The sequence below is a fragment of the Cavia porcellus genome, unplaced genomic scaffold (genome assembly GCF_034190915.1).
Source record: "Cavia porcellus strain 051 isolate PalLab524CR breed Dunkin Hartley unplaced genomic scaffold, mCavPor4.1 scaffold_3, whole genome shotgun sequence".
NCBI lineage: Eukaryota > Metazoa > Chordata > Mammalia > Rodentia > Caviidae > Cavia > Cavia porcellus.
In genome coordinates this window covers 23,098,494-23,170,582 of record NW_026947486.1, presented here as the reverse complement: position 1 = coordinate 23,170,582, position 72,089 = coordinate 23,098,494, and the positions used below count along the sequence as shown (strand labels likewise).

The 72,089-nt window shown below is 37.5% G+C and overlaps 1 protein-coding gene across 2 annotated transcripts; it reads left to right on the top strand.

Annotated features, from left to right (window-relative positions):
- Nucleotides 1–35,150: 35,150 nt before the first annotated feature.
- On the top strand, nucleotides 35,151–41,721 carry LOC100721923 (diphosphoinositol polyphosphate phosphohydrolase 3-beta). Of its 2 annotated transcripts, none has more exons than XM_003460660.5 (2): nucleotides 35,151–35,789; nucleotides 40,331–41,721. In XM_003460660.5, coding segments are annotated over exons 1-2 (513 nt in total). In that variant the 5' UTR covers nucleotides 35,151–35,277; the 3' UTR covers nucleotides 40,332–41,721. The 2 variants fall into 2 exon arrangements, with proteins under 2 accessions (XP_003460708.1, XP_063101931.1); XM_063245861.1 differs by lacking the exon at nucleotides 40,331–41,721 and adding an exon at nucleotides 36,358–37,716.
- Nucleotides 41,722–72,089: the final 30,368 nt, after the last annotated feature.

Here is a 72,089-nt window from a genome sequence, read left to right as displayed (position 1 = left end):
ATGTTTGCTCAGATGAAAGTAGTAATCATACTCTAATCACCAAAGGTAACTATGGGCCAAAAATACTCATTATCTACAGATGAGAAAGATTTTAGTTGATTGATTATAAAGTTTTTGAAAGATGCAAACTTTTTTTTTTTTTATTTAAGAGGAAAAAGAGAAAAACACAAAACAAACCAAAGCGGCGTAAGGGTACACGCAATACAGAACTACAAAACAAAACAAAACAGAACAAAACAAAACAAAAAACCATAACAGTAAGAAATTACCTGCTAGTAGATTACACACTATTTTCTTGAAAATAGTTCCTCAAATCACAGTATCAAAGAACACAAGGTGGACATTCAAACAGGGAGACTGCAAACAGCTGTGTTCAATGTTCCAAAAACATTGATAAAGTCAGCTATTTAACACCCCCAAACACACTTGCTGTTATATCCGTTAGAGCTCTTTTTCTTTTTTTTTTCCCTCTCTTTTTTACAACAAAATTTACACATCTTGGATTTTATTACTCCTTAGTGCTTATTACTTTCTTTGGGGGGGGGGGAAGAATACAGTCAAATATGGCAAAACAAAGCTGTCAGTCAATACCAAGGATAGACATAGCACATGGTGTAGAACAGAGTACAAGTTTATCAACAATGGTTATCAACGTTGTCCCTTGTTTCCTTAAAAAGAATTGTCTATCTTATTAGATATTATAAAGTTGGACAAAACAGTAGAGAACAAGACCAATAAAACTTAGGCATTGTAAACATTACAGGACTTCCAAAGAAGACAATAGTCAAACCAGAATGGGTATCTTAGTGAATCTTATTGTCTTCAAAGTAGTTGCCTATGTCTTCAAACTTGATACTATCATATAGAATGGAACAGAGTCTAATCAGTCAAAACAAGATCGTGGGAGTACTACAGGACTTCAAAACAAGTTAATAGGAAATCGAAAAGAGTTACTATTTATATATCCTAATTTTTTTGAATTTTTTCTTTAATTAAGACAAACATAAGAAATGACTAAATAATTTTTTTTGAAACAATAAGGGGGAGATTGAGATAAAACAGGACATAACAATATAACAATAGAGGTCACAGCATGACTGTTTCAATAACCTAGTACTTCACCACCTTATAACCTGACTTGATAGTAGTTACCATAGTGTCTTTTTCCTTGAAATATTTGGGTAAAACTTCATATACTCTAGCTTCAAATATTTTCATATCAAGAAGCCCAGAATAAAGCCTTTCTAATTAATGAGTGAAAACTTTATAGGGCTTCAAGGCCACCTAATGGGGAATCATGATTACCACATATTTTTATATATTTGAATCATTACTTACATTAGGGAAACTATTCGGTATTCACACATGCGAGATTGATTTATTTCACTTATGAGTATGGTCTCAAGCTGTGCCCATTTATTGATAAATATCTCAATGTGATCCTTCTTTATAGCTGAATAATACTCCATTGTATAGAAATACCACAACTTTTTTATCCATTCCTCAGTTGATGGGCACTTGGGTTGTTTCCAAGATCTGGCGATTACAAATTGTGCTGCTATAAACATAGGTGCACATATATCACTGTGGTATGATGCTTTCAGTTCTTCTGGGAATATGCCTAGAAGTGGAATAGCTGGAATAAATGGGATTTCCAGTCCCAACTTTTTGAGAAATCTCCAGACAGATCTCCACAAAGGCTGTACCAGTCTACACTCCCACCAGCAGTGCAGGAGAGTTCCTTTTTCCCCACAGCCTCTCCAGCATTTGTTGCTGGTTTTCTTGATCCTGGCCATTCTTTCAGGAGTGAGATGGTATCTCAGTGTGGTTTTAATTTGCATTTCTCTAATGACCAATGATGATGAGCATTTTTTCATGTATTTATTTGCCATTTGCATTTCTTCATCTGAGAATTGCATATTCATCTCAGATGCCCATTTTTGGATTGGATCTTTGAATTTCGGAGGTCTGAGTTTCTTTAATTCTTTGTATGTTTTAGACAAGAGGCCCTTGTCTGAGAGAGAGTTCACTAAAATCTTTTCCCAGTTTGTGGGTTTTCTTTTCACTATGCTGGAGATTTCTTTTGACATGCAGAAACTTTTTAATAAGAAGTGGTCCCAGTTATTGATTCTGGGAAGTATTTCCCGTGCGGTTTGAGTCCTGTTCATGAATTCTTTACCTACTCCTATGTCTCCAAGGTTTCTACCTATTTTGTCTTCCAATAGATTTAGTGTTTCTGTTTTAATATTCAGATCTTTGACCCATTTACATTTTAATTTAGTACATGGTGATAGACATGGGTCTAGCTTTAGTTTTCGGCAAATGGAGAGCCAGTTTTTCCAGCACCATTTATTAAAGAGACTGTCGTTCTTCCAGTGAACCTGCTTGGCTCCTTTATCAAAAATAAGGTGGTTGAGTGTGTTCGTAGTTGTGGTTGTATCTTCTAATCTATTCCACTGATCTTCGGCTCTGTTTTGATTCCATGTTGATTTTACTACTGTTGCTTTGTAGTATAACTTCAAGTCAGGGATTGTGATGCCTCCTGCTTTGTCTTTGCTGCTTAGAATTGCCTTTGCGATTCTAGGTCTCTTCTGGTTCCAGATGAAATTTAGGAGTGATTTCTCTAGATCTATAAGGTATGTTGATGGTATTTCTATTGGGATTGCATTGAATCTGTATAACAGTTTTGGGAGAATGGCCATTTTCACAATGTTTGTTCTTCCTATCCATGAACATGGGATGTCTTTCCATTTTCTGAGATCATCTTCAATTTCCTTTTTCAGTGTATTATAATTTTCACTGTATAAGTCTTTCACTTCTTTCGTAAGAGTAATTCCTAAATATTTCATTTTTTTGCTTGCTAATGTGAATAGTCCAGTTTCTCTTATTTCCCTCTCTGTAATTTTGTTGTTCGTGTATAGGGATGCTATTGATTTCTGAGTATTGATTTTGTATCCAGCCACATTACTGAATTTATTTATTGTATCTAAGAGTATTTCAATGGAGTTTAGGGGGTCTTCTATGTAGAGTATCATGTCATCTGCAAACAATGATAATTTAACTTGAAAGATGCAAACTTTACTGTACCACCTAAAAAAAAGGTTTTAGACAGTTCCATTAAATAGCTATGTTCTACCCTTCCTTCCCCAAAGCTGGTACACTTGATATGAGAGTTTGAGATATCATAGATAAAATCGTTCTTGAAGCCACAAAAACCAAAAATAAACAACTCCACTGAGAAACTATAGCTACCTTTAATTTAGTAAAAGTAGCTCTCGGGTCCTTACAAATTAATTTAATAAAAGACACAGACCCTCATCAAAGTTACATTACAAAGACAACCTAATGCCTAAGTCAGCTGAAGTGTAAACGAGCCCCGAAGTAACAATAGCAAATAATTCAGATCACCATAGTAATGTGAAATTGATAGAGAGGAATGAAATCTATATAAAAAATGCAATACAATCTGAAAAAAAAACACCTACTACTTAATATTTGTGCTCCACTTTGCTCCTTATTTATATTTAGGGATTCTCATACAAAAGAAACTGTGAATTTGAACTTGTATGTCTAACTTATTTCATTTAATATCATGGTCTTGAGGCACATCCATTTACCTAGAAATGTCTCAAGTTTATCCTCCTTTATGACACAGTAGTACTTAATTGTGTATGACTACCACATTTTCTTTATCCATTCATCTTTTGGTGGTAATATGGGTTGTTCACAACATTCAGCTATTATAAATTGTGCTGCTATAAATGTGGGTATGCATGTAATCATTATGATATGATGAGTTTAACTTTTTCAGGAAAATAGAAGGAAAATAGCTGGTTAAATTGGCATGTCTAATTTTAGTTTTTTTGAGAAATCTCCATAGTGCTTTACGTCATGAATATATAAATTTACACTCTCACCAACAATGAAGTGTTCCTTTCCCCCCACAGTCTCAATGTTCTTTATCATGGAAGTATCATATTTTCTATCAACTTTGAAAGTTAGTTTTTCAGCATATATTAATCTAGGTTAGAGACTGTTTTCTTGAGGTGCTTTCCTCCAAGCTCTCCCTGACTTTGGGGTTTGTGTTGAGAAGTATGCTATAATTCTGATGGTTTTTACTTTATAATTGATCTGTTTCTTTCTCTAACAGCTTTTAATATTATGTTCCTAGTTGAATTTCTGTAATCTTGAACATTATGTGTTGGTATAATTCTTTTCTGATCATGACTATTTGGGTCCTATATGCTTCACTTAACTGTATGTTAAATTCTTTTTCCATGCTTCAAAATTTTTGTGCTATTACATCTGTAAGAAAGTTTATTTTATGCCCTTTGTGATATTTTCTGATTTTTAATTGGTTTTTTTTTTTTACAGTAGTATGGTTTATCTTCTTTGCATCATGTAGCAGATCCTGGATGTAATTTTCATGGTCACTTGCTATTTTAAGATAATTTTCCTTAGTTCATTACCAACAATCTTGTCTTTAGGTCTATTATCTTGTCCTCTTATTTATTCATCCTGCTGCATATACTTTCATTAGAATTTTTAATCTGAACTTCTGTTTTAGAATTATGCACTCTAGTTGTTTTATGTATGGCTTACTCAAGGTTTCCATGTCCTTTTTAGCTTCTCTATTTCTTCTTAATTAGTATCTTCTCTAATCAGTTGTTTTATTATGGTCATTTACAGTAATTATCTCTGTAATTATCTTTGCTTTGAATTCACTGAGCATATTATTCACCTGTTTTGTTTCTTCCACTCCTGCCATTTCAGATATTTAAGCTGTGTGGCTTTTGATTTCTTCCCTTGGAATCACTTTGGGGAGTTTCAGAGCTTTTTGGTGCATTTTGCTTCCTGTTCTATTTTTTTACACATTTTAAGTGCTGAAGTTTGCACATTGCTTATGGAGGGTAGCTTTACTCTAGTGTTGAGCTCTCTCTAGGTAATGTCTACTTTTCAGAGATGTCCTGTAGGCATAGCTAGTTATTGACCTTTGGGTCTGTTCCAGGACCCAACTACTCTTGTTCATTAAGGAGGGGAGGATGCAGCCTATTTGGCCAAGTATTCAATTCTTTGTTAATAAGCTAGAGTATATTGTTTGTGAGTACCAGACAATCTAGATATGGACATACAGCAAAAACCAATTGATAGCAACAACTATGTCATCTTGGCTAAAGTAGTAAAATCAGCAACAATGATAGCATCAAATACAAACTGGATAACTGCAAACTACAATAACTGCTACTGTACTACCTTTCACCATAGAAATGATATCTATAGTTATAGTTCCAACTTTAAGACAAAGCAGATGTTGATATACAGTAAATATTTACTCAATAGAACAATGTTACCTCCATTAACAAGAGTAGATTGTTCAACCACGGTAAGCTATATTTAACTGTCTACTGAGTTTTAAAGACTGATGGTTATATTATTGTAGTAAATTCGAGTTTGAAAGGAATGGGAGCATGAAAAATAGAATATGAAAAAATTTAAGCAATAGAAGATGGAAACAAGGTGATAAAATTAATACAGAAGATTGTACTAGAAAGCAAAAGAAAATAAAAAAGAAAAAACTTTAAAAATAAAAGAAAATTAATAGCATTAGATAACAGTAACAGAGAAAAACCTATGAGGAAAATGATAATAAGGAATACAGCTTAAACTAGAGTAAAAACATTAAAATAGAAACAAATTGAAAGAGGAATAGTAAGAAATGATGAAAGAGAAACAGAAAAATAAGATCTAATAAAACATTTAAAACAAAGAATATTAAAAAGTGGAGAGACAAAAAAATGGATGATACAACTCCAAACTTGACCAAAAAGAATTTTTAAAATACCAATAAAGTAGAAAAAAATGGGTAAGAGAGAGGACTAGGTAAAATACAGAGAGTCAAAGTAATAATCTGGTTTGCTATGTGAGAAGATAGGAGTGACTGAGAAAGCAAATATGGAAATTGGAAAGTTGACACAAGGAGTTAATATACTGTTAATATTCTTGCTCAAAGTGAATTAAAAAAATAGAATTTCTGTGGGATCTTGAGATGAGAATACCAGATAGAGAGATGAGAAGGGGAGGAGAACCTAGATAACGATCAAGTCAGAACAAACAGAGAATAAATAAGCAAAACCAAAAACCAACCAAACAAAAACTCTAAAAAGAAAGAAACACGCACACACATAAAACAACCAAACAATGCAAAACAATACACACAAAAAAATCCAAAACCCAGAACATACTTGACTGGATTTCTGCTTAAACACTGCAACAGGAGAATATATATGTGATTCACATATAATTTCTTTTCCAGAAAGCCTGGGAGATGACGGTGACTACCATGTAACTGTCCTCATTCTCTGACATCCTCAGATTCCTCAGATTGTGTCCACTAACTAGATTCTATAGACTCAGCTGCTCTGCGTGGGGTGTGGGCAGGGTGTCCCAGCCCTCAGTGAACATGGTGGAGTTTTTATAGAGTAGGACGTTGCTGCAATTTCTCTTTAACCATTATGCCAAAGCATCCATGTGTCCTTTGTTTCTTTTTTATTTTATTTTAAAGAAGAAAAAAATGAAATAAATTTCAAAATAAGATATAGGAGAATAAAAATGAATAATACATTGCATGTTATTTTTAAATTAGTTATTCAGAGTACAAGATATAAGTATTTAATTATCCAAACCATATTAGCACAAAACTTTCTTCTCAATGGTTTAAGAAAAATTAGTAGCATAATGATCTTAACTATCGTGTGTACACACACACACACACACACACACACACATTTGTTTTTTCTTTCCTTCCTAGTTTCTTTTTACTTTTGAATGGTTTCTTCCCATTTCACACTATGTATTGTGCATTTTGGATCTTATTTATACTTTTGGCTTCTCATATCAGGGAGACAATATAATGTTTACACATGTGACTCAGACATTTCACTTAAGAGTATCGTCTCAAGTTATATCTATTTACCTATAAAAGTCTCAAGTTTATCCTTTTTTATGGCTGAGTAGTACTCCATTGTATAAAAAGACCACATCTTTTTTATCCATTTCTCAGTTGATGGCATTTGAGGTTTTTTTTTTTTTTTTGATTTTTGTACCAGGCATCAAACTCACAACCTCTCACTTGGCAGGCAGGCACTTATGCCATTGAGCTAAATCTATGAGCTAACCCATTCTTGGGTTGTTTCTAAGATCTAGCTATTACAACTTGTACTGCTATAAACTTGGGTGAACATATATCACTGTGGTACAGTGTTTTTAATTCTTCTGGGAAGGTAACCAGCAGGTAAATAGCTGGGTCAAGTGGGGACTCTAATCCTATGTTTTGAAGGATATTTCCACAGTGGTTCCACCAGTCTATATTCTCATAAACAGTGCAGAAGAGTTCCTTTATCCCCATAGCCCTTGAGCATTTTTGTCAGTTTTCTTTTCTATCCTATTTGTAAATTTTATTTTAAAGAGAATAAAACCAAGCAAACTAAAACAGAATAAAATCAAAACAAACCAGTGTGACACATGATTTCAAAACAATAGGAAATCAACAATGATTATTGTAATGCTTCTTGTATTCAAAATACTTGCAGATATCTTCAGGCATAGTAAAGGTCAAACAAAACAACAAAATAAAACCAGTAAAAACAAAACAATGAATGCAATAAATGGCTTCAAAGCAAGATAAGAGTAAACACAAAATGGCTACCATAATATATCTTGTTATATTTGAAATAGCTGCCCATGCCATCAGATATAATAAAAGCAAACAAAAGAAAACAGAATAAAACCCAACCCAACAAAACAGTGAAAATGATACAGGACTTCACAACAAGACAATAGGGAATTAACAATGGCTACTACCTTTAAAAGGAGATTCACCCATAGATGCTAAATAGATTATTGTTATCCTCTGAATAGATGATCAGACTACCAACTTTAGACCTGCAAAGTCAGTGAAATGCTAAACACTACAAGCATTAAATTGTATTTTACCTCAATAGCTATCATCTCAGCCTGTGTTTCTCATGATCAGCTGGTTGCTTACGGGAGTGGGAGTGGTTGGCTCTTCTTGTTTCCCAGCCTGTGTGGCAGAAGGGACTTGCAACTGGCTCTCACCTTAGTGGCCCTCACATAGTGCCAGTTTGCAGGGTGGACTTGCTTCTTGGTGACTTCTTGTTCTCATTCCTCCACAGTCCGTGAGTGGTGCTGAGTCATGGGAAAAAGCTGGCATCTGGCTGTCCCCTCAGTTGATTTATGATAATAGTCATTTTTTCAGGGGTGAGATGGAGTCTCTGTTTTAATTTGCATTGATTGAATAACCAGTGATGTTGAACATTGCTTCGTATATTTATTTGCCATTTGTATTTCTTCATCTGAGAAGTGTGTATTCATCTCAGATGCCCATTTTTGGATTGGGTCTTTAAATTTGAGATGTCTGATTTTTAAATTTCTTTATGTGTCCTCAATAGTAAGCCTTTGTCTGAGGAAGAGATTTGTATGAGGAACGTTTTTTTCCCACATTGTTGGTTGTCTTTCACTCTGTTGGTGGTATCTCTTGCTATGAAAAAGCTTTTCAATGAAATGAGATCCCAGTTGTTGATTCTTGTGTCCTTTGTTTCTTGGTCCATTTTCCCAATCTGTGTCTTTTGATTGGGGAAATGAGACCATTCATATTGAAGTTTATTACTGAAGGGTATTGACTCCTATCGTTGCATTGTTTTCCTTTTGCAGATTTCCTTATTTTTTTCTCTGTTACTTAACAGTTTATCTCACCAGGTATCTTCATCCTGTTTGAATTATTGTCATTGTTGGTTTTATTGTCTCTGTCTAAGATGTCCTTGAGGATGTTTTTGTAATACTGGTAATGAATTTCTTGTGGTGCCCTTTGTCATCAATTTAAAGGAAAGATTTTCCAGGTACACAACTCAGGGTTAGAAAATGTTATTTTTTAAGGCTTGGAATACTTCACTCCAAGCCCTCCTGGGTTGTAAGATTTCTGTAGAGAAGTCTGCTCTAACAGTTTACATTTATATGTTATTCATTATTGTCCTCCAACAGATTTAAAGACTCTTTCCTGTGATGTACTGCTGGTACTTTGAGTATAATGTTGGCATGAGGAATTTCTCTTTTGATCATGGCTGTTTGGTGTTCTATATGCTTCACTTATTTGTCTGTTTATTTTTTCCTATATTTGGGAAGATTTATGCTATTATTTCTGTGAACAGGGTTTTTTAAATGCCATTTGAGTTGTCTTTTGGTTTTTCAATTATTCCAAATATTCGTAGATTTATCTTCTTTGCATTATCTAACAGTGGATGGATATATTTTTCTTGCTGACTTGCTGGTTTTAAGGTCTTTTTGAGTATTTGATCTTCTAGTTCTGAAATTCTGCCTTGTATTTGTTGGCTTTGTTGCCCATACGTTCAATATTATTTTGAATCTCCTGGATTTCAGATTGAAACCTTTTCATGGACTCTATTTGTTTGGTAAACTGGTCATTCATGTTTTTTATCCTTTAGTTATCTAGCTTTGCACTTTTAATTAACTTTATTTTTACATTTTAGATATACATAGTGATCACATTCATCATAGGGGCCTTGCCCTGCACATAATACATCATGATGCCTTTTTCCCCAGTCCCCTCAACTTTCTTCAACACTTCTTCCATTCCTTATTCACAAAAGCTTTATTTCCATTTTCCTTCTGTTCTCCTTTTCCCCTTCCTTCTTTTCCCCCTCTGCCTTCCCTTGTTTTCCTTTTCATTTGAACATCTTCTTTCTATTTATTAGTATGTATTATACATTTGTATCCTTATTTATCCTTTAAGTTTCTCACACCAAAGAAACAATGTGATATTTAAACACACATGTTCGATTCATTTCACTTAAGAATGTAGTCCCTACATTTTTATGTAGATGGATAACCTAGCTTTTTACTAGTGTCTTGTGAAAGCTCTTGCATCTTTCTGGTTATTACTCCCATTATCTGTTATATGTATCTTGTCTAATACCACTGAATAGCTCTTTGAGTTGTTTTCTAACTTCCTCTGTTTTCCTTTCTATGAATTTTGATGCGTGGCTTACACTATTCTGTCCCTCACTGTCTCCTGAATTGACTTCAAAGGAGTTCATTGTCTTGTGAAATATTTTGTTGCTTTTTATGCTCATTTCCGTTGCTTTTTGTTTGTTGTTTTTTCCCCCGAGATTTGTGGGTGCTTACAGCTAAAGATTTTTTTGCTAATATGTAGATGTATTTCTTTGAGTTTCAGTGATGTAGTCTGGCCATGACTAACACAGCCTTTTGGTGCAGTTCCAAGATCTATCTACCTTGACTAGTTTTAGAGGGGAGGAGACATTGTAGTTAGCCCAGCAACCAAGTTCTTTGGGAATGTACTCTAGTATATTTGACATCACAAAGATAATCTGAGTGTTGGCTTACAGAAAAACAACAGTAATTACATAGACCTGTTAGTATGTACTGAAGCAGCTACAGTAGTACTGTACAAAACAAATTACATACTAACATACCATGCGAACCAATTATGTATCCTAAACCTTAGTGAAGAAATCCACAGTTATCATGTAAACATTAAGCCAATAAAAATACTGACTTTACAATTAATATGTACTAAATGCAACAGCTTTATCTCTGCAAATGGTAGAATAGCATTCAACAGTAATGTCACAGAGTTAATTTAATACTAAAAGATTGAAAAAGCTTTATAGCTATGCTATTAATGATAAAGGGCTTGGGAATAGGGGAACACAAGAGTAGAGACTTGAAACATTAATCTGTGTGATAAGAGGAGAGAGAAAAGGTCTTATTAGGAAGAAGAAGGATGTATATAGAACTAGGTAAAAGTAAGTAAAAAACCAGCAAGAAATAGAAAATAAAAAGAAAAGAGGGATAATAAAGAATAAATTATATAAAGATTAACAATAAGTGAGAAGTAATTAAAGGAACAAGAAGTAAAAGGGAGAAGATGTGAAAATAAAGGGAAAAAAGAAACAAGAAAAAGTGGTAAGAGGGAAGGACAAAGGAAAACGTTCCCAATCTCCAGGAAACTGATGATGAAGAAAGGAGAGATGCAACTTTTAAAAAAGAAAACAAAACAAAACCAAAAACAATGCACACACTCACAAAAAGCAAAAACAAAAACATCTTTTAAGAAAAAAAGAGAAACTTTCTCCGTATTTTCAAACACGTGGTTTTCTTGCAGGATCTACAGTTCTGGGGCAGGGTTCAGTTCAAGAGATCTCCCTGTTAACACTGTTAGACAAACAAGGCAGTCAGATCCCAGATCCACGCAGTAAGCAGTCACCAGCAGCCTTAAGTTTAGGGTGAAGGTGTTAATTCTTGTTGTTTCAAATTCAAAACATTTTAAGCTGAGCCTGGCTCCTTGCTGTGGGGGAAGGCCTTAGTCCTTTACGTCAAAACCTTTTGGTTGCCTCTTGCCAGCCTGAGAGCAACTCCCTGATCATGAATATCTCCGGTGGCTATCCCTCAACAGAGACCCAAAGTATAGCTATTTAAAATTTGGTCTGCAGGTCAGTCCCAAACAAGTGACCACTTCCCAAAGAAGCTTCTAATTCAACCTTCTTAGATATGATGGGCACTGCACTGGATTTCCTCTCCAACTACAGCCTCGCTCCTGAAGGAGTCATTTCCAGAGTAAAATGCCACACTGTTTTTATAGTACGCAATAGCCACACATTTCTCTTGAGGCCAGCACTGCTGGCCTGATGTCTCTCCCAGCTGCTGCCTCTCGCTGGGCTTATCCTGCACCCCAGGAGTCAGTTCCCTCTCTCCGAGAGCTAGGATGAGCCTTCTAGACTGCCTCATTCTTTTGTCTGCACTGTACTTTTTCTCTCTAGCATCTATGAATTTTCTGATCTTCTAGTCTTCTAAAGAAACCTTTGTGTCCTAATTAAACCTCACCATCCCCTTCTGAATTTCCAGAGATTACCCTCTTTCTTTCTCTTCATTAAATTGTTGTCTTCCAGGTGTGTTCACTACAGGTCTTAGAGATGTTGCATTTTGCTGCCAGTTTCTACTGTTACCTTTCTTCATCTGACAAGTCAGTCTTTAAATCCAGTTGAAAGGAAAGATTTCACTTTATTCAAATCATTTCTTATTCTCTTCCATTTAGTAATTTTCTTTATATATGACCCATATCATCTTCATATTATCCTAGATATTTTATATTTTGTTGCTTGGGTCAACAAGTCACTAATCATGATACAATGGAAAACATCAATTTGGAGGTATTTATTGTGTATATAGACAATTTACTAAGCACTTTCTATACAAGATTTGTTTTGGTTATTTTCTTCACTTTTCTAGCTATACAATCAATTGTTTACAAATTATAAAAAATTTTTAACCAGTATCATGATAGTCTATATATATATATTTTTTTTAAATTTGGAGATCCTATATATTCAATTTATTCTTCTTTTCCCTCAATATTTTCTTATTTTTACTATTAAAATAATATCTGGGTATGTAATACCTTGTGTCAAAAATTTGTAAAAAAATTTAAAAAGGGCTGGGGTGCAGGTCCGTGAGAAGGTCCTGAGTTCAATTCCCAGTACCACAAAAATATGTTTCTAATCAGGAAAGTGAACTAAAGTACATAGGGCACAAATAATATATTGCATATTTGCCAATGTAAAACACACAAATATTCACCTACTATATAGGACAAAAAAACACTGAACAGAAAAGTATAGAACTAATTCCTTGCCTTTTGCTAACAACCTTTGTTTTTAAATTCTTTTTTTCAAGTGCTGGGGATGGAACACAAGGCCTTGTACTTGCTAGTTAAGCTACATCCTGAGTGCTCTATTTCTTTTCTTTTCTTTTCTTTTTGAACTACTTAGAATTGAACTCAGGAACTTCACAGTGAGCTACATCCTCAGCTTGTTTTTTTTTTTTAATTTTTAATTGTTGAGACAGGGTCTCACTAAATTAAGTTGCCCAGGTTGAGCTTGAACTTGTCATTGTCACTGAGATTACAGATATAAACTACCACACACCCCTGTCTTTCTCAACGTTTATGACTCTGCAGCCTTATGACTAACAAATACTACTAAACGATACAAAAATAGATAAACAAAAGGCACTTTTGCAACCCAACAATCTGGGAGATTGAAAAAGAAAATAGCTAATGTATAAGTTTTTGTACTACATATATCAATCACGCTATCAGACTTTATTTCCAGTGATCTTTGTCTGAACCAGAATTGGACCCACTAAAGTTCACTTCAGACAATTACAGTGAACCTCCATCAAATTCAATCAAATGAAATTTAAAGCTTTAATTTGTATTTTTCACACAGATAAAGTTGTCTGTGATGAGCACCAAATGAAACCTGAATATCAGGAACATGACAAAATTTTCAGTGATTGCCAGCCCCTGAAATGACCTTCAGATATTATAGCTGTACTCAGAACTTTGATGGCATTAACTTGAAATGTGTGATGGAGAAAACAAGATCTGTAAAATCATACACAAATTCAGATCTGTGCTTATTCACATCTTTACTTTGGAGCACTGCCTTGCCAAGCTATGTTTTCTTCATCTGTAAAATAATTATTGCAGTAATAACGTAACAGGAATGTAATGGTAAAATATGTTTATTAATATGATCCCTGAACATTCTTGAATAGAGGTAAAATTTCAAGTGACATAAATAGGCATATTTGGCAAGGAAATAATTTTCATTTTACAAATAATTAAGGGAGGGCCTGGACACTCAAATTCAAAAAGGACAAATTCATCCATTATGATAGTTTTTCATGGAAATACTTATAAACAAAACCAGGATCTTCTTTTTTGCCTAATTTTTCCATTTCATAGTGGAAGTGGAAGGGACGACTATTAAAGATTCTTCCTTCAGAAGAGTCAAAGGTTAAAGTAGTGAACACTCGAGGCACAAGTGGAGAATTAATCTTAAATTGAAGAAAGGACATCTATTCTATTATACTAGAAAGGAGAAAGAATAGGTGCTATGATCAGTTTCAAAAATATAGTCATCCACATCTTTCTAAGAGAAACTCAAGGGAACCCAAAGAAAAGCAAAAATAAAAGTAGACTATAGAACCAACACACAGATTAACTGAGGTCTAAAGCTTTAAGGATTCAAGGTATGTGAACATGATCTCTACTTGAATCACTAAACTATGCAGACACAAGGGTGACCAATAGGATTCCAGATTTAAAAATGGAAAAAAATTCAACAAATATCTCAGAGGCTGCGTACTCTGAGGTGACAAATTACCCTGCTAAAGCAGGGAATTCACAATACACACACACACACGCAGTTATTGAAATGCAATTTAACCCAAGATTTGTAAGATAAGAAAATAGTAAAAAGACAAACAAACAGGCAATAGAAACTGACACTGAGTGGGTTCAAATGTTATCATTTAGCAAGCAAAACATTTAAAGCAGCTACTATGACTATGTTGGAAGAAATAATACAGCTATATTGAAATATGTAAGGGAATATGTGGTGATCATAATCAGCTGGGTTTTACCACAGGAATTCAAGGTCATTTTTAATTTAAAAAATCAATGTAGCTCACCATATTAACAAATTAATGAAAAAAATTTGACCCATATGTATAAGAACAGAAAAAGCATTTGAGAAACCCCAATATCTATTCCTCATGAGTAGTTCAGAAAACTAGAAACAGAAAAATATTTTTTAATCTGAGGAAGGGCATGTATAAAAACTTAGTATCATCTTTAATTTTGAAAAACTGAACAACCACCCTCTGCATACACAAGATAAGGAAAAAGACATAAATGTCTACCCTTACAACTTCTAGTCCATGTTGCACTCATGCCTCCAGGCAGTGAAATTAGGCACACACACACACACACACACACACACACACACACAAAGAAATAAAAGGCACACAGACTGGAAAAGTAGAAGTAAAACTGTCTTTATTAATAGATAACATGCTAAAAACTTACGGGAAGTAATAAAAGGTTTTAGCAAGGTAGAAAGCTTTTACAAAATCAAGATACAAAAATCATTTGCATATGCATATATTTAAAACAAAAATTAGACCTTAATTATAAATACAATTTACAAGAGTATAAAAAAATGAAGTGCCTATGGATAAATACAATAAAACATATCAAACTATGAACACTGAAACTATGAAATGTTGAGAAAATTAATGAATACCAAAATTAATGAAGATATATATGTTTCACCAATTCAAAGAGTTCACATTATTAAAATGTAATTTATTCACAAATGGGTTTATAGACTCAAGGCTTATTTTGAGAACATTTACAAGCCAACAGTATAATTCGTATGAAAATGTAAAGTACCTAGAACTGTCGAAACAACTTTGAAATGGAATTAAAAACTGGAAGACTGTCATAACTGACTATTTTATAATTCTTTTTTACAAATCCTGTTTTTATAAAGCTATAATCAATAATCAATGCACAGATAATACCGGTGTAAAGATAGGAAAACTGATCAGTGGAAGAGAATAGAGTCCAGAAATGAACCCATATTCAAATGGATAACCAATTTTTTACAAAGAGGAAAAAGACAGTACAACTGGGAAAGGATAGCCTTTTCCAAAAAAAAAAAACAATTGAATATCCATATGCAAAAATTAAGTACATAGAGCCATATGTCACACCATAAGAATCAACGCAAAGTGGATCACAGATCTAATTATAACATTTAAAATTTTAAAAGTTACAGAACAATCTCCATGATCTAAGGCTAACCAAGATGTTACATACCCAAGTAAAATCCAAAAGATAAGAAGTCTTAAATTAAATTTAATTGAAATAATAAACTACTTTTCAAAAGACAATGATAATAGAAAACCTACAGACTAGAAGGAAATCTTTGCAAAGCACATATCTGATAAAATATTTTATCTATAATACATAAAGGATTCTTGAAGTTCAACAATAATTAAATTAATAACTTAAAAATGAACAAAGGATTTGAACAGATGTCAGGTAAACACATGGAATTATGCTCAACATTATTAGTAAGTAGGAAAATGCCACTTAACACTGAAGTGAAGAGCCAATGCAAATCTGCTACAATGTATACAATTAAAATAAGGCTGACAGTACCAAGTGTTGTAAGATGTAGAAGTACTAGAACACATATATGCTACTCATTGAAATGCAAAATGGTACAATCACTTTAGAAAATAGATTTTAGGTACTTAATAAATTAACCATATATTTGTCATGGTCAGAGTTTTTGAGAAGAGGGATGAATATGTAGGGTACACACATTTTTATTTTTAGGGCAGTGAAACTATTTTGTATAATACTTGAATGACATTTTTGTTAAAACCTACAGAAATATGTAACACAAAGAGTAAACCTCACTATAATCTAAGGATTTTAGTTAACAAAAACATATCGATATTGACTCATCAGTTGTAAGAAATGTAACACACTAATGCAAGAACTTAATATAGGGAATGGGAGTGTGTGAAAACATAAAGGAATTCTCTGTACTCTCTGGTCACTTTTCCTTTGTATAAAATTTCTAAAATTCTGTTACTTTAAAAGGAACTGTAAAATAATTGCCTTCAGTATAACATCTGTCTCTGAAATATTTTGTATAGGCTAAGTAAACTTTCACACATTCCACAAATTATGAGTGCCTAGTATATTCTTAGCATCATTTTCTCTGTTACCTAGATTTTTCCCAACTGAAAAATGGAGATAATAATAGCAACTATTTCATAAATGATGAGAAGCAATTTAAACAATTTCAGTTAGCATCCTCTTCTCTGTTCTTAGTCCACTGTACTTTTGTCATGGTTTCCTTGATAATAACCTAGTTCAATGTAATTACTCAGTAATTATCCATTCTTTTCTATGTCTGTTCATTATTGAGAAGTCACTGGAATGTGCTACTTAGCCTGTGTCATGTATATCTTCAGGATTTGTCAGAGACCATAAAACTTGGTTTCCAGCAGATACTTAAAAAATTCATTGTATGAATGTGCCTGAGCCTTGATTTGAGAATCACTCCATAATATCTAGATATTTTATAAACTATTTTCCAGTGGGAAAAACCCATAAAAAGTAATGAGTATAATTGACCATTATATTCACATCATTATCTTCACTTAGTGAAAGTTTCTGTACTTGAATATTCCTGTTTTTAGAAACTTCTAGGAGCAGTACACTCTGAACTTAATGAACAATTTCAATTTCATAATGTTCACAGGCAATCTGTTACTGTTTGATTCTCTAATCTGACCTCATATTTGGAGTCTCTTTATCAAATAAAAAAGACTGATTTTTTTCTTTGCAGTACTAGGAATGGAACCCAGGGGCTCTTACATGCTAGGCAAGCATTCTCCCACCTGCTATACCTCTAGCCCCTCCCACAAATAAGTGATTTTTTAAATGTAGATCTTCAACTAGTGTTTTCTTTGTTATTAATTTTTTGTGGCTTGAGACATATTTGAATCTATGTGCCTGCTAATTAAGTTATTTTGTTTTACACACTGAAAATTTAATTCAGGCTTGCACTGACAGAACCATATGAATTCAAACATAAAAATAATTATCACAAAGAGGTGACTACTTCAACAGCAACATACTAGAGACAACTTTTTTTTTCAATCTTATTTCTTGGGCCACTCCTCTGTACTTTGCACAGATTTATATTTTAGACTCTACAGTTGATTTTAAAATTATTTTTCACTTATGTGTTGTCTCTAACAAGACAATGAAATCCATGATTGTGAAAGAGTGTGTGTGATTGTTAACTGGGGTGTCAACTAGAGTAAGAAATGCCCAAGATGATTGGTTTAGCATAGTTCTGGGTGTGCCTGACTGATGGACTGACTGAAGAGAGAAGACTCATCCTGGGTAAGGGTGACACAGATGATTGACTTATTGAAGAGGGAGGACCCACCCCAGTTGTGGGCACCAACGGCAACAACTAAGAAAAATCTTGTAGCTTGAGTAGAATAAAAAAGGAAAAAAGAAAAAAGAAAGTATTCCTGCTTCTGTTACCTCAGAGGCACTCCAGTCTTCATCATTGCTTTTGGAGGTCCATCTCCAGGCTTCCAGTATAGATTCCAGCCTCACAGCATAGACTTTGAAGCCTTTTAGTGCAAACACTACAGCTTCGTGATACAGACTTGCACAGAATTCTGCAGTGAGCTCCAGGCCTACATCTTTCATAGTATCCTTCAGATCTCCAGCACCCAGATAGTCTTTTTGTATTCTTTCCAAACGGATTCTGCAGGTGGTTATTGTAAACCTACCTTGTGTGTGTGTGTGTATGTGTGTGTGTGTGTGTGTGTGTGTGTGTGTGTGTGTGTGGATAGGTAGGTAGGTAGATAGATAGATAGATAGATTTATCTATTTATCTAATCTGTTTCTCTAGTGAATACTCACTGATACACCATGTTTCATTGATATTTGCATATTCAGAGTGAAGAGCACTTCTGAAAATATAGTAGGCCAAACTATATGTTGTTTTGATAAATTAATATTTTCTGGTAGTGCTGGGGATTGAACGCAGGCTTCATATACGCTACACAAGCACTCTATCACTGAGCTACTACTCCTTGGGGATTGCCTTTTGACAAGCTTTTAAGCACACAAAAGAGTATTGCAAAGCATAACTTTGTATCGTACAGTAGACTTCCAGATCTTATTTACCATATTTTTTTATAGCTTAAAGTTTGTACCTATTGTCAAATATATGCCCAGTTTGTCTCTTTTCTCAGCCCTTGGAAAATGCCATTCCATTCTTTGCTTCTGTCTGATAATTTTAGATTCCACATGTATCCAAGATCATGCAGTATTTGTCTTTTGGTGTTTTATTTTTTTCACTTAGCATATTGTTTTCCAGATTCATCTGTGCTATCATAAAAACTAAAATTTCCTTGCTTTACTAAGCTGTATATTCCATCATAAATGGGTGCAGCTTGTTTTCATATCTTGGTTTTTACAAATATTTCTGCAATTAACATGGGAATATATGTGTGTGTGTGTGTGTGTGTGTGTGTGTGTGTGTGTGTGTGTGTGATGCAGACTGCACTTCTTTTGGATATGTGCTCAGAAGTGAGATTTTAGAACAAATGGTAATTCTATTTTTAATTTTTTGAGAAACTTCCATATTGATTTTCATAGTGGTTACACCAATTTACATTCTCATCAGTGGTTTAAGAGTTTCACTTTTGGGGCAATTGAGGTGGTGCATGCCTCAATGGCAGCACTTGGGAGCCTAAGGCAGGAGGGTCTTTGCGAGTTCTAGGCCAGCCTGATTACAAAGGTAGTTTAAGCCAGCCTGAAATGCACAATGAAACCCTGTCTCAAAAAGACAAAAATAGTTTCTCTTTTCTACATTTGTCCACCAAAGCTTCTTGTCTTCTGCTTTTTGGATAATAGCCATAGCAACAGGTGTGAAGTGATATATAACGGTGGTTTTGATTTGCATTTCTCTGGTGATTCGTGATGTTAAACTCTTTTTCATCTACTGTTTACGATTTGTGTTTGTTCTTTGGAAGATCTTTTGCCCATTTTTAATTGGGTTATTTTAATTGGGTTATTTAATTGGGTTAGCTTTCTTCCAATTGAGCTTCCAATTGAATCTTTTTCTATTTTGAATGGAAACTCCTTATGAGACACAAAGATTGCAAATATTTTGTTCTGTTCTGTAGATTGCCTTTTCATTTTGTTATATTTCCTTTGCTGCATAAAAGCTTTCAGTTTGTTACAATCTCATTTGCTTAGCTTTGTTTCATTTGCCTGTACTTTTGGTATTGTATCCAAAAAATCATTGCCTATCAACTGTCTAGAAGCTTTTCTTTGTTTACTTCTAAGAGTTTTCTTTCAAGTTTTATATTTAAAATTACTTTCAGTTAATTTTATGTATGGTGTGAGATAAGGTTTATGGTGTGAGAAAAGGATCTAAATTTCATTCTTTTGCTTATAAATATTCAATTTTTCTCAATAACATTTATTGAAAAGACTATCATTCCACATTGTGTGATCTTATAATGCACTCAAAGATCAGTTGACCATATAAATGTGCACTTCTTTTTGGGATATTCACTCTGTTCTGTTGATTTATATGTCTGTTTTATAACAGTACCTTACTGGTATAATTACTGTGAGTTTGTAATGCATAAAAAATAAAGAAGTATGATAGCTCTACTTTGGTACTTCTTGCTCAGTATTGATTTAGCTACTGAAGTCTTTTTAGATCTGTAACAATTTTAAGATTTCCTTTGATATTTCTGCAAAAATTTCCATTGGAATTATGATAGGCATTATATTGAATATGAGTTATATAAATGATGTGGACATTTTAATACTATTAATTCTTCTACTTTATGTGGGTGTGCATTTATGCACCACTATATTATGGACAGAAAGAAATAGATGCAGATACATAAACATGGACACATAAATGGGGAGAGAGAGAAAGAACATAAATATGGAAAATGGCAACATTTGAGGAAATAGACTGGAGTATGGTATAATTGTCAATTCCCTGTAAAATTCTTAAAATTTTTGAAGGTTCAAATTATTTTAAGCAGGCACCACTAAAAAGAAAGATGGGCTCAGCCTATGCACTAGGAGAGATTATTGAATATTTATTACAAATATTACAAAGGAGAACACAGTAAGGCAACTGACAGAGAAGCACATCAGCTGAAATTTACTATCAGGGGACTTGGAAAGGAAATCTGGTCCACTCTTTGACCTGGAATTTCTTATCCCCAAAGTTCAGCAAATATAACATTTTGGAAAGGGATTTAATGCTCTAAGAGAAGGAAGTGAGTGCCAAAGTGGCAGCAGAGATGCTGGGGTCAGTGCCAAGCCTAGCACCAGCCCTATAAGCCAGGGCACACAAGTCCTGGCTCCCTTTGCACTCAGAGAGGGAGGCAGGTGAGCAGGATATTTGCAGAAACTGAAAACCAGAGAATCATTCTAGTGTCAGAGACTGAGTTAGGATTGCTGGGCCCATGGGGAAAAAAACCCAGGATACAGTGATGATGATGGACCAAGAGATTAGCAGAGTCATGGCTCAGAGAGTTGCAGGAACAGAACGCAGTTGAAGTTGGTATGATCTGGAGAAGGAAAAAAGACACTAGAGCACTGTGAATGCAGGCAGTCCTCCAACACGGGTGGGTTCTGAACCCTTGTATCCCAGGCATGCCATGTCCCCTTCGGTGACCCCATGAGAATTTTCACACAACCAGCCAAAAGCTCCTGGGTGCCAGAAGCTGTAGGCACCACTGAGATTGTGGGCTGAACAGTGGCTTTGTAGACTGCAGCCAGAGTCCTGTATAGACAGAGAAGAGGAGAGGAATGGCATAGCCACAGGTGGTTGCAGATGCAGTGACCCAGAGTGGTAGAGAAAGATTAAATTTTATCAATCCCCATCATCAAAATAAAGCAATACATAAATATACAAATACATACATACATAAAAAATTTACATGATTATTAAAAAGATAAAAATGTATTATATGTTATACAAATAGTTTAAGCCTTAATATAGTAAAATGAAATACAATAAATACAAAATTCTAAAAATTAACATAGAAATTTACATAATAAAATTTATTTTCTTTTTACGGTACAACTGATGCTTCACTGAATCTTCATAAATGCCTTTTAAAACTTTGAGAACTCCTCAATTCATCTGGGTCACTTTGACTTGCATGAGTAACACTCTAGAAAGCACACACAGTAAAAAGAACAAGCTCTTTGAAATTATATAGACTTGTGTTCTCTTAGTAAATTTTAACTGCAAAATAAATTAGTATTAACTATATTCAGCATGCCTTACATTAGATTTTCAAAGTCTATTTATCTTACTGCTCAAAGCGTCTACCCTTTGAGAAGTACCTTCTATGTCCCTTTATGCCTCTGCCCATAGAAACACCAGTCTTCTTTCTGTTACTAGCAGTTCAATTCTTTTTGAAGACTACATGTATGAGTGAGATTATGTATTACTTGTCTTTTTGTGTCTGGATTATTATAATTACCACTGTGTCCTCCAGGTTTACCTGTGTCATCACAAATGGGAGCATTTCCCTTCATTTTACTGACTAAGATTACATTGTGTTTGTGCCTATATATATATATATATATATATATATATATATATATAATACACATGCACACATATGCATAATATATATATATGCACACATGTATCATATTTTCTTTATGTATGCATCCATTGTAGAACACTTAAATTTTTTCCTAAAGTTGGCCATTGAGAATAGTGCTGCAATGAATATGAGAGTGCAGATGCATCTTCAGTAGAGTAATTTCCTTCATGTGTATAGTATTGATAGATAATATGGTAGTTCTAGTGTTAATTTTTGAGGGACCTATCCACTGTTTTTCATAATAATTCTACCAAATACATTCCCACCGAAAAAATGTACAAGTTCTCTACATCTGGGCCAAAATATGTTATCATTTTTCTCTTTGGTAAAAGTCACCCTAACACTTGTGAGGTGATTTCTCACAAAGTTTTTATTTGCACAACCTAATCACATCAAAGTGTGTCTGTGAAGTCAGCCATGTTCCTGGTCTTCAGTGCCTCCACATTCAAGGCCCAGGCCTTGCCAAGGAGACTGTCCAGAGCCTGACCTCCCTAGCCTGCCTTGAATGTGACTCGGATTAACATCATAAAGGAAGGCTCCAGGGGATCTGTGTCCAGAGGGAAGAGAAGGGGGAAATGAGGGTCACTGTCTGCCTAACTTGGTACTCTCATGCTGACTCAGGAAAGAACAGGGCTCCTTGCCTGTACATTGTTTTTGTTTCCTTCCCTAAAGTGACTCTGTTCACTTGTATTTATAGTCATAGAGATTTACCTTTCAGTCCTCACTCTACCCCTCGTGAGCTGAACAGTATTTCCTTTCCTACAAATCTGCTCTTCCATATACGTGTTATGTAACATCTTCGAGCCATATCCAAATCATTTTGTTACTTGAAAACTGAGTATAAAAATATTTATCTGTGGGACTAAACTCCTAGGGCACGATAATTTACTTAAGCAAGAGCAGAGAACAGAGGAACCAAAGAGCAACCATACTTTCTCTGTGTGAGGGAGTATGCTAGCAGCTGTTTGTACCCCTTGATCTATCCCCTCCATATTCCACTATGGTTATCTGCCCTCTTCTGGGCTCCAGGAATCCATTCCCTATGGACAACACCACTGGTCTCCTTTGTGCTCTTGTTTCCTGTTGAGTTTGGTCAAGGGGAGGCCCTTTTCAAAAAAAAAAAGGCAGGAGAAAGTAAAGAAAGGTATTTTTCCTGATTTCTCCTTGCCATCATCAGCTGGTGTTGTTCTAATTAAGGCCTGCTGTCCTCAGGTGGCCTTCTCTTTGACCTACAGCTTCCTCTGGGTTCTAATAACTGCCACCTTTCTCTATCCTTTCCAACCTAAGAGTGGAGACTGCTTCCAGTTTCTGTAATGTGCTGTGTTTTTCTTACTAGGTTTTGGATCAATACGTATTCATTCTCTCCTTCAGTCTTTACCTCAACACCCACAAAATAAGATGGGATCATCTTCTAAAAGTGTAGTGGCCAAAGCTCAGGAGCATTAAATTACTTGAGATACACAGAGGCAGGGGGTGGCATATGATGTGGTAAAGGACAAAAGCCTTCTCTGCTTTAGCAGTTACCATTCTCACCTGCTGCACAATTCAGTCTCCCTTTTCTCAGGTCTAATCTTTTTATCTTTGCCTTTACTTGAAGGTCTGTAAGCTCAGGAGAGCGATTCCCTCTGGGCATTCAACTGGAGGATCCTGGAGAACAGCAGACTTTTCAGACTGGGTCCTAAAGGCAACCACTGAAAACCTTCCATTTGAAGGCAGCTGTACTTCCTCAAACCTCCAAAGTTGGAGAACAAAGGAATGTGGTCCCTCCTGTCCTCCTAGGAAAACAGTGATTTACTCAGCAGCCTGGAAAATAACAGGTTCCATTCTGGAAGAAAGGACACACAGGTAGGGAAAAGGTTAGTATTTCAACCCGTTCTCCTCTCTGACTTTTTTGTCTCTCCTTTTCTTCAGAGTTTCTTCCACTGTCCAGCTTCCCTCCTCCATAGCTTTGGTAAATCAGACAGGGCTAGCACTTTCTCCGAAATGGTGGATTCTGTTTTCTACGTCATGTGGACTGTGGGCTGCATACCAGGGTTTGCTAAGGGGTGGCGTATATTCCAGTAGGGTGCAGTTTTATCACAGGCTTTGAAGTCAGAGGTTGCATCCTTAGCAAAATGATCCTGTGGGTTATATCCGATTCCTCCTACCTGGAAATCAATAGGTCACAATAGAATGACAAGTGAAGTATTCAGGGCACCTGTCCCAGGAGACATAAGAGAGCTTCAGAGTCACTCACCTGATAGGATATAGGCTTCTGCCCATGTAGGAGGGAAGAATGGTAGAGATGCCACCTGAACTCTGACATGTCTGAGTCATCACTTTTCCTACCTAGTTTTTCTGTTTGGCTGGTACTCCCTTCCCTATCTTCTGTCTTTCTCTACAGATTCCATTCTTTCCTTCTTAACAAGTTCTTAAGTAAGGAACACCACCTGCACGGTGGCAGTGCTGTAGGCACTGTGCGTGTTTCTTCTCACACATGGTCCAGTCTGTTGATTGGCACGTATCTATTCCCAACCTGGCAGAAGGTGTTGCCATGTCTATATGCGTATGTATATACATACAAGATTCATGTCTCTCAACCTGTACTGTTTTCTGCTTTCTTCTGAAAACAATTGGAGAAACTTAATAAAATGTCAGAGACTAACTTTTATGCTTTTTTATAGCTGAAGATCAAACCAAGGGGCTTGTGCGGCACGCTACCACTGAGCTACATCCCTAGCTTTCAGGGACTACATTATAGAAGCGGTTTCAGTAAATCTTAAACAGTGGGACACTGTTGCCACTCCTGTTTATGTGAAACACTTCGTTTTGCCTCGTTTTCTGATTTTCTTACTCTTGCTAACCACTCATTCTTTTTTCATTAGCCTACAGTATTTGTAAAGCCATTCTTGAGCATTGTGGCCTAAAAGAGGTGCCTGATAGTAGTTCCATTGCCCTCTTCCTGCTGTCTGTCATGTTAGCCTTGGATGTTCCCTGGACTCCTAGTGTGGGTGGGAGACCCTCCCACCCCTCACCAGCCACACTTATTTTCTTTTCCTCAGTAAAAGAATCAGGACCATTCTCACAACTGGGCAAAGCAAAGTAGCCAACCAGAGGCAGTCACTGATGCAGATGTAGAGACAGTCTCAAAGCCACTCAGGATCTCTATACTGGATATTTCTACTTGGTAAGAGAATCAGAGAGAGGCAAGAGTCATCAAGGTACTTAGAGACAAGGAGGCTGCCTGGGCCTCTGGGGAATCAGAATTCACTGCGTTCATTCGGGAGCCTCTCTTAAAAACAAGTAACATAACAAACCTTTATGAGTGAGACTGTCTTTGGGAAAACCTCAAAAACAACCCAGTGCTGAGGTGGGAGTTATGGTCTTTGGTTGAATCAGGTTAGCCCGGGTGGGGTCGGATTCCTCTTCTGCTGTGCTCCTGCTTCTTTCTTTCTGTGCCTGTTTTTTTCTTTTCCACCTGACCTTTGTTTCTCCTCTTGCTCTGCCTTTTTCTCTAAGGATAGAGCTTGTTCCCCTCTACCTGAGGTTGCCAAACACTTCATTGGCTCCTGTGAGAAGCAGCAGCAAGATTGGCAGGATCCCCACCAAGGCAGCAATTCAGAGCCTAGTACTCTACAGAAAGAACTGCAGCGATTAGAAACTAGGTGATGTGTGGCCTGGACGGACAGGGTCGCTAAATGTATCTTTTGCCCAAGACCTCCAAAAACTCTGGATAAGCCTTCCATGAACTGTTGCTTCAACATGCTACAGTGATTTCTCTGGACATACCTGTGCCCATGCAAAATGGGAATTATACACATTTATTTCTCATTGCATTTTTCAAAGATAATGACTGCTGGCAAATCCAAGTTACCAAGTTTGATTCCTGGTACCAAACAAAAACAAAGAAAGAAATGAAAAAATAAAATGGTATGACTAACACACCCATGCATCCAACTCCTTCACCCTCTTCCCATTGCTGATCTCCTCTTAATCAGCTTTAATTTTTCTTTTGGTACCAGGAATTGAACTCAGGACCTTACACTTGCCAGGCAGGCACTGTGCCACTGAGCTATATTCTCCGGTTTAATTAGCTTCATATGACAATTAGAAATATGAATTTTGGATCCGGAAGACGTGGGTTCGAGTTCTGACTCCACATAACTAATAATGTTACCCTAGACTCATTATCTTTTCTGTTCCTAATGTCTAAATCCATAAAATTGGTTTAATAGTAGCAATTACCTTTCAATGTTAGAAGGATTAATTTAATGCTTCTAAAATGAATGAAGTAAAGCGAATGCTACACAAGTGTTAATTTTTTTAATAATATATAGTGCTGGCAGTTTGACTCTGTAGAGCTTGTGGTAGAGCACATGAACAATGTCCTGGGTTCAAGCATCAACACTGGGGAAAATTAGTAAAATTTAAAATGTTAATACACATATATTCTTATTTCCTGTGATGTTAGGTACGTTTTCATATGCTTCTCCTTGGAGGTTGATTCCATTTTCATTGGCAATTTGTATGTCTGGGTTGGAAAAAAAATGTGGTCACTTCCATTGTCCATTTTTTATAATTGGGTCACTTTTTGCTACTGAATTATGAGTACAGTTCAGAGATTAATCCTATATCGGACATGGGCTTGCAAATATTTTCTTCCATTTCACAAGCTGACATCTTGTTTATTTCTGTAACGGTATCTGTCTTTTTTAGTTTTATGTAGTTCTAACTTTTATTTTTGTAATCGTCGCCTGTGGTTTTGGTGTTAAATACAAATGGCCATTTTCACGACTAATGTCATAGAGCTTCTCCTCCGTGTTCTTTGAAGTAGTTTTCATAGTTTCAGGTTTTACACATGGGGTTTTTTTTTTTTTTTTTACAAGAACGGCCTTTGTTAGTAATGTTAGAATGTAGAGAAATAATGGGATGACAGCTGTGCTTCCTGGGGCAGCATCTAAATGTTTGGTTGCTGTTGTACAAAACCATGAGTCCTTACTTTATCTCAACTTACTTTTTGTTTATGTTATAATATAACATTCCAGTGTCATTCTTATGCATGTAGATATCCAGATTTGTCATTAGGGTCTATTTAAAGGAATTTTTCCCATTGTATACATGATTCTTGGTGCCGTTATTAAAGAATCATTAACAGTGTATGAATGTGTTTATTTTTGAGGCTTCACTTCTGTTCCATTTATCTGTGCTTTAGTCACTTTCTCATCTATGGTACAAAATATCCAAGAGCCACAATTTCAAGAAGGGGAGGTTTATTTTGACTTGCAATATTAGAAGTTTTAAAACATATTCAGCGGGCTTTTTGAGACAATCTCATCCATTTAAGCAGTCTGCAATTAGTTCCCCCATGGAACATCTTAAATTTACAAAGGAAATACAGCAATCTCACATTGAAGTAACGTGGTGCCTATAAATTTAAACATGAGCAAATTCAACATCATTAGTTCTGTAATCAATAGATTTCACTTGCTATCTAATAATACTGCACTGAGAAGGTAATGCCATTTTTGTGGTATCCCTGACAAAAATATATGATTAATCTAATCACAAAGACAGACAAGGCAGAGTCAAACTACAGGACACTTTATCAAGTAGCCTGTACTTAAAAAATGATATGGTCATGAAAGGCACAGAAAATGAGGAATTTGTACCACATTGAATAATATGAAAGTGAAATGACAACTAAGTAAAATATGTGATACTAGATTAGATCAAAGAACACAAAAATAGAAAATGCTCTGTCAGTGATATTGTTGGCAAACTTGGCCACATTTGCATAAGTTCGGTAAATGAGACAGATCATCGTGGCTTTCCTACTTTTCTAATTGCACTGTGTGTATGTGAAACAGGGATCTCGTTCAGTGAAGATAACTTTATATTTAAAAAAGTGCCAAGAAAAGGACAAAGTACCTCTGCTTGGAATGTACTTCACTGTAACACTTCGATTGTTAACACTGCGTATTTCTATTCTCTCTCTTTCTCTCTCTCTCCCCATCTCTGTCTGTATGAAGTATTTCCAGAAGAAAACCATGTCTGTAGCCTATTTCCAAGTGGCTTAGGAAACAATTTATATAGATGTGTGTGTTCCCACATCTAAGTATGTATGGAGAGAGAAATAGGCAAGGACACAAAGACAAAAGCAGAAAGAGAAAAAGATTCAGAGAACATAAATATGAAAATTTTTAATGTTTAAGGTGTTAGAGTAATAATGTGGATTCCTTGAACGGTTCTTACAACTTTTAGTAAGTTTCAAGTTATCTTAAAAAGGTACTCTCAAAAAGACCCTAAAAGAAAGAGGGGCTTGCGATAGCAACTAGGATAGATCACTGAATACTTTATCTGTTAAAAATGTTACAATGGAGAAGATAATTGATGTCTGCATTCAATGCATTAACCTGTGAATAGGGATAGTCAGTGACCTACCTACTACCTCTTGCGCCAAGGTCAGCATTAAGGGAGGTTGTGCATACGATATGACTTAAGCAATAATGTAGACAGAGGCAATACCCTATAAAACGTAAATCTCGACAATATTTTTGTTGTTGTCACTGTCATTGTTTTGCTTTCCAATTGCAGCATTAATTCAGAGATTTCTGGTTCTTGCGCTTCAAATCTAAGCATGTCACTGGGATGAATGCCACAAGTGATACTCTGTGTTTTGAGGAGTATATAACGCCTCAGTCAAAGGCATATGAACAGGATTAACATTAATAATCTCAATATTTCTGAGCACAGTGTCGAGCCTCTAACCATTCAGCAAGCTGTGGAAGTGTACTTCTGGAAGCCAGCTAACACAGCCTCACATTAACATTTAGTGTGCACTGAGGTTGCTGCTATTTTGTGTGTGCTGTTCACGCTGCATAGAAAGAACGTATTATTTTTGATGTTTAAGACTCGCACAATATGTCACAGTAACAGGCATCTACCATTTGTTGACAGCACATACTGTACTACAAATACAATGAATTTTAAACGTATCTCTAGTTCAGTGGTGAATACTCCAGCTCGGTGAAGCAGAGACTTGCCTAGGTTCACAAAGCCAGTAACAGGTGGCACGTAGAATATTTTACTGCAATAGTCCTGGCTTTGCTGCTATGCTGAGCTATATTTGGTTGCGCCAATGTAAACTATAATAATGCACTACCTTCCTCTGGACTAGAGTGTCATTGAAAGTGGCAAACATAGTTTGTCTGTCACAGATACTTCGCACAAAGTTCACTCCTAAGCATCGTAGATACCCAAGTGATATCTGTAGCTTTTTAACCTGAGAAGAATCCTTGCTTTTCAACATTTCTAGGGGCCTCTAGAAAATTAAATGGTATTGTTCTCTAAGTGCACAGTAAAAGGCGTAGATGTGGTTCCACTTAGAATGGAAAAATCCCTCCAAACCACAAAATAAACTTGATAGAGTTGTTTACATAGATGGAAAAGCTATATTGAGACACAAGGAAGAGCTTCCATAAAATGACCAGGAAGGTAGCCACAAAGTTGTCAAGAGCAAGAGAGGTATCGTGGGTGTTGGATTTTCAAAAATGTTTTAATTTGTTGATTTGATTATGGTCTCATAGACTTTTGCTTGATGATTATTCATTATTTTTATTTGTTGACTTGTTTTAGCATTTTATACTGAAACCAGAAAAAAAAAATAGAACCAGTTCCATTTTAGAGGAACGTCAAGATTTGAATGAAAATATTAATGTGGCCTCATGAAGAAATTGAATTCTGCAAAAAATCTAGATGGGCTTGGAAGCATATTCTCTTACAAGACCTCCTGATGAGGTCCTGAGCCAGCTGATAAGTTGCTTTTATTGACTCTTACGTAGCATTGCAAAACTAAGACCTAGGAATAGATGTTAATGCTGTGTTGCATCTCTTGCTGTTAATGTCAGTCTCTGTAATATCTAACTTACTAGGGATGATGAAGAACAATTTCTGACTCAGTGATAAACACCTACAGCTTTGAGGTGTAATTGGAATAAGCCCAACACAAAGCGTAAAGGGGTTTGGAATATTGGGAGGCGATGTCTTATTGCAGGATAGAGGCCAGAACCAGAGAGATGACACAGAAGAGAAATAACAAAGAACACCAGCTAGTAAACTGAATTACACTCCCAGTGAGACCTGGGATGCTAGAAGCCAGTACATGCTGGAAGATTAGAAGACTGACATAGTTTTTCATGTGGCTATATACATGGTCCTCTCACTCCTTTTCCTTTCAAAAGATGCGGGGCTTTGGGTTCTAGGGTCCTTCTGTGGGCAGTAAAAAAGAGGCAAACTCAGGGGGATGGTATGTACTGGCTCTGAATTAAATCAAAACAACTTGCTATGGAAAATGGTTTAGTGTGATAGACATTGAGGTTTTTGTGTCTGACAGATGGGCTACAACACCAGCCAGTTCTGTGCTATGATCAGAGTTTTGGGATGATAATTTATAAAGTGTATGTATGCGTCCTTGTGTGTAAAACTACATTAAAAAACACTTTGAAGAAATCATTACAAACCACTAGGGTTAAGATCTGCCTTCCTGGTTTCCTGCACTAAGACAGCTTCCACAGTGGATGGAATAAGGGGAATTCGTGACTTTTATCCCATTTCCTGCTTTTCAACAGCTTCTGTTACCTGACTATTGCTGATGTTCACAATCAACATCGGCCTTTCTAATAATCTCTCTGTGTCTGAAATGTTCTTCTGTGGATGTTGAAATTCACAGAGGGCATATGTATCTTGTGCAGATATATAATTCAGAATTAACCTTCACGTTGTGAATTTCCTATGAGATGTTTGTGGAGAAGGACCCTGTGCTTCAATTTGGTCTTTGCATGTCCTGTACCATGAACTCTCAGTTGAACATGACAAGCATTGCTGCAAGTTTGCCAAAGTAATGCACTTCATGCTGAAACACTGACAGTAAAATCATTGAATCCAGGCTAGAGGCAGAGGAGAAGATGCTTTCTGTGTAGGTGCCATCCTATGGCTTCTTCTAGAAGTCAGATGTCATGGAAACTTCTAGAAGCCAGAAACACCTCTAGATGCTACATGCTGAAGGACTAGAAGTCTGACGCCTGGGCCCACATACTGTGGACAACATACTTTGAACACACAGTATCTTGTCAACCCAAAATGTTCCATAACTGACTCATAATATTTGTAGTTTCAAATCTGTTATCCTCAGACAGAATGTTAAAACTGCAATAGTTTTAATACAAGTAAAATGTTATTTATTGGGAGTTAAACTCCAAGAATAAATACCATGATGACATCCTCACGACATGCAATGTTAACATTTATATTGCTGGCTCTCAAGGACATACAAAATGTTTGATATTTTTCAAAATTTAGGGTATCGTTTGCCAGTTTCGTCCATGGGTTGTGAAAGCACAATTTTAGTCACAGAAGTGCCAGTTCCTGCCTGTGTGATGAAGGGCAAGTTACCTGTTTTTCTGACCTTTCATTTCTTTAGTTGATCTACTGGCATTTCTATCTCAGGCATGTTAGGAACATCATGGACAGGTCAAACACCTGGCACACGGTTTGTGCACCTACAGCTACTATAGTATCTTCTGATATTGTAGTTAAGAGATCAAAAAACAAGCAAAAACACAGATGAAAACAGGATGCAATGAGAAGAATTTTCAACCTGCAGAGAACGGAAGGTTCACGCAAGGCAAAATTTATGATGTGCCCTATTGGGATGTTAGGCTGGCAGCAAAAGCAATTTAACTGAACTAATCTAAGTTTGGAATCTATGAATGTGATTGGTGGTCAAGTCCTAATACAAACACTGATTTTCAATCTGGCCTCTATATAATAACCGAGAAAATGGCAAGAAGTGATGAAATGCTATTTTCCCTTCACTCTTGAATTTCCAGAGAAGTTACAGACTTGGAACACACCACCATGCCTATACTAACACGGTGCATACAGTGCACCTCTCCAGGAGAAGCAGATTAGTTTGGTGGTTCTTGAGGCTTTTGTCCTGGAACTGGGAGTGCAGCCATTGTCTCATTCACATTTGTTTTCTGAGACAGGGGCTCATACTACCTGAACTTCTCAAGTAGCAGGGAGCATGGGTTTGTACCACTGTGGCAGCCTCCCAATCACATGTTTTGTACCAAATGTTGCCACTTAGGTGCCTTGTCCTCATCAAATGAACCCATGGCATGTTAGAATATCTGAGTGGCCCTTGTGATTCCATTATACCTTTGAGGGAATTGGTCTTATGTACAGCAGACCGCTGATAGGTATCAGCATTAATCACAAGTTAACTGTCTCCCCTCTGGGGCTGGTTTCCTCTTTGTGGAATGCATGATACCCTGTCAAGCATGGTAGTACTTCATGACCCAGACCTGGAGCCAACAGAAGCTCTGCTGTGTGTTGAAAAGCATACAGCCCAAGATGCCAGAAAATGAGGTGCACTTCCAACCCTGAAGTGGTTCACTGCTGAGTCGCAGCTGGCCATGGACATGTGGAATTTTACTGTGTAGAAACAGTGGCAAATTCTGGAATAACTGAGGTACAGGAACAGAACGCTTTCCCTGGCATGTCACTCCCACAAGATTAACCAACTAAACCTATATTGAGGGCTGCCCTACTAGTGAGATCAGAGAACATTGCAGACGCTGGATTTACAAAGACTGGTGAACTATGGACCTGTACGTCAGGGGGTCTCCAAATATAACAAGAGAGACAAACACAATCATTACACCAGAGGTATGTTATATCACTGCTGTGTATTATAAAGCAAATTTAGTGCATTTTCAGGACTTTTTTTTTTGCATTTACCATGAGGTGAGTCATAAGTGTATATTCATTTCTTCAGACTTCTTACTAATATGATAGTCATTTGTTTTCTCCTTATGCTGTCACTACACCAGAAACAAATCCTAAAACAATGTTTAGTAATTTGATACTAGGGTGTAAATTTGCCTTCCTGATAGTAATTGTTACAGCTTGTGTCTAGATGTCCTCTCAAAGCCTCATGCAGTCACAAGGGAGGCCTTGAGCCTGGTACTGATTCATGGTGCAGTGCTGGGAACAAGGACACTGGGACTGAGGGTGTGAGTGCTAGCCACCTTAAGTAGCCTGCATAAGATATAAGGGACAGAAAGAGCTGTGTGCATCCCTTTGCTTGCTTTGCTGCCTCCTGCTCAAAGTAAACTGTCAGTCCTCTGCAATTGCTATCTGCCATCCATCCAGCCTGCCTTGGAGCCAGCGGATTATAGTCTGAAACTTGGAAAATGTGCGAACCTTGTTCCTTTAACTTTGGGTGTCAGGTATTTTGTCTCAGACATGAGAAATGTAAGAAGGTATCGAAATTTATCTGCAGTTGTTTCACATCATCTGTGTGTTTGTGAGTATGGACAAGCTGAGAAATTCAGCCTGCTACCACTGTTTGGTCAGTAGCAGTGGTATCTCCACTTACTGATGTCATTGTATGTTTCTATTTTATGTCGTTGTTCGTATCTAGCCCATTCCTCTGTGTGGTAGCATGCTTAATACTTCAGGTGTCTGTTGTCCTTGGGAAAGGAATCATTTTCCATAGTGCTTCTGTGAATGAATGCAGTCAAGAAGGCTTTGGGAAACAGGGCTAAGTTATTTGAAAATTGGACTGTGTTTTTAATAACCACTTCTTACAGTGCATTTTCCCTTGATGAAGCAATTATTTAGTTGAAGAAGTAAGGATCCAGGATCCCTCTGGCTGAAGCCAGCAGGGTGTCAGGAGAGAAAAATGTGTAAGTTGTGAGGCGATAAAGGTTAGGGCACATAAGAGGTCTTCTCTCTAAGGCTAGGCCAAGACAGGCTCAGGGGAATTCTGCAAAGAAATGGAAAGGAGAGGGTGGGCTTAGCTTGCTACAGTGGGAACTGTGGGTGCACTGTTGGCTAAGAGGGCAGGCAGGATGACAAAACAAGGAGGTGACAGGGCAGAGAGACCTCCTTGCTCCATGACATGACTCTTTAGACTGAGAACGTAAATCATACTGGAGTTTGCATGTACACGGTCCCAAAACCCCAACAGCACTTATCAAAAGAGAAGACATGATCAGGGCGGAGCTCCATGGAGGGCGGAGTCCCTTGCTGTTCAATGGCAGATTCCTTGGAGTAGTGCTCCAGTGGTGAGGTGTGTGTAATTCCCAGGGGAGAGGGCAGAAACCAGGAGAAGCTGAGTGATGGGGAAGCTGAGGCACAGAGAGGTTGGGTAGATGTAGGCAGTTTGAAGACAAGCGTGTATGGAAGGGCTGTGCCAAGATGCCAGGTCAGGTTAAGAACCTGTTGAAGAAGCAACTGTGCATGGCATGACTCAGCAAAGATGCCACTGGTCAGTGTGAGGAGTCCTGGGGCTTCTTATAAATAAGCCCACGCCAATCATCCTGGGCAAAGAAGGCGGCGAGGAAGTCTTCAAGGCACTGTGTGCACAAAGGCTTGCGCGTGTGTTTCCTGCAAAGGAGCAGGGACCTGTGTGGGGCCAGGGAGAGCAGCAGCACCTGGCCTGAAGGCACACGTGGAGAGACTCCAGTGGAGAGTCACAATGCAGAGCATCTCTCAGCGCGGGCAGGAGTTCCCAGCCCCAAAGGTGCGGGGCGCCTGCGCAGTGCGTCCGCGGCGCTGCGTTCTGGGGGCTCGGGGAGATCCCCGCCCCTTCGCCCTGCATGGTGGACGCGCTTGGGAACACGCCTGCCTCACCTCTCTCAACCCCAGCTGGGGCTGGGGGAAAGTCGAGGGAGGGGAGGAGCGGTGGCCCGAGGCCCGCACAGAGGCAGGCGCGCGGCGGCGCCATGGGGGACAGCGAGCAGAGTCGCGGGCTGCCTAGCGCGGGGCGGCGGCGGAAGCGGCGCCTCCAATCAGGCTGCGGGCTGGGGACCCTCCGCGTGCCCGCAGGCCGCTACCGGCCCGGGGGACGACTCAGGCGCCGCCCCTTGTCCGCCCCGCCTCCGCCCCATGCGCGCCTAGTCGTCCGCGGGCTGCACCTCTCAGCGGAATCCCCGGCTCATCCGCGCTCACTGCTCTCTGGCTGGCTTGCCGGGCAGCTCGCCTGCTAGCCTGCTCGCCCGCTGGCCCGCGCTCCCGCGCTCGCCAGGCCCTTTCTGTCCAGGCGTTTCGGCGGCGGCCTCGAGGATGAAGTGCAAGCCGAACCAGACGCGCACCTACGACCCCGAGGGCTTCAAGAAGCGTGCGGCTTGCCTGTGTTTCCGCAGCGAGCGCGAGGACGAGGTGCTGCTGGTGAGCAGCAGCCGGTACCCGGACCGCTGGATCGTGCCGGGCGGGGGCATGGAGCCCGAGGAGGAGCCGGGCGGCGCGGCCGTGCGAGAGGTGTACGAGGAGGCAGGCGTCAAAGGGAAGTTGGGTCGTCTGCTGGGCGTCTTCGAGCAGAACCAAGATCGCAAGCACAGGACCTACGTGTACGTCCTGACCGTCACCGAGCTGCTGGAAGACTGGGAAGATTCGCTCAGCATCGGGAGGAAGCGACAGTGGTTCAAGATCGACGATGCCATCAGGGTCCTCCAGTGCCACAAGCCGGTGCATGCTGAGTACCTGGAGAAACTGAAGCTGGGCGGCTCCCCCACCGATGGCAACTCGGGCGCCCCGCCGCCGCTGCAGCCGCCGCTGCCGCTGGAGAGCGCTCCCTAGTACGTACCTCCGCGTCCGGACCCCTCCGCTAGCCTCCCCTGAGATCAGCGGTGCGGCCGCCCGAGCGCCTCTCCTGCCATGTGCGGTCGTCGCACGGGCCGGAGCGGGCTTCTTTTGTTTCGTGGGCAGCCAGACCTCTGAATCTCGCTTGCAAATGATCTGTCTCAGTTGCCGGGCACTGTGTTCGGACAATTTGCACGCTTTTCAGCTGCTTTGAAGAATGGCCTCTTGGCGACACCATAAAATGCTCGGGCCTTGGGCAACCCAAAGCCGCAGGGGATTTCGCGTAAAGGTGCCTTAGCCCTCGCTAGCCCGGCTCTCGGGGTGGGGTGGGGCGGTGAGGGTGCGGGGGAGGCGTGTGAGCGCCTCCCGATGGTTGCTTCCCAGCCGCCCCGCGCATTGCGCTGATGGACGTTTGTGCCTGTGAGTGTGTGCACATTTTTGGCGCTAGGGTGCTGGGGGTGTCCCGCCCCCTCCCCACCGCCGTGGAAGCCTGTCAAGTTCTCCCTGCTTGGTTGTGCTGGCGTCTTCTTGGTTTATCCCTTTCAGTTGTTTTCTCATCCACAGCCTTGTTCCTGTTCTGTGAGCCCTTCTGGGGCAGGAGTTTCGTGGAAACTTGCCTTTCAAACTGAGAAAAGAAAAAAGAAAGAAACATTGGAAAGTTTACGTCCTGTGTGCTCTTGCTAACGTCAACTGTAATTTTAGCCTCACGGATGGGGTCCCGTGTGCCCCTTTCAGAAATGTGTTTGGTCTGTCAAGTATCGATCATGTGATATGTCCAAACATTTCTTTTTCACAACGGGTACTTCTCCATTTCCAGTATAGCTACAACATATCACCTGATACAGCAGGTGTTTCTGCGAGATGGCTTGCCAGACAGATCTTGATGCGTTTGTCTCCTAGAATGCGGTTTTGCCGGCTCCACTTCCAGTTCCCTTCCTGGACACTCCGAAGAAACCTGGTTGTCTGCACACGTTGGTTTTGGAGAAAAAGTTAGCTCCCATATTTGAATTGAGTGACAACCCAGTTAGAGGTCCAGGACTGGCAGGAGGAACCCTGGGAATGGAATCTTTGGTGGTGGTTGCATCCCAGTTGAGTTAAGTCTATTGCTGTTCAGCTGTTACAGATTTCTCAAATTGCTGGGACACCCGAGCAATCTTTTCTGCAGAGTGATGGTAAATATTTTGTTTTCACACGACAAACTTCTGGGTAGTAAATTCACTGATTTTATATTGACTAGGGTACTTACTTGAGATCAGGAATTCCATCTACAATGCACAAGTCTCTTTTTGAACTTACTCTGTTTACCTAGTTGCGTGAAATTAGATGGAAAGAACTCCTCCTTTGAGAAGGAGGAGTTTTTAAAGTGGAAAAATTATTCCACATGTAACAGTTGAGCATTTAAAAAACATCCTCTGCTTTAATATTGAATGTTAATGGTCAAATAAGGACTGAGCATATTTCTCAGGAATAGATACCTTGACTTGGGAGGGCAAGGCCTTGTGCTTGACTACCAGTTCCAAAAAATGTGTGTGGTGTATATGATTATTTAAAACTTTGTGTTTAAACAGAATTTGTATTAAAATTTAATGGAGATACCATTTTTTAAAGCAGTGTTTTGTTTCAATGGGCATAGGGAACAATGCATAAATCTGAACTGTACAGGTTAATCAGTTTTTTCTTGGGCATCACAAGCAGGTAAGCAATATACAGATCAAGAGATTAACATTGTGTGTTACCTAAAAGTCCTGCATTTTTCCTCATAATCATTACTTTGCCATCCTGTCTTTAAACACTAGCCAATAGTTTTGAACTTCATACTCCTTTTTAGTGCCCCCTTGTGTACTTTGCATGTTTTAGCCTTTGAAGCACTCAAATACAGTATTTTCCTATATTTGGTTTACATTACAGTTTCAACAATTTTTTATATGTAGCTAAAAGTGAGTGTCATTGCACTTTGTAAAGAAATTACTGCCATCCTTAAAATATTTTTTCGCATTGATATAGACATAAAGTGCAAGTCTTATTTCAGAAAGCATTTTTTTTGATTAATGGAATCCCAAATAAAAGAGTAAACTAATATTGGGTGGCTTTTAAAAGTTGCTGGCAGTTTTATTATCTGAGTTTTACAGTATGATCAAATATTTTTCTACCATGGTACATATTGACAATACATATAAAACACACATATTTTTAATTCCAGAGAAATTGGGTGTTACTGTTTAGACATCTCACATATACCATGCAATGTATTCTCTATTAGTTATTGAAGAAGATCTCTACATTCCATTTTGACACTGACACAGCAGATACACTGAATTTCAGTCTATGGATATTTTTGGATACAAATCTTTCTACTTAGATTGCTATTGCAAATACTATGGATGTTATTTTGTACTTAATAATAATTATTTAGAGGTAATGACACCTCATCTTATTTGGTGCTTATGTTATATATCTGACAAAGGCAAAGTACACATAATCTTATGTTATATATCTGACAAAGGCAAAGTATCATAATCTGTTCTTAAGAATTATTAGACTCCCCCCCTTTTATCATTTAGAATAAAAGAGTTTTTTAGAATTGACTGTTAGGATCATTTAAGTTCTTCAAAATATCCTGTGAAACACAGTGTTGGCAGAATAATTAAAAGCTCTATGGAGATACTTTTTTTTCTTTACAAGTATAAATCAGTAGTGTCCTGCTAAAATACATGACCAGGTATACCATACATATCTAGCATGCAGATATTTTTCCCAGTTTGGTGCTCTAACAATTGATGTATTATTGGAATTTTTTTCCAGTACTTGTACAATTTTTGTGATTGCTCTAAAAATGTACAGCTAAATTATAAAGCTTTCTCAGTTAAAAAAGGAAAAAAAACATATTCCACTGGTTTACAGATATGAATCAAAAGTTTATTTCTTGAATGAGTATCAGTGGCTCGTATTTTTCTATTTTCAACAGGTCAAATTTATTTCTGGTGGTGTGAGATTTTGTTGTTTTTTGTTTTTGGTGGTGATGGTAGTAGATATTGAACTGAAGGCCTCATGCATGCTAATCTTGTTCTGTAAAGCTGTACTACACTCCTGGACCCTTAGTTAGGCATTTTATTTTTGAAAATGTATAAAGAAGAAATAGTTTAATATAAATATGCAGATCTAGAAGCATAATTTGTACTGTATATTAAAAGATTTCAATAAATTGTACATATATGTAACTTCATGTATGTGTAGAAACAAAATCTGTTCACCACACTTCAAAGAAGTAAACTAAAGGGGAAATTATTATGCATTAATTCATTTGCTTTATTACTTTACATAGATTCATTTGATATAAAGGTTTTTAATTGTTTTGCATGGTTTTATCTCAAAAGGTTCATATAGAATGCTAGTTGGTTTATATGTATAAGACATAATACTTGTAATTTTATACATAATTATTATTTTTTCCTTGGGCAGCTTTCACTTCCAGACTTTCTTTGTTTACAAGAGCCACCAGGCACTACCAAAAATAATTTTACCAATATTTTCCTAGTAGTTGTCTCTGATGAACTATTACTCTGTATTTAGCAGATTTTAAACAGTTTTGGGTAAAAAGCAATATGAGAAGTAGAAGTAACTATAGTGAATGTAGTAAAACATTGCATTTAATGAGAGAAAGCTTATGTGATATAAAATATCTTGGAGCTTGGAGGCCAGACAGATCTAGTTGTTACTTACTCTATACCTTCAGCCAAGTTATCATACTGTTTGATGCTCAGTTTTTTTACATCTGTCATTGGCGATAGAAGCTTTTTCTGACAGCCTGGGTTAAAGAAATCCCTTTCTGTTTGATCTTCTCACTGTTTATTGGCCACTACTCTGGAAACCCTTTGGTTGTTGGAAAACAGCCTATATTATAGATATTCTTTAACCACCTACCTGTTTAATGACTGTTTAGAATTACAACCAAACTGCACTGTTCGGACTTATAATCTTTTTTTGTACAGTTATCTATATCTTGTCTTTTTTGTACCATAAACTTTGTTTATACAATACTTTAATTTTTGCTGATTGTACTATACAGCACAGTAGTGTAGTTTTATGTTTTATATTACTACATGTAAGACTTTTGCAAAATAAAAGCAGAGTCAATTTGGAGTTTTCTTTCTTTGTTATGAATATTTTAGTGTACATACTCTGTTGTACAATTCCTCATTTAGCATCAAATCATATGATCTTACAGAAACTGAACTTGGTTAAGTGAGGAATGTGTATTTCTGTAAGCCTAGAGTGCAGTTTTATGTGTTAATATTCATGCCCATGTAGTAAAATAACTGGGTTTCCTGACCTCTTGTGTCATGATATATCTATATCTATATTTATATTTCCTTCAACTGCTAATACAGGCTCAATAGTGCATCTGCATTAGATAATTCTGGGAAGGCTTTCTAAATACCAAGTAATTGGGGTTTAAAATAAGTTCTCACTAAATTTGTCAGTTGGAAGAATTGTTAATATAAGCTTAATAATTGTATGTTGGTTTCTTTTTTCTCAGATGAACAGTAAAGAAGCTCAAGATTACTCTGAATGAATCATTGTTGTGAATCCAGTGCTCAACAGAATTGTCAAGAATAAATGAGCACTTCTAATGTTCCTGAGGAGACAGTTCATCTGATTTTCCTCCTACATCTCGAGACAGACACTCTTTCCCTGTCTATTCCACCGACTCCTCCTGCTCTGATTGCTACACAATTGCACATGAACAGTACCTATAGCCAGGCTTTTGTTGTGCTTTTTTGATGTGCCTGCCTTTTTCATTACACTGTGTCTCTGAGAACAAAGACTATTTTTCCTTACACTTTGCAGATCCTACACATGAGATAGTACTTGAAATATGGTTGGCATCACTAAAGGTCTTTGATTCAGTTAATATTTTGAAATCCCTCTGTGACAAAACATTCCCCTCCTAATCTGGTGCTAGTAGAGTACATCCTGTCTAAGTATCATGTGTGTGGCTTTTGTCTATCAGATGTTTCACAAACATTTCAAGACAGTTGTAAGATGTTCAAAGACAAGAATTATTGCTCACATTTCTATGTCATACTATACAGTAGCTGGCACACTTTCAAGATTATGCCATCAATTAGGGCAATGTTTTATAGAATCAGTTCATGTAATATTTTAGAGTTTTTGTACTGTTGTTAACTTGCTTAAAATTTTATTCAAAAAATCCTTTGCTATAAAGATAACTAAAAATAAATACAATGAACACAGAAAATATTGTGATTTTATAAAGTAAATTTTAAAATGATAATACAAATAATACATTTAAATTTTTGCAATGACCTAACAACACTTATTACACATCATCTTAACATCTCTTTGAAGAAAAATTGTTTTAGCTATTTTATAGATTAAATATACTGTATTATTTGATGTCAGAGCCAAGTAAGACTGCAATATAGGTAGTTTCCAAACTAAATTATACCATTTAGCTCGCCTCTGTCACTGTTTCAGTTGGCCATATTGTTTATCCTTTTCTCAGCACACTCAACTAGCTTCTTATCCCATCTAGTTTCTAGAGGGATGAGAGTGGTGAATTGTCACTTAGAACCATTTGAGAAAAAGACAGCTGTAAGTGAAGGGAAAAAATGAAAGATTTAAAAAGAGAGGGATTAGATCAGCTGCTTCCAGGAGAAAATTTTTGAGAAAACAATATTTAAGGAAAATTTCATAGGTTGCCATGGGGTCTGTGATGTCAGCACTTTTCCCTAGCTTCTTACAAAGGTTTCTGAAGTGGCTTTAACATGGTAACTTCTATTTCCTTTAACCCTGTAACACAGGTAACTCCATTTTAGTATTACACTCTTCCTCATGGTACCAGTGAAATGTATTGATTGTGTTCCCAAATCTTAGAGAATTTGAAATAAAAACATGTCTTTTTGACTTTGTTTTTTAGGTGTGTGATATGGTACTGTGGTTAACATTTTTTGAAAAAAATTCTGATTTTTTAGAGAAGTGCACTGAAAAATTTACACATGATATGCTACTGCTATTTGCTTCAAAATGACCTGAAGGTGGGGTAGATGAGTGCACAGATGAAATAAGATTGGCTCTGAATTGATAATTGTTGAAGCTGTGTGAAGGTGTTTGAGAATTCATTACACTATTCTCTATACTTTTGTATAGGTTTGAAATTTTCCATAATAAAGTTTGAGAAAAAGTATTTTTCGGAATTTATTTGTAGGGTACTTTTTCCCTGGGGAATCCGGTCAGAAGGGAAATGCACAACCCAGAAAGACAGGCTCGTTCCTTCCTTCCAAAAACACCTAACTTTTGTCCCGAGTGAAAACTGTTGGAAGGTTGCTCTTCCTAGTGTGAATTTTTCCTTGGGAATCATCCCTAGTTACATATACAAAGACTTTTAGTGTCAGTAGTGCCATTCATTCATAAGCAGCAAACTTGAAAATCTAGTGGTAGAAGTAAGTTTAGGTTCCATGTTGGACAATATTCATTATACAATTTTATCTACTTTTTAAAAAGATGCCAACATTTTGTGATTACAAAATTAATTCATCTTAGAAAATTTGGGAAATTGAAATGAATAAAAAATTATGCATGATCCTTCTACCCAGAGATAACTAAGAGTAGGTACTCTGCAGCTTTTTTTCTTTGAAATCTAAATGTATGTAATTCAAACAAGGATGGAACAGATAAATTTCGTCCACCAGAATATTTCTCCAAAATCTATGACCCTTTTATCATTAAGGGCACACAACGCAGGCACCTTGAGATTTCTTAAAATTGTTTAGGCTCGTGCTCAGGGCCATTGTGGAATTTGGACTGCTACTGCACTGCACAAACACAGGAAGCATAATAGAAACTTTGGATATGAAATTTAGACTGAGCTCTCTTTACCAAGTACAGGTCCAAGATAGATTAGGCCTGTCCTGTTTTGTTCTTCTAATTCTCCACAGACAGCTCAACAGGCACTGAGGCTGAGGGTATGGCATCAAATCAGGGAATGCTCCCTTAATAATTCAGTTGTGACACTCACTGACTAAAGGTACGCTTGTTATAACTTTACCTTTAATATGTCATCTGGATCCCTCATACAGTTTCTAGTTGTCAGAGCAGTGCTTTCTGATGGATAAACAAGAGTACCACCAGTCTGGATTCTCAGAAGGGAATCCTGCTCTCTCCCTTCTTACCTTTTTACCCCACAATGTGCTCTCATCCTTCTCTAATTTCCTACTGCACACAAGAGACCAGACCTTAACTTTTAATAAGATTGTGTTGAAGATGAGCACATTATGAGAGGGAAACAATACAAGGAACATAATTGACAACTACTGTACATTATATGATCATACCCTTCCTAGAGGACTTTTTCTCTAATGTAGGCTGACTCCAAATGGTTTAGAAAAGTCCCTTTACCCTCCCAATGCCCACCACTGCCAAAAACAGTGAAATTTCAAATCAGGGACATGATGATTCTCAAGCACATGAAGAAGGGAAAGCTGTTCTCTCAGTCTCCACATAGAACTTAAAACTATCCCACATTTATCTTCTCAGAAATCAAGAATGTGAACCAGAAGCCACTGAAATGAATCAATGGGCTAGAATGGTGGGTTAGGAATGAGAATCCAGTTTTATCTTACTCCAAAGCTCATAATGTTTGAAGGGTGAAGATGAAAAGGAACATAAAGATTGACCATATATGAGCTCAGTGCTGCTCCTATTTCTGGACAGGTAAACATAGGGAAATAAGCCCACTTGTGTTCCAAGAAGACTGATTAAATACTGCGCCCTCTAAATTTACACAGCAATGTGAAGGGGCTTGCTAATATCCCTAGGGTTTTAGACTTCTTTAGGGATAGTGCTGAGGGAATAGGGAGCTCAGGGGAAGGATTTTATTTTCTACTTAAACCTCTTTTCTTGAGCACTACAAAATAGGCTATAAGATCATTTTTAGCAAGTGCTCAAGCAATGGCATCATGCTCCCTAGTGGACATTTTAGGAAACAGCTCATTTTCAATGTTTTTTAAATTTTTATTTTAATTAACATGTAATTGTACATATTAATGGGGCATAATATGATGTTTCAACATATGCATATACTTCATACTGATTGAATTCATGTAATTGGCATTTTCCTCATAGATTATTTTATTCTTAAAGTCAGATAGGGTAATAGGAAAGAGTCCATTAGTCACCATTCAAATGAGAAAATCAGTCTCAGCAAGGCTAAATTATTTTACTTAATGCATTTTAGTTAGGTCACTCTTCTAATAAGAAAGAGAACTGTGATTACATATCATGTATGTAAAACGTTTCCATTCTTCCACAAAAAAAAAATTTCAACTGCTCTTGCCACAAAAATTTTCAAAATGGGTCACTGTGTGAAATGACAGATACGTTAATCTCCTTTTCAATAGTAACATTTTACTATGTATATGATAACATCACATTGTAGATCTTAAATATACACAGTAAATTTTATTTTTAAAAATACTGATTCTATAAAGTAAAGAAATCTTTCTGAGGAACACTGCTGCCCAAAGCTATTTACAATTTGCCTTTTTCTAATCTGCATTAAATCTCAGTACAATTGATACATGAAGACAAAGCTTCGAACATCTTTCAATCAATAAAATTTTGGGATGTGTATGTGTGTACATATTTGGTGCTGGCAATGGAATCTCTGTATTTTTAAAAACTTTTTTTATTAAAAAGTTTAAAAATGTTTTTATTAAAAAATTTTAAAAAGGAGATTAAGATAAAAGAAGACATAACAACATAACAACACAGGTCATAACAGAACAATTTAAGCAACATAGTGTTTCACCACAAGATAACCCGCCATAAGAGTAGCTACCATAGTGTCTCTTTCCTTGAAATATTTAAGTATGCCTTTGTATACTATCAAACATAAGAAGACAATGTAAATCCGTGCAAGAGAATGAAAATATTACAGGATATTCAGAACCAACTAACAGAAAATGAACAATGGTTATTATAATATCTCCTTGTCTATAAAAAATTTTGTTTATACTATCACATATAATAAAATCCAATAAGATACAACACGATAAACCGATGGAGACAGAAGAACAAAAGCTTCATGGGACTTCAAAACAAGATGATATTAAATCAGCAATAGCTATTACACTGTCTTGTTTTCTTCAAAATAACTGTTCATATTATCACAGACAATAAAAACAAACATCCCAGAATAAAACAATTCCAATTAATGAATGAAAACATTATAAGGCTTCAAAGCAATATAATGGGGAATCATGTTTACCACATAATTTATGTATTCTTACCATTTCTTACACTGGGGAAAATATTTGGTATTTATACATGTGAATTTGATTTATTTCCTTATGAGCATGGTCTCAAGCTATGCCCATATATTTATAAATATCTCAATGTGATCATTCTTTGTAGCTGAGTAGTACTCCATTGTATAAAAATACCACAACTTTTTTATCCTCAGTTGATAGACACTTAAGGTGTTTCCAAGATCTGGCTATTACAAATTGTGCTGCTATAAACATGGGTGCACATATATCACTGTGATACGATGTTTTCAGTTCTGCTGGGAATATGCCTAGAAGTGGAGTAGCTGGAACAAATGGGACTTCCAATCCCAGCTTTTTGAGAAATCTCCAGACTGACCTCCCCAATGGTTATACCAGTCTACACTCCCAACAACAGTACAGGAGAGTTTCTTTTTCCCCACAGCCTCTCCAGCATTTGTTGGTAGTTTTCTTGATCCTGGCCATTCTTCCAGGAGTGAGATGGAATCTCAGTGTGGTTTTAATTTGCATTTCTCTAATGACCAATGATGATGAACATTTTTTTCATGTATTTATTTGCCATTTGTATTTCTTCGTCTGAGAAGTGTGTATTCATCTCAGATGCCCATTTCTGGATTGATCTTTGAATTTTGGGGTTCTGATTTTTTTTCATTCTTTATATGTTTTAGACAGAAGTCCTTCATCTGAGGGACAGTTCACTAAGATTTTTTCCCAGTTTGTGGGTTTTCTTTTCACTGTGCTGGAGATTTCTTGAGACATGCAGAAACTTTTTAATAAGGGGCGATCCCAGTTATTGATTCTGGGAAGTATTTCCCATGCGGTTTGAGTCCTGTTCATGAATTCTCTACCTACTCCTATGCCTTCAAGATTTTTACCCCTTTTGTCTTTCAATAGATTTACTGTTTCTGTTTTAATATTCAGATCTTTGATCCATTTAGATTTTAATTTAGTACATAGTGATAGGCATGCGTCTAGCTTTAGTTTTTAGCATATTGGAGAGGCAGGTTTTCCAACACCATTTGTTATAGAGGCTGGCATTCTTCCAGTGAACATGTTTGGCACCTTTATCAAAAATAAGGTGGTAGAGTGTGTTTGTAGTTGTGGTTGTATCTTCTAATCTATTCCATTGATCTTTGGCTCTGTTTTGATTCCAGTACCATGTTGATTTTACTACAGTTGCTTTGTACTATAACTTCAAGTCAGGGATTGTAATGCCTCCTGCCTTGCCTTTGCTATTTATAACTGTCTTGATATTCTAGGTCTCTTCTGGCTCCAGAGAATTTTAGGAGCGATTTCTCTAGATCCACGAGGTATGTTGATGGTATTTTTATTGGGATTGCATTGAATCTGTATAGCAGATTTGGGAGAATAGCCATTTTTACAATATTTATTCTTCTTATCCATGAGCAAGGGATGTCTGTCCATTTTCTAAAATCATATTCAATTTCTTTTTTCAGTGTATTATAATTTTCCCTGTATAGGTCTTTCACTTCTTTCGTGAGAATAATTCCTAAATATTTCATTTCTTTGGTTGCTAGTGTAAAGAGTATGGCTTCTCTTATTTCTTTCTCGGTGATTTTGTTGTTAGTATATAGAAATGCTATTGATTTTTGAGTATTAGTTTTGTATCCAGCTGCATTTCTGAATTTATTTTTTATATCTTGGAGTCTTTCAATGGAGTTTTGGGGGTCTTCTTTGTAGAGTATCATGTCATCTGCAAACAATGATAATTTAACTTCTTCGTTTCCTGTCTTTACCCCTCTTATTTCTCTCTTGTCTAATTGCTCTGGCTAGTATTTCAAGTACTATATTAAATATTAAATAGGAGCAATGATAAGAGACATCTATGTATTGTGCCTGATTTTAAGGTAAAAGTCTTCAGTTTTGTGCCATTTAGTATAATACTGGCTGTTGATTTGTCATAGATAACCTTTATTATATTGAGGAAAAGACCATCTATTCCAATTTTCTGTAAGGTTCTTATCATAAATGCATGTTGGACCTTATCAAAAGCTTTTTCTCCATCTATAGAAATGATCATGTGATTCTTACTTTTGGCTTTATTGATATAGTGGATTACATTTATTGATTTATGTATGTTGAACCATACCTACATTTCTGGGATGAATCTCACTTGGTCATGATGTATAATCTTCTTGATGATTTGCTGCATCCTATTTGCCAATATTTTATTGAGGATTTTTGCATCTGTGTTCATTAGGGAGATCTGTCTATAGTCCTCTTTTTTAGTTGGGTCTTTCTCAGGTTTTTGTACTAGAGTAATATTTGCTTCCAGGAATGATTTAGGAAGGATTGCTTCCGTTTCAATTTCATTGAAGAGTTTGCGGAGTGTCACCATTAAGTCTTCTTTGTATTTTTTGTAGAATTCTGCAGTGAATCCGTCTGGGCCTAGGCTCTTCTTTCTAGGTAAGGACTTAATTAATTATCAATTTCATTAATAGGAGTTGGATTATTCCATAGTTTTACATCTTCTTGACCTAGCTGTGGCACTTCATATGTTTCTAAGAATCTGTCTATTTCTTCTGTGTTATCAAACCTTTGAGAGTAGAGGTTTTCCAAATAGGTGTTGATGATCTTCTGTATATCTACAGAGTCTGTAGTGATTTCACCTTTTTCATTCCTTATTGCATGAATTTGAGCTTTTTCTTCCCTTTTCAAAATAAGGTTGGCTAGGCACTTATCAATTTTATTTATTCTTTCAAAGAACCAACTCTTTGATTCATTGATTGTTTGGATTATTTTCTTAGTCTCTATTGCATGAATTTCTGCTTTGATTTTTATAATTTCCTCCCTTCTTCTGGCTTTGGGTTTGACTTGCTCTTCTTTTTCTAGATGTTTGAGGTGTACCATTAGGTTATTTATTTGTATTCATTCTGTTTTCCTGATATGGAAACTCAGTGCAACAAATTTTCCTCTGAGAACAGCTTTCATTGCATCCCACAGATTCCGGTAAGTTGTATTTGTATTTTCGTTTGCTTGTCGGGATGCCTTAATTTTTTGTTTAATTTCCCCTGTGACTAACTGGTTACTCAATAGTGTGTTATTCAGTTTCCATGTGTTTGTAGGATTTTTGCTGTATCTTTTATCATTAATTTCTAATTTCATGTCACTATGCTCCAATAACATGCAAGGAATGATTTCAACTATTTTGCATTTATTTAAATATGTTCTGTGGGCTAATATATGGTCCATTTTAGAGAATGTCCCATGTACTGCTGAGAACAATGTGTATTCTGATGTTGTTGGGTGGAACACTCTGTGTATATCTATCAAGACCATTTGTTCACATGTATGGTTCAGTTCTATTATTTCTACGCTGATTTTCTGTCTGGTGGAACTGTCCTTTGTGTCCGTGGTATGTTAAGGTCTTCTATTATAATTTTTTTACTGCTAATTTGGTTTTTCATTTCTGTTAATACTTCCTTTATATACCTGGGTGCTCTGGAATTTGGTGCATATATATTTAAGATAGTTAATGCTTCCTCTTGAAGTTTTCCCCTAACCTGTATGTAATGACTTTCTTTATCTCTTCAGATCATTATTGGCTTGAAGTTCACATTGTCTGCAAACAGAATAGCTACCCCTGCTTTTTTTGGGTTCCTGTTGCATGAAGTATTGTTTTCCATCATTTGAATTTCAGTCTGTGAGTATCCTTTTGTGTTAGATGGATTTCTTTAGACAGCATGTGGTTGAATGTTGATTCTTGATCCATTCTGCCAGTCTGTTTCTTGGTACATTGAGACCATTTACATTAATGGTTATATCTCTTATATGTTGGTTTATTACGGACATGTTATATTTCTGCTGTTTCAGTCTTTCTCTTTCAATTCTGTTTACTTGTCTACCTTGTTTAGTGGTTTTTTCCTAAGTGTGTCTAAACTGTCTTTCAGTATTCTTTGCAGGGTTGGCTTGATGATCATGAAGTTCTTCAGCTGTTCTCGGTCATGGAAGTATCTTATTTCTCCATCAATTTTGAAGGACAGTTTTTCAGGGTACATCAGTCTAGGTTAGAAATCATTTTCCTTTAAGATCTGAAATACTTCACTCCATGTTGTTCTTCACTTTATTGTTTGTGCTGAGAAGTCGGCTGTGATTTGATAGGTTTTCCTTTATAGGTGATCTGTCTTTTCTCTCTGACAGCTTTTAATATTCTATTTTATGTTGGATTTCTGAGATGGTGATTATTATTTGTCTGTGTGTAGTTTTATTTTGGTTATGGCTATTTGGAGTTCTATATACTTCACTGATCTTTATGTCAGTTTCCATTCTTATGTTTGGAAAATTTTCAGCTATTTCTTCTCTAAATGTCCTCTTGACATCCTTTATGTCATCCCCCTTTTTTTCATTTATCCCTATCAATCGTATGTTGTTGTTCTTTTCATCATCTTGCAGTTGTTGAATTGTTATTTCCTGATTCCTTGTTATTTTTAAAAGATGTTGCCTTTCCTGTTCACTAGCTGCAATCTTGTCTTTGAGGTCTAAAATTCTTTTTGTTTAGTTCCTCCAGTTTTTTAACTGTTTCTTCTTTAGATATGTTCAGGGTCTCTTCCATTTATCATTTCTTCTTTTACCTGTGAGATTATTTCTGGTTTGAATTCCTTTAAAGCTTCCTAGAGTTGCTTTTTTATTTCAGTTGCTATTAAAAAGTATAGATATATGTTTTAACATGGGTGAATCTTGAAAATATGCTAAGTGAAAGAAATATATGTCTTATATGCAACACCTAATGTGGGCAAATTTATTGAATATTAAAGTAGGTTAACAGTTACTTATAACTAGGGGAGAGGGAAATGTGATTGACTTTTAATGAGTACAAGGTTTTGGAAGGATTATGGACATGTTTAAAAATCAAGTTATGATTCTGAAAATATACTAGCAAACACTGAATTACATAATTTAAAAAGTGAAGTTCATAATAACTATATCATTTTCCTTTATTTAAATAAATGTGTATTAATATGTGTCCACTGTTCAGGTTAATGGAGTTCAATGTGACATTTCCTTATGTGACTATAGCAAGCACTGTCAGATCCAATCTTTTTGCCATCCCTCTACACCCCTTCTTAATATCTAGTAAATCACTATTCTGTTTTGAAGTTGACTCTTTTAGCTTCCACATATGAGAGAAAACTTGTGATATTTAATAAGCTGTTAAAACATATCTGGGATGAGCAGAGGGAGAAGTGCATATAAAAGTCATTGGAGTAGGAAGGAACAGCCATCAAAACATGGGGTGGAAACCAGCAGAAATTGAAGTGACCAATTGAGAGTACACGATATTTTAAGGAGAGAATTGTGAAGAATATGAAGCAGTACAGTAATGGTGACACCTTAGAAAACCGTCAGAGTGGCGAGGTGGTGGTAGGGCAAATGACAGAGGGCTAAGGAATGAGTGGGAGATGAGGAACTGGATTCAATGAATCTAAACAATTCATTCAAGCTATTCAAAAGAGCGGAGAGGAAGGAGGGAAAATAGTAGCTCAAAGGCAATTGAAGAAGCATTTTAGTGTTTTTAAGGTGTCAGTAAGCTGGGCACCTTTATTTCTTGATGAGTAGGAGCCAGTGCAGAGGGAAAGCCTGCAGACATAGGTAGTAGCAGTATCAAATTGAAAAAGAATCGCAGATAGTGAAAAGACTTTGGAAGCGGAACCTAGGGAAGGAATTTATCTTGGAAAGGGAGAGGATTACCGCCTCCATTTTACCAGCACAGAAAAAGAAAAGACTGGATTAGGGTTCCAGGGAGGTTTGAGGTTTGTGTCATGAACCTGAAATACGTTAAACTTGAGAGATTTGTTTCCCCTGTAGAAGTAAGAGTCTGACTTATCCACTGAGGTGAGAAAGTGTAAGGTAAAAGATTGAGAGAAAGGAGAGCAGTACGTCAATAGCTCTGTGGAACAAAGGAAAGAACTTACTGTGGAAACAGCAAGATTTCTAGGTAATAATGAGGGACCCCAGTGAGGCTGTAAAACGTGGGTATAGTGATGGGTGGCTGCAGACTTGTACAAAGAATACTGAACATGACCCTGTTTCTTACATTTAAATGACAAACTCCTGTTTCCAATCTAAAATCAATGCCTCTGTTTTAATATATTTTATCTGTTATTAGGGATTTGCATTCTGTCAGGGTGTTCAAAATTCACAAATTCAAAATTCGTCTCATGACTAGTCCTAATATGGTAGCACCTTGCCAGAGGATGCAACATATATGTTTCTGATGTCAAAGGGCAACAGCATGGACAGAAATGTCAGACAGAGGTAATGTCAGAGGAATTTCTTTTTTTTTATTTATTTTTTGTTACCAGGGATCAAATTCATGACCTCGCGCCTGCCAGGCGGGACTCATACTGCTGAGCCAAACCTCTGACCCTGTCAGAGGAACTTCTAACGGAAAGAACAAACTTGATGATCTGAGGACTTTATGATGATCCTCAGTGTGGGGGGCACATGCTTAATAAGGCAATGCATAGTGTTAGTGCTCTGAAGATTATGATGTTAGGCTTCTCAGACCATAGGAAACTGGTGCGTGTTAAGACTCACACTTCAGACAATCAGATGCCTTCAGATTAGCAGTCCTGAGTCAGCCATGCTGCCATTTCACTGTGATTACAGTTCAGAGGGTGAGTCAGACAAGCATTTCAAGAAACTGTAGGACCCAACAGCATAATTTCACTTTAAAGATAATTCTAAGCTATGAAGACATACATGAATATTTTCAAAAACCAGAATTTTTGAAGAAATTATAGTGACAATAACTACTGTAATTAATTTCATATCCTATGAGATATGCAATGAGCTTTGAACTATATTTTGAAATATATTTAGCCGACATTTAGTAATTGTGTTTCAGGCACTGTTCTATACCATTTAACATATTGATCAAGTCCTTGAGTTTTCATGAAAATTGTGAGGTTGACAGTACTTATTATGCCATCTCATAGATGAAAAATTGGGAACTCAAAGTTTGCTCACTCTCCTACTGTATGCAAGGGTTAGCACTGTGTTTCAAACTCAGAAAATCCAACTCCAGAATCTGTGTTCTCAATCGCTGTGATATATTCTGTTTCACAGTTTTTAAGACAGATTTTGAGAGGTCAGTGAGTTAAAATTACTTTTAAACATGGCTGAAATAGGACAGCAAGTAGTACTCAAAAATGAAATCTTGCTATGTTACCCAGATTGTCTTTCAACCTCTGGGCTTAAGTGGTCCTTTTAACCTCAGCCTGACAGGTAGCTGGAATTAAAGGAACACACCACTGCACCCAGATGTAATGTTGTTTTTAGTTTTAGTAATAACGTTGGGCAAATGGAATCTATAATACATAAATAATTTCTCTGTCTGCTATGCATGCTAGAGTTCATGCATAGCAGAACAGAATTTGACCTGATATCATTCTGATAGAGGCTATTCTTTCTGCAATTAGCCTCTTCCAATTCAAGGGAAATACAGAGTATTAAACATTACTATTATATACACATCCGAACCTGCCCTTGCAAAGTCACCCTTCCCTAATGCTTTCTCTACTCTCTGGTTCCTTAATTAAGTGAATAAAATTGTCACTTTCTCAGTAATTGAGGTCAGGCACATCACCCTATAATGATATCAATTACTATCTCTTCCCATTTAACTTTAAAACAAAATTTTACTGTGAATTCTACAATTCCTTAAAGTACTCATCTGACTCACTAAACTATGACTGTCACAGAGTAGCACAGATTTGTTTCTGGACAGGAAGGAGACTAAAAACATAGGAAGCTATGGAAATTAATAGAATAAGAAGCTGAGAAGTTAAAAAGATTTGGACCCCAGTACCAAAACAAAACAAAACAAAACAAAACAAAACAAAAAAGATTTGGGAGTATCTGTATAAGAACCACACCATATTTAATATGCACTTTTACTACATTGTCATAGATAGTTCTTGTAGTAATTTGTTTTCAGAGTTGTTTCCTTATTATATTACGACTTCATTAAGAAAAAAGATACTTTTTCAAACATTTAAATCTTGAGGACCCTGATTGACCATTTGAATCTTGAGTTCCTAGTGTAGTGTCACTTAACCCTGAGCAGGTTAAGTTTATACAAGAGTTGGGGATATGACTCAATGGTGGAGCATTTTTTCTAAGTAATAGTCTCAGCATTTACAAAAAAAAAAAAAAACAAGTGGGGAAAAGGAAAAGGTCATAAAAACTCATTGGTACAATGAAATATATTAAACACTCAGTATTGCATTGTAGGATTTGGGCTCAAAAACTGTATTCATTTACTAAAATTATTCATAATTACTCATAACTCATACATATAGTACAGAGATTTTTCACAGAGAGTATGTAACATGTATATATACCATAGTAATTCATAAAAGTATTTCTACGTGTATTATTATGACACTTTAATCATCACATCATCTTTGAGGAGTACAGACATTACTCATTTAACATCCAGGTTCTATATCTGCAACTAGTCATCAAATTAATTGGTGGCTAAATGAAGAATTGTAAATAGTGCACACATTACAATATTCAGAACAAAGAAATGGTCAAAGAAAACTCCAACTTGATGGCTTTGCTTTTTCATTTGGACAGCTGTTACATGTAGTACCTACAATGTATAATAGAACATAAAACTGCAATACTGTACTGCATAGTACAATCAGCAAAAATTACAGTACTGCATAAACAAGGTATACTATACCAAAAAAAGACACTGAAGCTCTATTTAAAAAGATGTACAGAACTGTACAAAAATAGATGGGTTGCAAATCTGAGTTCTGGGTCCTAAGTCTGAAAAGTACACCTTGGAAATAAGTATAAGCAGTCATTTAACATGTTAGGTCATTAAATAAGGAATATCCACAGTTGAAATATTCAGTATCTTAAAGAAAGGAAAATCAAGAACAGAGATTTAAAAAACTTCTCTGCAAAGGTCATATATCATAGAAGATGTACCATTTCAGTGATAATTACATACACACACACACACACACACTGTTATATATGGTGTATCAGTCAGTGCTTACTAGACAAACAAGTTTAATACAAGATATAGAAATATATGAGGATTTACAAGATAGACCTACAACGGCCGCCTGCAGAGTCACGTGTGGAATGGTGCAAAAGGGTCATCGCTATGCTGGAGATCAGGAGGAAACAGGCAAAGGCCCGAGACCACTGTAGCTTCCTGCATGAGTCCATTTCAGAAAGCTGAAGAGTCTGTGCTGAAAGGCTGAAGGATCTGCTGTGAAAGCCAGGAGACAGTATCCAAGGGGAAGGTGAATATTGGAGCTCTGCCAAAGAAACAGATGCAAGTCTTCTTTCTTCACTTTCCTTTTATTCCACTCAGGCCAGAAGCCTATTTGGTAGTGCTCTTCACACCCAGGTTGGGTCTTCTGTGTTCAGTACCCAGAACTATGCTGATCTAATTTATTTGGGAATTTCCTGCTCAAGTTAACACAATCAATTAACTATCACAATCCACCACTTGTCAACTTGAAAATCAGACATGTCTTTATACTGTAGTCTCTAGATACAAAGACAAGTTTTAATTACACCTAATATGTTACAACTGTCCTGTGTGCAAACAGAAATGCACTAATTACTTCACAGAATAGAAGGCAAATTCTCTTTGCCTTCTAACATTTCATAATGTGAACATGATAACATAGATTTAATAATACTTCAAAACCAATATTGAAGAGCCAAACCCCCCACCCCATCCTCATAAGCGACCAGCTGATCCAGAGAAACACAGGCTGAGATGATATCTATTAAAATAAAATACAACTTAATGCTTTGTAGGGTTTAGTGTTTCACTGACTTTGCAGGCCTAGAGCCGGTAGTCTGATCATCTACTTAGAGGATAACAATAGGCAACATAACGTCCATGGAGGATCTCTTTCTTTAGGTGGTAGCCATTGTTAATTTCCTATTATCTTGTTTTAAAGTCCTGTATCATTTTCAATTTTTGCCCTGGTTTTATTCTGTTTTGTCTTGTTTGATTTTTAAAATTTTATTTAAAAGACAAAAAATAAATAAATAAAACACAGAAAAGAAAAGCAAAAAGCAAGAGACAAACAACAAAAAAACCCCAAAACAATAGCAATATAGGCTTTCAAAACAAGATAAGAATTTAACAATATTTGTTATATTGCATATTGTTGTCTTAAGGGTTGTTTAGATTTATTGTATCCAATGGCATGGGCAGCTATTTCAAAGATCTCAAGATATATTATGGTAGCCATTATGGATTTACTATTATCTTGTTTTGAAGTCCTGAATTGCATTCATCATTTTGTTTTTATTAGTTTTATTCTGTTTTGTTTTGTTTGATTTTACTACGTCTGATGATATGGATAGCTATTTTGAAGACAACAAGAGGCATTATGGTAGCCATTGTTGATTTTTTATTCTCTTGTTTTGAAATTCTGTATCACTTACACTGTTTTTGTTGTGATTGACTTTATTCTGTTTTATTTTGCTTGATTTTATTCTTTAAAAATAAAAATTAAAAAACATATTGAGTCCATCAGCATTATATCACATTGGAAGTATATTAGAATTATTATGATTACAAACCTTGTTTCTGTAGCTGGTCAAGGTATTTGAAACTACTTTCTCCTACCATACATTCTGTATGCCCTTGGCCTTCAGCGAACACCTCAGTAGGTCCTAGCTTTTTCCCTGGTGGGGTGACTCATGCTTTCATTTGTGAAAGTTCAGGACAATTTGTCATCCTGCCTGGATTGGGTAGCTGTACTTCCCCCCTGATCTTAATAACAGGAAATGGCAATACTAGGATGCAGCCTAAGGGATCTTCTGTACTCCAAGTATATTCTTCCTTTCCTCCACTGTGCAGTAATAGTCCAGTTTCCCACTGATAGTCACGACTGCCAACACTGTAACTCCTTTTTAGCTTGCTTAATCAGAAGCGTAATGAGACCTCAATGACCAGGGGAAAGATAGCTTCCAGTTCAATGGAATCATTGTTGTGCTTCCTGAAACAAGCCTTAATACCCCTCTGGAACTAAGACTTTTGGCCAGGAGATGATAAGGTTGTGGGAATAGGAAGCAAAAATTTTGCTAGTGGATCACTAGAGGTAATGGTCAGTGGTACCATTAAAACTTGTACCTCTGATCCCTGGACCTGTGAAACCTGACTAGGAGAGACATAGTACCATACAGTAGATGCTGGTTCAAAGCATATACTACATTTTCTGCCCCAGCCCTGCAAGATATTGCCACCTAGCTGGCACTACAACTGCATCTTCAAAAGATCATTCCACATTGTTATCAATCCAGCTGCTTTGGGATGGTAAGGAACACGGTAAGATCAGAGAATTCCATACATGAGACCCATTGTCTCACTTATTTGGCTATAAAATGTTTTGCTTGGTCAGAGGCAATGTTGTATCGAATTCCATGATAGTGGAGAAGGCATTCTCTAAGTCTGTGGATGGTTGTTTTGACAGAAGCATTATATGAAGAGAAGTGAAATCCATATCTAGAACAAGTGTCCGTGCCAGTAAATACAAAGTGCTGTCCTTTCCGGGATGGAAGCAATCTAATATAACCAACTTGATGCCAGGTAACAGAATGATCATCCCAGGGAATGGTGCCATATTGTAGACTCAGTGTCAGTCTCCACTGCTGGCATATTAAGCATTCAGCAGTGATTGTAGCCAGTTAAACCTTGGTTAGTGAGGGTCCATGCTGCTTAGCCCAAGCATATCCTCCATCACCATTACCACTATGTTCATGAGGCCATTAGGCAGTAATGGGAGTGCCTAAAGAAAGTGATTGACTGCTATCTATAAATGGCTGATACTATCCACTTGACTGTTAAAACCCTTTTCGGCTGAGCCCACTTTCTTGTGAGCATTTACACAGGACACACACATTTTTACATCCCTTGCCAGAGTGGAGAGGTCTATCCATACACCTATTCCCAAAATAATTTTGTCACCAATTTTCCAGTCATGTTCCTTTTAAATTCCTGATGAACCAGCCAAATCATTGGGTATATCACATGAATCAGGATCCAGTCACACATTGGGTAATTTTTCCTTTCAGATGCACTGCCTGAAGTTTTGTCTAAGAGGGCGCTATAATGCTGCAGCTGTCCACGTTTGTGTGGTGCCTGCATAACATGCAGAACCATCAGTAAATCAGGCCCTAGCCTTCTCTTCTTCTGACAGCTGATCATAAGGTATAACTTATAACATGAGGTTATAAGTTCATGATGGGAGACAGAAGGCGTTATAGCAAGAATTGGAGCTGTGGGCACTGGCAAGTTCTTCAAGTAACTTCTTTGTGCCTCTGGACTTGCACTGGCTTGATCACATATATGCCATTTACATTTACAGACAGATTATTGCTGTGCATGTCTCACTTTATGACTCAGTGAATCAGATAGTGTCCAGTTCCTGATGGGAAACACAGGTTGCATGGCAACCTGGTGTTCAAAGAATGGTCAGATAGTTAGTTTCCCTTCAGGCCCAGAAGCAGGCCAAAAGATATGTTTCAACAAAAGAGTACTTGTCTGAAAATGATAACAGAGCTTTGCTCCAAAATCCTAAAGGTCTCCACTGCAATCCATCCACGGGGGTGTTCCAGAGACTCCAAAGAGCATTTCCACCTACCTCTGACACTTCAAGTATGACTGGATCTGCTGGATCTATGGCCCAAATGGTACAGCAGCCTGGACCTGCTGCAGAACCTTTTCTTATTCTGCACCCCACTAAATACTAACAGTTTTCTGATCACTTGGTAAATGGGTTAGAGTAAAACACTGAAGTGAGCAAATGTGTTGTATCCAAAATCCAAACAGGGCCGCCAGGCACTGTGCCTGTTTATTTTTTATTTTTTGCTAGAGGAAGCCAGATGCAACATTATTTTTATGATAGAAGGGATCTCTCTACATAGCTCACACCACTAGACTTTTAAAAATTTCATTGAGGTATACTGACAAATCCAGAATGGTCACTGTCTCCTGCTCACTTGGTCCAACCAGCATAATATCATCAATGCAATGGGCCAGTGTGATAACCTTGTGGGAGAGATGATCAAGATCCTTGCAAACTAAATTGTGACACAGGGCTGGAGAACTAATATAACATTGCAGTAGTACAGTGAAGGTGTACTGCTGGCCTTGCCAGCTGAAAGCAAATTATTTCTGGTGAGTCTTATGGATATACATGGAGAAAAAGGCATTTGTCAAATTAATAGCTGCAGACCAAGTACCAGGAGTTGTGTTAATCTGCTCAAGTAAACCACATCTGGTACAGCAGCTGTAATTAGAGTCACCACTTGATTCAGTTTATAGTAATCCAGCATCATTCTCCAGTGCTCATCTATCTTCTGCACAGACCAAATGGAAGAATCAAATGGAGATGTGGTGGAAAACACAACCCCTTCATTCATCAAGTCCTTGGTAGTGACACTAATCTCTGCAATACCTCCTGGGATGAGATATATTTTTCATTTACTATTTTATGAGGTAAAGGCAACTCACATGGGTTCCACTTGGCCTTTCCAACCATAATAGCCCACACACTACAGGTTATGAAACTAACATGAGGATTTTTTTAGCACTGACACCATCAATCCAAGCACTAGACAATAAACCAATCACAAATGCACAATGCAAACTCATGAGGCCTGGGAGCCACAGACATAAACCATGACAATATCCATTGTAATTATGTATTCTGGAACATGGGAAACAATAACAGGATGGATATGAGGGCTTACCTGACCCACTATGATTCATAATTTTGCTAAAACTCCATAGCCTCCTACTCATACTAGAGGGCCACAATGATATTTTGGATCCCCTGGAATTAGTGTTAATGCAGAACCAGTGTCCTGAAATGTTTGATCATTTCCTTTCCCCCATTGTACAGTTATCCTGGTAAAAGGCCTTCATCCCCTTTGGGGAAGGATGGACAAAAGATTGATTGTCTAAATTTTTGGTGGTCTACCAGGGTCCTTCCTCAAGAAGACATAGCACCCCCTTCATTCTTCATTCATGGGCTTGTAAACTGGCTCAAATTTGGGAATTGTTGAGGGGTCATGCTTCTCTGTTACTATGATTTGAAGTAGGTTCCTGTTTACTTGCCCTTAAATTTTTTCAGTTATATAAATCTAGTAAAAACTGTGTGGGTTTTCTGTCTATTTCACTTTTGGGAACACCATGGCTAATAGCCAACACCACAGTTCTACAGAAATCAGACCATTATGATCATTTCTCTGCTTGTGCTGCCCATTATGGTGTGTTCATTTGCCTTTGGTGATTAACTTCTACCACTTTACTACTGGCTGTCTGGGATCCAGTTAAACCCATTTCCCTTAAGTTCGCCAGATGTTGCCACTGCAAGTTCCGGCATACAGAGAAGAGCAATGACAGGGCTCTTCAAGGATGCTGGTGCTATCCTCATCAGTCTGTTTCTCACGATATTAGTGAAGGGTACATTTTATGGATCATCTCAGTATGGAGGATAAGATTTGAAATACCAAATCCACTCCAGCAGTCACAGTTCCATGAGCTTTTGAACGTACTCAACAGTAAATTATGGAGTATCAGGCATTCCTAACTCAGTCACAGTGGGCCATCTTTTGATCCATAGTTCTGCCAACCAGAGAAATAAACTGCTATCACCTCATTTACTACACGAGCTGTAACATTAAATCCTAATCTAATTAATAGACTCATATCAGCAAAATCTCCCTGATCCAGATGAACGTTTTTGCTACCATTACCCTACACCTATTAAATCCATTCCCACGCTTGCTCATCAGGTTCCTGCTAAAAAGAGAAAATTCAAGAAGTTCTTTGGGAGAATAGAGGACTTCCTCATAAGTCACACTATGTACCTCATCCTGAGGAGCCTTCTGTGATTTCAGCTTGATCATAGGCTTAGAGGCAAAGTGGGAGGTGAGTGTGGGTCCTGAGGAGCATATCGTGCTTATTTAATACAAGATTAGTTTCCTCAGGGATACAAGAAGAGGCCAACCCTGCAGGGGGTTGAAGTGGGGATGCTTCTGCCACTGTAGTGGAGAAATCCTTTCCTCTGGCAAAATAATCTCAGTATCCAGGAGTTCAATATCCTCAGCCATCAGCATTCTCCCAAGAATCTCCTAATTTGTGAGATCATATTCTCTTCCAATCAGTCCCCTCACGTTGACTTCAGATACACTTTGAGGCGAAGTGTGGGAGACACTTGAGTGATTCCCCTTGAATGCAGAACAACTGCTGCAACTTTGATTATATGGAGACTTACTTCCTTATACTGATATGTACAGAGCCGACTGTGGTAGTCCCTTCTCTCTTCAATTGGCTGTAAGCATTGCAAATAAGGCTAGCTGAGGTACTGGTATATAATCTCTAAAGCCCTCAGACAGGCTCCTGTTTCTTCCCATAGTGCTCTCTCTCAAATATATAAGCACAGCGGGATGGTAGAGTCAGTCAACTATTTATGAGCCTCAAGGTAAAGAGCCTATGACTTCCCAAGGCACAAAAGTTTACATATCAAAAACCAAAGCAACGGCCTCCTAAAATAATTCAGTTGCTACCCTAATTGAATTATGCAAGTTGATCCTTCAGTATATCCTTATCTCTGCATTTTGCAGGGATGCTTTTCTCCCTATCTGGCTCCCCAGCTCAAGTTACTCAAATAATTCCTGCCACCCTCACTGTCACTCATCCTTGAGCTACCCCCTTCTTCACAAGATAATCAATGCTTGCGAGAACCCTAGGATCAAGGCCTTTGTGGGCACATCCTCACTGGGATTGGACTTAGGACCCCTAGGCTGCCCTTAACTTGGAATATGTCTTGGTGTCTTTTCTCTCATCATGGGTTGCATTGGAGGCGGTAGATTGGAATTAACTTGCTGGGATTCCAATAACGTCTCAATGGAATTGTAAACATAACTTTTTGGATTGTGAGGAAGACTACAAAAGGGATTACAAAATTTGAATGACTTATACAATATTTGGGATTACAATAGCTAAGCATTTAACTTACAATGTATTTCAGCCCATTTAACTTTGAGGGCCTATGTTTGTGTTTCTTCAGTCTCAGCCCTGTGCCTAAAGGAGAGGAAATTCTCTTTCAGGACATACTTATAAAGTTTTAGATCATTTATATATGTCTGGAACTGGGAATTTGAATCTTTGAGCTCCTTATTTTCCTTTATTAACTTGTCCTCAATAGTTAGCTTAGTGGCATTATGCGCCTGCCGTGCAAGCAGGCAGTCGTGAGTTCAATCCCCAGTACCAATAAAAAGGAAAAAGAATTAATGTTCAAGATATTTGCCCATAAACTAAAAGTAAATCAAAACGCTGATATCCTATTTTATGCCATTAGGAATGGATATGATCAAGGGCATAAAGAACCAGAAATACTAGGAAGGATGTGAGAAAGAATGAATACTTCTAAATTGTTGGTGGGAATATAAACTAGTACAACCACTTTGGAAGTCAGTATGCAGATTTCTCAAGAAACGGAAAGAAGAAATGAAATTTATTTAGTTTAGTTACACCTCTCCTGGGGACCTTTCTGAAAGAATAAAAGACATTGTAATATAGTGATACAAGCATATCCGTGATTACAGCAGCACAAATCACAATACCTAAATTATGGACACAGCCTAGGTATCCACCAACAGATGAATGGATAAAATTGTGATATATATCAATCATAAAGAAGGATAAACTTGAGCCATTTGTAGGAAAATAGATGGATCTTGAGACAATACTGTTAAGCAAAATAAATAAGATAAAATTAAATATGTCATGATTTCTCATATATGAGAAATCCAAAATATAGATAATTGAAGAGCAAAATAAAGAAGAAACAGGAAGGTAGACATTTTGGAGATGGGGAAGGCAATCTGGGAGGAGGGAAGGAAGAGGACAAGGTAGAGAAGGATAAAATGGATCACAGTGATTAGTATTTCCTAATTTTTAACCCAGATAATCGATAATCCCCTTCGGGGTATTTTCCCAGAAGAATTGTAAACATCATACCACGGTGATATATGTGCACCCATGTTTATAGCTGCACAATTTGTAGCAGCCAGATCTTGGAAATAATCCACATGGCCTTCAAGTAAGGAATGCATAAAAAAGATGTGGTGCTTTTATACAATGGAATACTACTCAGTCATAAAGAATGATAAACACAGGCTTTTATAAGTAAATGAATGCAACCAGAAACCATACTCATAAGTGAAATAAATCAGACTTGCATGTATAAACACTGTATTGCCTTGCAAGTGTAAGAAACTGAAAGAGTAAATAAGATCCAAAAGTCACCATAGATACAGTAAAAGGGAAAGAAACTGCTCAAAGAGAAATTATACTGTTTGATCAATTTTGCATGCCTGTATCTGATAACCTGACAAAGTATTTTGAAGATAACAATATACACTATAACAAGCATTGTAAAATTCTGATCATCTTGCTTTGAAATCCTATAACCCTTGTTATTTTGTTATTGTTGTTGTCATTTTCCTTTTGTTGTCTTGTTTGCTTTTAGGTTTTCCTGTTTTTTTTCTCTTTAAAATAAAGACTTCCTAATTTAATTGTAATTACATGTCACAAATATATACCAATAAGAATGAAAACAAAAATGAGATTTGGGAATCCATGTAGATAGATATCTATATGTAGACTGATAATTCATTGAAATTGGGAGGAATGCTATGAAAGATAAGCATTGGGGATTTAGGGGAAAATGAAAGAATTCTCAACAGAGTTAACACTTTCAACTAGGTACTGCTATGATCCTCAAAATCAGATTAGAAAACTGCACACAGGAAGGAATTTAGAAAAGATCACTGTTGGGCATAGGCGCTCAACATATCATACCCCACCCGGGACTAAGGACCACGCCAGCTTCCGCAATGCGCTACGTCCCTCTCCAAATTAGCCACCCCGTACTCACTTCGTATTCACCACAGCTGAGTATATTAGCCAGAGCCCGCGTCTCATCCCAGCCCTTCCTCCTCATGGCAGCCCTCGTGGCAGCCTGATTGGCCACAGTCAGATATATAAGCCAGAACCCGCAACAATAAAGTTGGCAGTTCCTGTTACCACCTGAAGCGTCTCCTGTTTCATTGGGGCTGTGCCAGTCAGATCACACTGATAGTAAACGTTTAGTTCAGTTTTCATGTTTATCTGGAAAGAGCCAAAGATATAAATATAATGAACTGAGCTATCAAGTCTAGGTGAGTGTTTTCACACTCAAAATGACATAATCCCCTCATTTTTCTTTTCATTTGTTGGCCATTCCTTTCCAAAATTTATCTTGAAATTTTTGGATTTTGTCCCACCTTCCTTTCTGACTACTGTCACAGATTTTGGATTCATAACCTACAGCAATTTTTATGCTTTTCAATGCATATGTTTGTCTCTTACACCTGACTATAACATCATTAAGGAAGTGGGAGGAAACTCCTTCATTTTCTGGACCATGAAAAGATTTAAATCATCCCTTTTTGGATAGTATTTACCTTTATACCTGTTGTAGAAAATGTACTCAGCAAATAAGGGAAACTAAGCAGCAAGTTCAGCTCATACACTCATCTCCAACTCTCACTCCATAATAAAAATACTCTGTCCAGATGAGAAAGGTAATGTTATTTGGATCAGAATATGGAAGAACTTAAGCCTATATGCACATTCTAAAACAGTAGAACAACCAGCCTCCAATCCTAGTGTGATACATTAGAGGATAACCATCCTGAAATCTAAAACAGAGTTTGGTGAAAGACATTTAAAATCAAACAGGACTCAGCACTGCTCAAGTTAGTATATTCTCAGGAATGAATAAGGTAAGAACTCATGAGCAAAGAGCTACAACCTCTTGGTTGACTGAGAGCTGATTCATAAACTGTGAATGTAATCTCCAAGGTATACACTAGTTAACACAAAGTCAGAAAACCATGTTGGCTTGGGCATGAGCTCTACCAATCAGTGGCTAGCCACCAAACTGTGCTGACCAAAAGGCTACTTCTGGTTAGCAAGGCTTAAACATGAAAACAAAAACAAGCAATAACAGAGCTCTTTTCTTTTGCTTTGCACTCTTTAAAGCAAGATAGGCCATTAGTAACTCTGCTAGAACCACCTATGAAACTCAGCCAGGATTCTTGTTCTTGGATTTTGCTCAATCCAGAATGGTTTTATTCAGAATTACAGTCTTGTTTTGTTTTTTGTACCAAGGATCAAACCGAGCACCTCATGCTTGCCAGGCTGTGCTGCTGAGTTTGGCTTTATTCTATTGTACTTTGTTTGGTTTTATTCTCTTTAAAATAAAAAAAAAGTTTAAAAATGAAACACGTACATCTGGTTTGTGTGCTACTATGTGAATGATACAGGTAGGCTTCATTAAGTTGAAGCAAGTTATCTTCATTGAATAGATTGTCTAAGATATTTATCCAATTAAAAATATTTCTTTGTATATAAACATTTTAAGGTCCTTCAAATATACCTAAGAAAAATAACCTGTAGAAAAATGACAAAGTGACTCCAACAGCCATCATGGAGGATTCTCACTGGTAACCAGCTGAAGTCCAAAGGCAGTGGCCAGCCCTGCCCCTGGTCATACCCTAGCAGCCACCTTGGAGGATCCTCACCATTAACCAGCTCAGGTCTACAGGCAGCAGCCAGCTCCACCCTCACATGCACTCCATCAGTGATTGTTGGGCATCACCACCAATAACCAGCTCAGATCAGAGGTAGCAAAGATCTATCCCCATGAACACTCCACCAGCCATCGAGGAGCCAGTGCAAGCTGGGAAAAGCAGCAGCCAGCCATGCACCAGTGCATCCAAGGGCCACCATCAGATATTCATAGCCAGAACTGGCCAAAAGAACCAGTCTTGCTTCAGAGAAATTGGGGCCAATGCAGGAAGAGTCTGGGACCCCATCACCCAATTATCCAGTAGAACACAGGAATATGTCAAGACAAAGAAGCAAAAGGCAGCCTCTGGCATCCATACCAAACAGAGCAAGTCCAAGAGATGTAAACACAGAAGAGACCAGGAGTTGCACACCTGAAGTTTCTGAAGTAATGGCAACTGAAGTAAAGAAACAACTTCATGAGGCTATAAAAGAAATTAGAGCAAATATTATCTCAGGTAAAAGAAGAAATCAAAACCATAATAAGCACCTCTAAAGAAGATATAGATAAAAAAAATAGAGGCACATAGGCAAGTGAAAGAAACCTTGCATGAACAATATAAAAAGATTTAGAATACATGAAACAGATTCAAAGAGATACCCAGGAAATTAAAAACTCCATTGAAAGCTGGTAAATTGCTTGAAAGAAACTGGAGATAAGTTTTCAAACCTTGAAGACCAGTTTGCAGCTTGTGATCACAAAAGCAAAGATCTCATCCTGGGGATTTAGCTCAGCAGCTCAAGTGCTTACCTGGTAAGCATAAGGTCATGAGTTCAATCCCTGGTACAAAAAAAGTGGGGGGCCTGGGGATTTAGCTCAGTGGCATAAATGTCTGCCTTGCAAGTGTGCAGTCTTGAATTCCATCCCCAGTACCAAGAAAAAAAAAGAATATGCCCATGAAAGAGGTGCCCTATGGCTACTATGACTCAAAATGATCTGTAATCTTTAAAAAAAAAAAAAATTCCGGGGGCTGGGGATTTAGCTCAGCAGCATAAGCGCCTGCCTTGCAAGCAGGCAGTCGTGTGTTTGATCCCCAGTACTGATAAAAAGGAAAAAGACAAAAAAAAAAAAAAAACTTCCCCAGTTATTCTGATGAGGCTTTAAGGAAAAAAAAAGAAAAGGAAAAATCTCTTTAAAATAACAAGGAACCAGCAAGTAACAATTCAATGGCTGCAAAACAACGCAAAAAAAAAAAAAAAAAAAAAAAGAAAAAAAAAAAAAACAAACCATAATTTGAGAGTAATAGGTGTTAGTCAAAAAGCAGGGGTCAACACAAATGGCCATTAAAAGTCTGCAGAATTAATAGCAGAAAACTTCCCAAGCATGGATAAAGGATGTGACATTCAGATTAGCGAGGCACATAAGACACCAGCTAGCCATAACCAAAATAAATCTACAGCCAGACATATAATAATCAAGATCCCAGAAATTAAACACAAGAACAAAATATTAAAAGCTGTTAGAGAAAAGAAACAGATCACATATAAAGGAAAACCCATCAGAATCATGACAGATTTCTCAACACAATCAAGGCAAGAAAAGGCTAAAGTGAAGTATTTCAAGTCCTGAAAGAAAACAACTTTCAACCCAGATTGATGTACCGTGCAAAACTTTCTTTCAGAATTAATGGAGAAACAAGCTACTTCCATGACAAAGAACAACTGAAGGAAATCATGACTGCCAAACAAACCCTACAAAGAATACTAAAGGTCATTCTAGAGAGAGATAAAAATGACCACGGTTCCAAGAATAGTCGTCGAGGGGGATCACCAAGTGGGGCAGACAATTGAATGGAGGGGAAAAGCAGACAGCCAATGGCAGGAAAACAGCATGACAGAGACAAGGCATTGCATGTTGGCCATAACCATTAATGTACATGGCCTCAATTCACCAATAAAGAGAAACACAGGCTGAGTGGATCAGGGGACAGTATCCACGGATATGCTTTATACAAGAAACATATTTAACTAGAAAAAACATTCGTAGACTGAAAGTCAAAGGAGACAAAACAATGCTCTATGTGACAGGGAACCAGAAAAAAGTAGGAGTAGCTCTCTCATCAACTACAGAACAGACAGGAAATACATGACATTTTTATACAATGGAAAGCTACTCAGCTCTAAAGAAAGATAACCTCAAGGCTCTTGTAGGTAAATGGATACAACTTGAGATCATGCTCATGGATGAAATGGTTCAGCATCACATGGGTGAACACTGTGTTGTCTCCCTAATATAAATAAACTAAAGGAGTTAGTGGGATCCAAAATTCACAGTAGATATTGTGAATGTGAAAGAGGGGGAAATGTCTAAAAAGGGAAGGCAGTGGCCAGTGTTAATCTATCATTGTGTTTTTTTTTTTTTTTTTTTTTTTTTTTTTTTTGTCTTTTTCCTTTTTATCGGTACCGGGGATCGAACTCACGACTGCCTGCTTGCAAAGCAGGTGCTTATGCCGCTGAGCTAAATCCCCAGCCCCTATCATTGTGTTTTGAAATCCATATTGTTTTCATTGTTCTGTTAGTTTGGTTTTATTCTATTCTGTTTTGTTTGATTTTATTACATTTGATGATATGGACAACTATTTTGAAGATAAATATGTAAGCCATTATTGATTTCTTATTCTCTTGTTTTGAAGCCTTGTATTGCTTTGTTTTGATTTATTTTATTCTATTTTTTTGTTTGATTGCATTATGTCTGATGGTATAAGCAGCTACTTTGAAGACAACAAGAGCCACTGTGGTAGCCACTGTTGTTTTACCATTATCTTGTTTGGGAGTCCTGTATTGCTTTCATTGTTTTGCTTTGATTGGTTTTATTCCATTCTATTTTGTTTGATTTTATTATGCCTGATGGTATGGGCAGTCATTTTAAAGATAACAAGAGGCATTATGGTAGCCATTATTAATTTCCTTTTATCTTGCTTTGAAGTTGTGTACCATGTTCATTCATTGTTTTGTTTTGATTGACTCTATTGTTTTATTTTGTTTGGTATTATTCTCTTAAAAAATGAAAAAGTGATGAGTGGCAGTGATTCAGTCCACCGGAGATTCAAAGTCCAGAGACTGGAGAATGACAACTTGAGGGAGAAAAATAGAGAAAGATACAATTAGATCTCTGCAAATCAGGAATGAACTGACAGGAAAATTAAAAGCCACAGAAAAACTAAAGGACCACAAAGTGGAAAAGCATAATGAACTTAGCCCTGAATTGTAGTCAGGGGTTGTACATAGAGAACAACTAGGATTAGGACATGGAGTTTATAATATTTTTATAATGGTCACCGGAACTTAACACAGGAATATGCAGGAAATCTATCTGCAACATCAAAGACATAGATTATTTAGTCAAGAGTCTAAACCCCACAGCAATGTCCCAGGTGAGTCCAGATAAAAACCCAGAGCTCAGAACAATACCTCCCATGAGTCCAACTGGAGGCCCAGAGCCCACAAGAAGGACTCGTGCCAGTCTCTTTTATGGATCCGTGCCGGGAAGACCCAAGGGTCAGCGGTGGAAGCCAGAAAGTCTATACTAGCAGGATGAAGGAGCTATGCTAGTGGGATGAGGGTTCTATGCTGGAGCCCAAAAGTCACACTCACAACAAAGACCAGGGCTATCCTGAAAGGCACCACAGCCGTCCTCAGCGACACAGAGGCCCTGACCTCCTCCATCGACAAGCACAGTCAGGTACATGCCAGGAAGCAGCTTGACGAGTTCGTCCTTGGAGACCAAGCAGCACACGTCTTCCCCTCCGGAGCCAGGAAGAAATGCTCAATGTGAGGACCAAAGCTTCTCCAGGAGAACCAACAGCTCAGACAGCAACTCGTAGGAGAACCCTTAATGCCTCCTTAATGCCTCCTTAAATGCCTCAACCCTCCAACAGCTCCCTTTTTCTCCACCTATTTATCCTGGCAACTTTCCTCAGGTGGAGCATCTTCACTCAATGCCATGCTGACGTAATCTAGCTGGCATTAAGTTGACCACCAGTTCTTAATCCATAACACCCTGTAAGTTTGTTACCCTGACCTGGGGTGAATGAAGATCAAAGACAGACCCAAGTCAGTTTACCATGCAGGCATCCAGAGGGCTCTTGCTTCTAGTAGGCAGACAAGTCCCAAGCATCTGGTTTACCCTACTTTTATTCACTCCAACATGGGTACAAGCAATTAAAGTAACACAAGATTCATTTGCATTATATTATCCATTAGTACATGTTCAGTAAACAACCTGATCTCAGCTCTGTTGTCTTTCCCTAGAACCAGCAATACCATCATCCTTGCCTGTTGCAAAAGAGCACAACCTACTGCCTTTTTCCTTTGTGCTCACAGTGGAGGGCAATTAGTCCTCAATCCCCCTTAATTGGTCTTCCACAGAGGAGTAAATGAAACAATCTAAATTTTCTCCTTGGCTTCTTGCTCATGGCTTATAGCTTGTGGTAAAGTGCAGAAGCAAACTGGGATGGCCATTGTGATCTTTAGGGACAGTGCCAGGATTTTATTTCAACAGGATACATTCTACAGGAAATAGGTGGAAAGGGGTTATCAGCACAGGCACCCTCGATATCTTTGGAGAGATTGCAGGGTTAGCCATCATGGGAAAGAGTTGAGTGTTTTAAACTGGGATTCAAGATAGCTTCATTTCAATGTTCCAGGTGTTACCCTCCCACAGTGACTGGATGAGAGACAGAACACACTTGCAGACAAACATCCTGGGGTTTTTGAGCTCAGGTCCTAAATGGTGCAGGCCCCATTTTCCATGATCAGAAACCAGGCCTTGGTGTAAACTGCTCTTGTTTTGAAAGCTAACAATGTACATGCAAGCCCTGCCCTACTGTCTGCATCCAGCACAAGTTGAGTTGAGTCATTATTTACTGCTGGAAGCAGGGACATGTCTCATCTTGGACATTGCCACAGCCAGGGAGGAGCCTTCAGAATGGGGGACAGTGCAACAAAAACAAAAACACAGGCCTTAAGGCTAGGCAGAGAAAACCGAGAATTGTTAGACTTCAAAATTGCCAACCCTGGAATGAAACAAGGGAGAAACTTTTTTTGGACTCTTTTTCACTGCTTTATTGGGGTTTCAGGAATTTTTCTTTGTTCTTTTTTTCTGCTGTTTTGTTTTTCTTTTTCTTTTCTCCCTCTTTTTCTTCTCAATTTTTCCCATTGCTATTTTTCCTTATTTTATTCTTCATGTTATTTTTCTCCCTTTTCTCTTGTGTCTTCTATTTCTCACTTGTTTTGTTAACTTTACCTAATTCTATAATTACCCTTCTACTCCATAATAGAATCATTTGTCCCACTTCTTTGTCCTTCTCATATTTTATAGTTTAGTTTCAAATTATTCTTGCATTCTCCCATGCCCAACACCTGTGTTTAACAGCACAACTAAGATTTTAATCTTTAGGTAACTAACTCTATGTAATTATTGTTGAATTATTTTCTACCATTAGCAGAGTTAAAATTTTTGCACTTAGTACATATTAGCTCTATGTCAATATCTGGGTTCTCTTAGTGTTTATGGATTCTCCTATACTTGTGGGTTGCTTTCCTATGTTTAAAGATGGTACATCCTTGGCCCTTATGGTATGTCAATATTCAGTTTGTCCGGGATGATGCTATTGTATTTGAGTGTCTTATTGTTCTGTGATTGTCTTGTCAGGGCCATATGATTATTACTATTAATCACTTTTCTCTGTATACCAACACCCAGATTAACTTTGTGACATTAAAAATACTGGGATATACAGACTCTGACCAAAAGTGTGTTTGAAGTGAATGTGAAAAAGGAAAGGACTTTGTGGACAAGAGTTCAGGTCTTCTGGAATGCATGGTTAAAGTTTAGAGTAGAATCTGCAGGACAACAGTCAGCAGATTCAGAAGCAGATTTTTTTCAGAGATATTTGCTCTGGCCATTGTGTCCCTGTTGCCCCAGGCAAACTAGATCAACATGTGTCATGTAAAAATCCAACCCATTCTAACCCTGTTCCCTGACCAAAACTTCTATACAATATGTCTCAAATGCTTTTCTTCTATGTCTTTGTCCTAATGTCCTTGAGTCACAAATAAATAATCACAGAAGTCTCGGCTTGTGGATGTTTCCCTGAAGTTCCCTTAGGCTGAAATATCAGCCACTCTGGATCCTCTCAGTTAGTGACCTAAAGCATCATCACTGGGTAATCTTTTTCATCCTTTATGCAGCTAGGATCACACAATGACACTGCAGTACATTTCAAAGGAACTGGGTGTTGGGTCAATTGCATTGCATCCTGGCCTCCCAATAAACCAAGGTGGTCAGATGTCAGGGCAGAAGCAAAGGACCATAGTTAGCCGTTCCCAAAGTACATCACTGAAAAGCAGACTAAGTAAAGAGATCTCCATACTAGCAACAAAGTCTTTCCAATGTAAATGCCCACCAACCTCAATACAAAAAAAAGAAACAAATTTTAGGAAACACCAACATGAGAAGACAAGGCCCAAAATACCTCCCCAAACTTCCAAATTCCCCAAAGTCCATCCAGGGGTTATCAAGGGAGAAAAGCAAAAACCACACACCCAAATTATGAAAAAAATATAACAGCACAGAGTTGCTCAATGGCTTCACAGGAAGCACGACTAAACAGGTAATGTAAGTAGCAGCTAAAATGATCAAGGAACTTTCAGAAGACAGTAATAAGAAGCTAACTACACTAAACAAAATGATACAAATGTGAATGACCATTTTAACAAAGAAGTAGAGTCCATAAAAAGGTTCAATCAGAAATCAAGAAGACTAAAACTTATATTGAGTGTAAGCAGCAGAAGCAACAAATGTGAAGATAGAATTTCAGAATTAGAAGACAGGAATGTGTTGGGAGCTGTTGAAGCTGGAAATTGACCCCATAAGCAGGGCTGGGACATGGCTATCCCAAGAACAAAGAGCACCTGGGGCAAGCCACATGATGAAGTTGTTTCAGCCCAGAGAATACCTTGCCCAGAGACAATCCAAACAGTGGGTTGTTAGGACAACAGGGTGACATGTGACATTAAGTTGCTAAAATGTATAAATAAATGCCCTTGCATTGAAGGGGAAGTTCCTTTCCTCCCATTAGGAGAGAAGGGTATCTACCTCACCCCAGTTTTTGTTTTTTCTTTATTTTTCTGTCACCATCCTTCCCCCTGGAAAACATCTGGAGCTGTGCGGGTTGCAACAGGAATGTTCAACATACTGCCAGCATCATGTAAATGGGGAAAAAGATGAAAGTTTTCCTGCTAGAATCAGGAACAAGATAAGAATGCCTATTATCACCACTTCTGCT

Excerpts from the sequence above, each read along its gene's own strand:
- LOC100721923 (XM_063245861.1), top strand. The coding sequence starts at position 35,278 with ATGAAGTGCAAGCCGAACCAGACGCGCACCTACGACCCCGAGGGCTTC.